Here is a 72,089-nt window from a genome sequence, read left to right as displayed (position 1 = left end):
AGGATCAGCAAAGTGATGGAGTTCATGGAGTGGGATGAAGGGATTCTGGCATTTGTACAAAATGAAACTTTTGATGATAACATTTTAATTTCCAGCGGCTTGCGGAGGTGTGTAAGTTAACAAGCATGTTTGTTCACAAAGGTGTGTAATATTTTGCTCATTGTTTTGTCTGTCACAGGCAGAGTTACTGGGCGATCCTAGCCAGGGAGGAGTTTGATGCTGCGTTTTCAGCCGTGGATGGTTCCCGATGGCCGCACTCGAGCCAGGTTCAGGCGACGGGCACTGAGTCCCTTATGGACAGTTGAGACTTCTTGTCAGCGAGATTCAGTGGTCCTGAGAAATTACTGCTTGGCAGTTTATAATCAGAAGCAGACGTCTGCTACGCTGCAAAACAGGAAGTGACAAGTGTCCCCGGGAACAATATAATTATGATCACCCGACAAACCAAAAGGACTACCTTAAAAGTCTAAGGATATCTTGCTTTACCTATGTGGCTGGGACCACCCCCAAATTGTGTATGACTCTAATAAATGTGATCATGTGTTTCCAAAAATATAACAATTGTCCTTTTGATTATTATGAAGAATGTAACCATTGCATAGATGTCTTAGACCCTGGAGAAGGGGGTGGGGGCATAGTGGGATATGGCCCGCTATACTTATCACAAGCCTTTCACGCAGTCTTTTAGAGCGAGGTGGGAATGCCACCTCCTCCATTTCATCTCCCATGGACCAACTACATATATATGGTGACTATATCTAAAATGTTGCTTGGATGTACGGTTGCCATGAAGCGAGACAATGAGGGTGCACGTGTTTGTGCGGGGTCCTACTTGCATACATTAACACGTTGGTATTTCTATTGGTCGGCTAATGATAGTCATTGGCAAGAGCTCTTCATATAATATGTTCTTTCAAGCAAACATGTCAAAGCTACGACAAAGATGGACAGCTGACTATATGGAGTCAACAGGGCGCCGTCTAGCTCTCAATATAGCAAGATTAAAAAGGCAAAACTGCTGATGGGGAATAATGTGAGCACATTGTTTGCTGTGAGATCATGTTCTTGAAGAGAGCTTGCCTCTATCTCGACGCATGCACTAGGTCGTCCAAGGTTCACCTGACCATCATCCAGCTTGAACAAGCATTTGATAGCATTGCACACATCGGCATCCTCATCTGCCTCGCTGACCTTTTTGATTCATAGCTGGGTGCCTAGTCATGTAAGGCATGCTAGTTTGAGTAGCCATAACCCTCCCAGAGATGTCCACTACCTCAACACCAGCGACATCTCCTTCCTTACATCAAGAGGTGTCAATAATCAAGATGGCCTCTACGACTGTTTACTGTGTATCCTTTTGTTGCAACAGGCAAGTTGATAATGATAAGTATTCACTGGATACAGTAATGTGTTGTATGATGTTACTAATGGCAATCAAAATCAATAGATACATTTTTTTCCACAAAGATGTCATCTACAGAGAATACAGCATAGAAGGTCTACTGAAAATATGTCAGTTCACCTCTAAACAAGCCTTAAGGCTACAATTAGAATTATCTGGGCTGTTATGAAACATTTGCACCTGTGGAATGGCATTCAGCCAATGAGGTGGCTGGAAAAGCAGACGCGATAACACTCTGTACCACCTGCATTTTCCAGCCACCGGAGGCCCTTCCCCAGATGGCACCATCATGATTGTGGGGACGCAACAGCGAGTCTGTCAGGGTTTCCTTCCCACCCCACACCCAAAGACATCTAGCACCATTTCCCTAACCCCCTCCCTCCCATCTTACATACTGGACCGGAGCTCTGTGATCCAAGTCCCAGCACTCCTCCTGCCTGCTGCTGCCACCATGGAATTAGGAAAGGGACTAAGGGCCTGCTTCAAAGAAAACTCGCAAACATCCAACAAAGTCCCCAGCGCCTAGAATGACTTTGTGCTTATCTGCGCGCAAAGTTTACGTTACGGGCTCCTGCATACATGGAATTCAAGGGGAAAAGTAAGCCAAAGCACGAAGAAAATCAAGTTGCTCCTGGAACGCTCACAACACACCCCCACGCAAAGCAGATCCGGCCACATATACCAACCTTCACGCAGTCCTCATCCCCACCATCATTCACACCGCTAACACTCGCCTCAATGCCCGTGGGCTGTAGTGCGCTATACAAATACAAATAAATAAATAAAATACTGCAGGCTGTCCCCTGCAATTAAGGCAGCATCTGGGTTACACTGCATGCTGTTCCCCATAACTCCTAACTGAACCCTGATAAAATGCATTCCATTTCTCGTAACTCAAGTCGGCCCCTGGTAAATCTGCATGCGATCCCCAGTAAATGTAGGATGCACCCATCTGATCTGCATACAAGCACCCCTAACTTCAATCTGCACCTCAACTGCTTGCCGGCATCCCTAAATTCCTGACTGTACCTTACTTTCGGGCTTTGGTTCCTATATAATTATTTATTTATTGTTTATTTGTACAGTGTTTAAACACAAGTGAACTGCTTCAAAGTGCTTCAAGGTTGGAAGGGAGCAAGGTAATACAGTAGTCATTCTTAGGCCTTGAAGTTTCCGAATGATCTAACAAAAAATGTAACTAGCGTACTAGGCCTGGTGTCATTTCTCTTAGTGCAAGTGCATGAACTATGTGATTTGGACATCATGCTCCTCTCATGTGGCAGTGAGATCACAAGCTTTGCATGCATCTTTTCCCGATGTGACGCTGGGCATTCAGATCCACAAATACGCTTGGGTTCACGCATTGCTGGGCATTCGATTTCTTTGCGCAGCCCGTCCCTCGACACAGCCACTTTATTCCTTGTTCTGCCTCATTCTGCATTGGGAATGGGGAATATGCATGTTCTGCCCCCTATTTATTTCCTGCACAGGCCCGTCTCACACTCTTGTGCTAAGCGCTCGATTACACAGAAAGACATAACGGACCTGTGCAATGTCCCTGCAAGGTCCCGGAAAAAGCATGCAAAGTCAGATCCATGAGCTGCCGAAAGGAGTTTTGCGCAATAAAAAGTGTGCAAATTACTTTTTCAGCGTACAAAGAAGTCTATGACTCGGGCCCTAAGTCCATTTTCCAAAGGCTTCAGTACGCACGGAGCCAATCTCCCACAAAAAAAGAAAAATCATCTGCACCCCAGACAAACTCGGGGTGCAAATAGAAATCACCCCTGCTGCTCAGGGTGGGTGTACAGGACTGTTAATGATATAATGATATGCTTACTTACTGCTAGTCCTACTCTTCCCCATCACAGTACTCACCCACGAGGCTCCGCCTCCCATACAGAAACTTTTTTTCTTTGGTGGTATAAACTACTTACTTATCCACAATTCCCAGTTCATAACGAGCTCAGACAGAACATGGAACCGCAGAGGGTCAACTGTACTGTGACGAGGAAGAATAGGACCAGGAGTAATGAAGATTGCAGGTAAGTAATCATAGCATTACCTCCACATCCCTCTTCCACGTCCCAGTACTCATCCATGAGGAATACCCAAGGCAAAAGAAGTGGAAGGCCCCAGGGGAGAAAACGAAGCAACACCCAGGAGACAGGCACTGGAGCACCACCAAAGCACCCCCGCCCTAGGGAAAACAATCATGGGACTCCAACAAAGAGCCAGCAACCAGCGATAAAGATTAGACAACCGCCCAGGAAGTGGCCCAGCAAGGAAAGCGCAGAGAAAAGCAAGAATGGCTGCCAAAGAGGCTGCACACCCCCAGCCGACCGACCCCAACACAACCGAGGAACTGACAACCAAGAGGCCAGGGAAGCCACAGACTGAGCAGCCCAAACCAGAGCCAGAAGAGTCTGCACTCCAAGACAAGGAATGGGAGAAGGCACAGTAGGCAAAAATCGAGGACCTCAACCTAGGACCAACCAACGCAGGAGAGCCCGAGAACAGGGGAAGGAAGAGCAGAGCCCTGACAACCCCCTCAAAGCCAGAGGTAGGAACAACACCCAAGAACCGCAGAACAAAGAGAACTAAAGCAACCGGACAAGTCCGGCACAAGGAAGCAGATAGAAGAACCAAAAACCAAGGCACAGGCCCCAGAGAGGAAAAACCAATACCTGTTAGGCCGGGAGAAAGCCAAAACCACCACAAGAAGGCCCACCAACTCCAGCACCCACAGGAGAATGCCAAACCCACCAGGAGGAACAAAGAGCAGACCAAAAGGCTGCCCAGAGGCAACCAAGAAGCAGCACTCAGTCTGGAGACCCCAGGCCAACAAAACAACCCGACATGAGACAGGCCAACCAACACAACACACAGAGCCCCAACACACCTGCAGAGAGGCAAGTCTGAGCACAAGCTGGGTGGGGCACACCAGCTCGCCCCCACAAGCGCAGTGACAGAGGGCAAAAACTGCCCAAAGTGGAGGATAAACCGACCCTGCTTCGCCAGAAGGGAACCAGCCAATGAGGAGCAACCAAACCAGGACCTCCATCGAGGGGAATGAGCGCCAGGCCATGCGCCCCCTACCACCAGAAACACAAGCACCCAAGACTAGGGATGCCAGAAGACACCAGAGAAGACCGCAAAGAGACTTGAGGCCACAGCTAGGGGAGAATGACAGACACCAGACTAGAGCAACACCAGGCCCCAGAGAACAGGAAAACAAATCCTAGAGTTCCCAAAGGACCAGAACAGAGGGAACAGGACAGCACCTCTGAAGACTGCCAAAAGCACATGGGGCCAAGAAATGGGAACATCAGACCCCCAGAAAGGCACAGGATTCACCAACAGCCTAACACTCAGACACCCCCAGAGTCCATAGACAAGAGAGTCGAGGCAACAAGAAGAGGGTGAACCCACAGGAACAATGAAAAGCCACCACCAGAATGCTGGGCCTGGTGTTCAGATGCAGAGGAAACGCGGCCCACTGGGGTAGATGCCAGTCCAGCAACTGACAAACACGCACAAATGCACAGAGCAACTGACAACCGCAGCCCAGACGGAGGACCCATAACGGAAACGTCCAATTTACACAGCCATCCAGAGAAGCAGAGGGGGAACAGCAATCCAGAGCAACAGGAAAGCCAACCAAAACCCCCAACTGAACCAGAAGAAGAACACAACTCAGAGCCACAACCTGGAAAACCCAAGAGAAGGATACACCAACTTTGCCTGCAGACACAAACAGGGATCCCGACCAAGGCCCAAGGAGAGGTAGCCACAGCAGGGAGACCAGGGTAGCAACAGTCACCAAGCAAACCAGAGTTTCCCGCAGCAATCACCATCCAGGAAAGAAAACACTTCTCTGAGTCAAAAGCAAGCCACCAAAATAGGACCAGGAGCACAACAGACAAGGCGGAGGGACAGGCAACAAAGCACAACCCAGTCACAGACCCCACCAATAAGACCCCATCTGGGAGGGCCAGGGGAACCAGACACCCCAAAGCAACCAACATCCAACTGCAAAAGGTTAGGGGCGGACCGCCAGGGCTCAGCCCCAACACCAAGACAGAGCCACAGCACGAAATCCTGAGCACAAAGTAACGCTGAGGTGTACAGGCAACAAGAACAGGGGAACAAGCAGACATCCGCAATGACACACAGAATCAGGAATACACAAGCAGTGTGTAAAGGCCAGGTGAGCCGCACCTTTTGAACAATACAAATGCATTGCGTTCATAGCACCACACACCCTGAGGACTCAGAGCTCTGAAACAACAGAGGACAATAACAGACCGCGGAGTGGCAAACAACACATCGACCTTGGAAGGAAGAAAGGCTGAGACGACACCATCGGTATCAGAACCCGCCACTGCAGGCGGTGCACAGAGGCGAGCGTGCAGCCCACTGTGCCATCAGCCCGACCATCCGGAATGGTACATTAATACACACGAACCCGAAGACCCTGGAAGCAGGGCAGGACAAGTAGCCAAAGACAGGCACCACAAGGAGACAAAAGGTGGCAAGGCTGGGCACCAAGACTGTCAATCTTGCACAGACCCCCACACAGCCCGCATGAGAGGGGCATTCGAAAAGCACCACTGAAACAAACAGCAGCACAGAGAGAGCAGGGCAGGTTGCCAGAAGCTGGATCCCAACCAGCCATTAGCCCCAACACCTGGCAAGGCCAGATAAAAGATCAAGTCTAGAGGAGCGCCTGCCACGAATTCCCACACAGCTGAAGTAAATGACAGGAAAAACAGCGCAGCAATGACGTCACCACCATGCAAAAGTATAACAGGAGGGAAGAAGTACGCTCCACAGACAGTGCAAAGACAGGCGAAAGCGATATTATCACATTTCTCCCAGTGCACTGAACACATTGGAATACATCCAAGTCAATGCGTGGACATGAACCTGCCATCATGCCACTGGAGAGCACATGCACTAACCAGGGATGTCATTTAGGGTTCGCCAGAGGTCGCAAGAGTGACCGCTGCTGATTGGCCAGCAACCTCTGTCAATCTCTTGCAACCTCTGGCATTTCGTCCAATCAGAGGACGGGGCGTGGTAGAAGCTATCTTCAAGCCGTGCTTGGTGATCCTCCATTTTGCACGCGTGGTTTGTTTCTCTTGCAAGAGACTTGTGTGCTCGGCGCTCCTCCTGTCCAACTTCCAAGGCCAACTTCTTCCTGAAAACACGGTGAGTAGTCTCAGCTCGGGTGGCTGTGAAAATTTTCTGAGGTCAGGGGATGAGTGTGAGCGCTGCTGGGTGGGTTGCTGCAGTGTGCGTGTGTGGTCGGTGCCCTTGCCTGCAGCTGCGGTGCTGCCACAGGCCCAGGCTGAGGTTGCGTGTGTATGTGCTTTGCCTTCAAGGCTTCACACCAATAGAATTTGCCTGCAGCGGCTACGGTGCTGCCGCAGGCCCCTGGCCGTTCCTGTCACACAAGTCAGCCGCAGGGCGCATACGAGTTCAACTCACCTGCAGCCACGGCAGACCCACACTAACCTGTGTGCTTCAACTGAGCGAGTTCATTTGAAGCACATAGGTCAGCCTGCCTGACATGCCCACAAGCGAGCTGAACTCGCTTGCGACTGACTTGTGACTGTAACTTTACTGCATAAGAAGAAAGGTGTCAGTTTTTAAACCCCTCACCCACCCCCATGGCCTCCGTGAATGTGATTGTGAATCCCCACTCCCAAAGCCCGTATGACTGTGTTGGTTGCCCCCTACTCACCCCCATGCCCTCTGTGACCTTGTTTGTGCCCCCCACCAACCCCCATGCCCCGTGACTGTGTTGTTTATTGACCCCCACCCACCCCATGCCCTCCGTTACCGTGTTTGTGCCCCCACCCACCCCCATGCCCTCCGTTACCTTGTTTGTGGCCACAACCACCCCCATGCCCCCGTGACTGTGTTTGTTGCCCCACCCACCCACATGTCCTCTGTTACTGTGTGTGTGTGCCCCCCACCCACCCATATGCCCTTCATGACATTGTGTGTGCCCCCCACCACCCCATGGCCCTGTGACTGTGTTTGTTGCTCCCCACTCGCCCCCATGCCCTCCATTACCTTGTTTGTGCCCCCACCGAGGCCCATGCCCTCTGTTACCATGTTTGCACACCCCCATACCAGCTGTGACCTTGTTTGTGGTCCCCCCCCACCCCCATTCAATCTGTTACCTTGTTTGTGCCCCACCCACCCTCATGCCCCTGTGACTGTTTCTTGCCCCCACCCAGCCCCATGCCCTCCATTACCTTGTTTGTGTCCCCCACCACCCCCATGCCCTCCGTTACCAAGTTTATGCCCCATCTGTTGGTGCCACTTAAATTGCATGAATTTTAGACATTTTAGTAACTTTATTATCCAACAGTTTATGCAAATTAAACCACTTAAATTAACCACAGGCAGATGAAATCCAAGTCAAATATGGCCTGCAGCCTATACATTTTGCAATTCATTTAACTAGGATTTCACATTGTGACACGACAACATTATGTAAACTGCTCCTTGCCCGAGCCACACACTCAGCCGGAACCTGCTGCTGCCTACAGAGCTAGTTCCTAGAGATCCTAGGGCAATGGTGCATAACATGCATCCCTCCGAGTCACAGAAGGTTAATGATGAATCTTTTCCGGGCCTGAAGTCAATCTCTAGGTCTGTGTACCTGAAACAAACAAATTATACTTGTTTTGAAAGTGTGAGAGTGCGATTGTAGTAATGTATAGAAACAAGAACTTGAAATGTTTTGTTCCTCTTGAGTTATGCAAGCACTTTGAAGAGATCAAGGAAGATGATCATGTAGCAGTATTTGCCAATGCACTAATCAAACCTACTTTAAACCTAGCTCTAGGTTCTGAAGGAGATGAAAATTGGAGACGTCTGGCTGTTTTGTGGAGGAGTAATGAAGTCCATGGAACAACTGCAAAAAGTACAACACAACACTGAAGGTAAATTGTCGAATCAGGAGAAAATGGGGTAAGTGCCAACATCATTAAAGACTGTGGATGCCATTGACTAGAAGAATGCATGTTCTCTGGTGAAATATTCTCCCTCTACCCTTTTATCCTGGCTTTCCCCTATCCCCGTGCCCGCCTACCCGCCCCTGTCCCCCCAGAATGTAATTTCGCTGTGTAGTCCTGCTGAAATAACAGGGCGGATCCACATAAAGAGGGCATTTGGGTTCCGTCTGCGTTAGCAGGATCTCTTCAATGTTCTGTATAGTTGCTTGTTGCGGGATATTAGTATACAACGATACTATATCCAGACCAAGCAACAACTGGATATTGGGGTCGTACTCCATGTTTTCAATTTTATTAATTACATCTTTTGTATCCTTTAGATACAATCTCATCATTTTTACATGGCCCTTCAGATAATGATCAGCAAAAACCGAGAGAGGTTCTAAAATTGAATTAATGCCTGCCACAATAGGCCGACCCAGTGGGTCAATAAGAGTTTTGTGGATCTTCGGGAGGCAATAAAAACTGGGAATAGTGGGATCTTTATTGATAAGAAATGCACTTTCTTGTGGAGTTATCCACCCTCGATCTCGTGCCTTGATTACTTTAGACTCGATCGCTACAGTTAGCTCTTGGGCCGGGTCATGGCTCAATTTGTTATAGTATGTCTTGTTCAGAAGTTGCCGATTACACTCTTTTAAATAATTGCTGTGATTAAGGATCACTATTCTGCCCCCTTTATCAGCCTTTTTGCTGATGGTCTTATTGTTCTGCGCTAAATTGGGTAATGCTGATTTTTCCCCTTTAGTCAAGTTGAAAAAAATACTATTCTTGGACTGTTTGAGTTTCTCAACCTCAGCTAACACTCGTTATCCCCTCGCTTTCCGGAGCTAGGGCTGTAGCAGCAGGCTGCTGGAAACAGGGAGGGACGGCCACACCCCTGTGTAGTCAAGAGCGGCAGCGCAATCCGGCCACCTTGCTGCAGGTAGTGGATGAGCAGCAGGGGCAAGTCGCCCAATGAGGGTTATGCCCCAACCAGGCAGAGCCTCAGCCGACAGCTGAGAAGCAATAGGGAGGCATACCAACCCCATCCCCACGCTCACCAGAGCCTGGGCTGCAGCAGCATGCCACAGAAAATGGGGAAAGCCGACTGCAACTCCCTGCCAAAACCCAACCACGATCTACCTGCCACCCGAGAACCCGCAAGCCCTGCAGCGATACCAAAGACCACCACCTCACCAGGTGATCGCCACCTCCCTGCCGGAAACGCTGCCCAGGAGGGCACTCCAAGTAGCTCCCCATAGCCTCACTCCAAGAAGAATCAGTCCCTGATGGAGACAGGAGAAAATGAACTGGGAGTTGTGGGTAAGTGGGAGGTTATACCTCCAAAGGAAGAAAAAAAAACTGTATGGGAGGCAGAGTCTTATGGGTGAGTACTGGGACCAGGAAGAGCGACATGGAGGTAATCGCCCTGAGCCCTCGCTGAGGCCTGACTAGCCTCGTTCTAGGGGGCTGTTACCAGGATTGGCCCCTCGGCCTCTGGCTGAAATCGGCCCTGGGAAGTGGGGGCCGGTGTCTGCCCATGCCTGGGTCGGTTTTGAAAAAAAATTGCCAAAACATAGTTTATTTTGTAAAACCATATTTTTCCATATTTTTTGTAGTGTACCTAGGGACAATGCTATTTGACGCCCCTTCCTGTTTTGTCACAAGGTGAAAGGTAGTGTTTCATCGCTTCCAGGGATGTCACTTTGGGGTGCGGTCAAATGACATCACTTGATGTCAACAGAGGTCAAGGGTCGTGATTCGAGGGGTGGCCAACTTTTTTGAGGCGAGGGGTGGGCCACATTTTCTTTGGTTGTCCGCACCTATTTCTTGTCCCAGTCTGACCCTGGCTGTTACTGGGCCTGTATGCCGCCCTCAGTGGGGGTGATTGCTACAATCAGGATCTACTGAGACCTGTTACATACAGGCATAGGCACTGTGAGAGAGATAATGAGCCTCATCACGACCCAGGCGGTAAGTTACCGCCTGGGCCGTGACTTTACCACCATGGCGTAAACTACGTTTACGCCATGGTGGTTGGCGGACTTACCGCCCCATTCGGACCTTGGCGGGGCGGTAAGTCCCCAATCCCCATTTACCCTTCCCCATTCCCATTTTTGCCCCATAGGGCATAATGGGAGTGGGGAAGGCGTTAATTACGCCACCGTAAATTACGGTGGCGTAATTAACTCCATGGTCCCTTAGCGCCATGGATTTTAACACCTGCTAAAAGCAGGTGTTAAATTCGCCATGGCGCTAAGGGACCTCGTACTCAGGCGGTAAGGGTCGGCGCTGTTAAAGTGGGAATCCGGCGTTAAGGGTTAACGCCGTCGTTAACCCTTAACGCTGGGGTTGTAATGACCTCCTTAGTTAGTCTTAAGAGAAAAACATTCCCTGCTTCCTTGCATCTGCCAGCCACAATTATCTGAATTAGGAATACATAAGAAACGGATAGTAGAGACAACTTCAAAACAGGCATTTAAAATAATTGAAAAGGAACGCCTGGTGCTATTTGCTAGAATGATCTGGAAAACTGCACAGATAGATAAGTACAGATCGCCTTGTATCTGTAGCTAGGCCAGGTGCAATGCAAAGATATATGGAAGACCGTCACCCTGCTGAGGTGCGCAGGTTCTTACTGAAGTTTAAATTGGGCAAGCTCCCCTTAGAAAGGAGAGTTGGAGACTGGAAAAGTATAACTAAAATGTAAAGGCTGTGTCACCTGTGGAAAGGGGGACTACACGACGCAATACATGCTCGTGTCCATCTGCCGCGCCGTGTTCGCAGGAAGGCGACCGTTGTTAAAACCCCCTTTTATCCGTTATAAAGACGGCATTGTTAAATGACCCTTCGGTTAATGGATTCAGTTTTAGCTTGTATACATTTTCTACACTTTTTGAAGGGAAAATGGATATATAATTTATTTTAATGTAGTGTTTGTACTTTTAGGATTATCTGTGTACGAAATTGAAAAGGTGAAATTGATCTTTATGGATTTTTCGGGTTTTATAGTATTTTTAGAAATATTATGTAAATATGTTGCATGTTTTTGTATAACAGGTAACAGCATAAATACATAACAAATAAGAGTGTCCCTAGAACTCCCCCCCCCCCACCCTACCGCCCATAGATGGTGAGCTGCCTGAAGAGCTGAACAGTAAAGTGAGGAGCACAGCAGTGTGGGTGAGGACCAGCAAGCACCGACTGGAAATGTTACATTATCTGCAGCCTAAAGCATATACCCATACACAATTTTTTTCGGGATAACTTGAGCATTATACATCTTCAATAGGGTAGAAACACTATGCAAACCATGAGTTGTCAAAATGTACCTAAAGTGGAGATAACTACAGAAATGCACAGTATTCTGGGATCTCCAGGCTGTTTTCCAGGATTTTCAACTGTAAGAACAAAAGAAATGTTGTGATATGTTGTGTTACGTCCAACTGTGTATACTGCGTTAGGTGATGTTAGTGTATGTTATGTCATGTTAAGAATCGTGTATAGCATGCAAAACACAACCCGAGTGATGTAGTAGCGTCTGGACCTTTTTCGACAAAAAGGAACCTTGTGGTGGCACCGGGGAAAGCCAGACTGTAGTCTAAAGTGAGGAAGAATACTAAAGTTCACGTCACACCAGAGACGGGTATACTGAGGTGGTAAGATTGATTGAATCGCAAGGTGATGAGAAGGACGAGGATGGGGAAGTAGTGTGTCATTGTGTCTTGCTATGTGATGTTAGGAGCATAATCCTGAGAAAGGAAAGGAAAACATGAATTCTTGCGGAGACGAGTATTTTCCTGTGAAGGTAGATTTTCAGAGACTTCTGTGAGAAGTGTTTAGGGGAAAATGTGGGAAGCATGCATGCATGATGGACCCAGCGCTTGGACGTTCCCTACTAACGTGTTGGCCAAAGTTTGTCTAGTCGGATTGATCGGCTCCCCATGGATCCGCAGATATCTAACCTGGGATACGCCTGGCAGAGGTGACAGAACTAAGAATTTTCTGTGTCAAAAGTGGATGTTGGGCACACAGAAAAGAGTCTGGGTAAGGAAAGGATGTAATCAATATCCTCGAAGGGCCGTACCATGGTAGCTTCATGTCAGGGCAAGAGCACTGAGGTGGAAGTGTGACCGCGCTTTGCAGGGTCTTACGGGCTGGAGTCCTGGTGGGGTGAAAGGTCTCAGGGAACTTCAATTATTTCAAATTGCGAGTCCAGAGCTGTTTAGAACATGTAGACGATCATGCTACTCCCCAAAATGCAAAGCCACTATTGGCCCAGAAGCTCCACATGCCACTCCAACACAAAGGGTTCCTTCTATATGATAAGGTCAGTGTTCAGTACATCAATGTTTGTAGAGTTGTTACTCCATCAGCCATATATTGCCAAATATATACAGGCAGCAATCTGCAGTCTAGGGCATAGCTAAGCTGTGCAGTGGGTAACATGCTTCCAGAAGTGGCCTAACAAGAAACATTCCTAAGTGTATCCAGTAGGGAAGAGCATTACATGATATGTTAAAGATAGAATTAAAGTTAAGGTGGGTATAGCTGGGGATGTATGAAACTCAAAAATTTGTCCTGAGCTGCATATTCATAGGTAAGGCGGGTACGAATGGCAGAGGAGTACTGGTGGGGGAGGGGACTTGGGAAATCCAAGTAGCTCTTAGGGTAGAAAGGCATAGGTAGATGGTGGTGGAGACATTTTGAAAAAGTGATACAAATATCATCTTCTGAGGCCCCCAAGAAGTGACATAAAGTGAGTCAGGAATGGAGAGGGCTACAGATGGAGGGGCACAATGGGTCACCTAAGGAGCTCCGAAATAAGGGGCATGTGGTTTGAATCGCAGGCAATAGGACCAAAGTGATAGCAGGCCATATGTCCACACTTGAAGCTGTGTGGCTTCTATGTTCCCATGTGGGTACAGCCTCTGATGCCATGTATATTGGGTGGTAATACAAGCACAGTGACTAAGAAAGAGGCTGAGAATTTGGGAGCGGGAGGAGCCTGTCAGCGACGGGGTTCAGTGGCCAACTTCGTGTTGTTGACAAAACTGAAAGAACGCCAGCAAAGTTTGCTGCATCCTACATTGACAGGAAAGAACCGGAAGCAAATAATAATACATTACAAACGCACACTGACCTGTAATACGTGTTCCTTCTAACGAAACTTTATATTACATCAAGTGCTGACGACAGTATTGGCTAAGGGTAGAAGCTCAGGAAAGAATGGTACCTCCCCGATAGCCAGGCATGAAAAGATAGCAAAAGCCTAATTTCTATCCCCAGGTCCCTGCGTTTCAGCCCGCAGAAAACCTGAACAAATGCCACACCATCGGCCTGTATCCCTCAGGCTGAGTGAATTCTCCACATCTAAAGCATCTCATCTGTTATGTTCCCCAATTCGGGGTCCCACTGAAGACTGCCATTAATTCAGGGCCAATAACAAGGCGGTGAGCCAGGAGCTGCATTACATGCTTCTTTATTCTTCTACATCTGAAATTTAACTGCATGCCTTTCATGGCCCCACCCACGCCACGTGACCCGTTCCGTGTCCTTAACCAAACATGGAAAGGGGACAGACAGGGTGCCACACCTTAACAATAAACATAGGACACTACATTTCCCCCTCGCATAAGATAACACATGTCCATCATTATTCCATTTCCTCAATCCATCTTGTGGGTCTTCGAACTACTCGCTTCGACGGACTCTGAGTTACCATGTCACAGCTTTCTCTTGGAGTGTAACTGCCATCCGTGTCAATCTCACGTCCATATATTCAGAACCATTTTCCTGCGAGCTCACATCGTTGGCGATTTGCTCCTCATCTTGATTGCCAGCTTCTGATTTTTGGAAGAACAAGGAGTTTCTGGAGATGTAGCACCCTGGGCCTTCAGCCGATACCATGGAACCCTTGACGGTAGCTACTGTCAATGGCTTGGGGTCAAAAGCTGGTGTTTCCTTCTGTCCTTGCTGTTGACGCACCACCACTAGGTCCCCCACTTGAAGTTTGAATTCTCAGGCTCTTCTTCTTTTATCTGCTACTTTTTCATCTTGGCCTTACTGATACTGTCTTTGGCTCTAGCTTGTTCTTCTATATCCGGTTCAAGTGTAGACCCACCAGTTTGCAGAAGTGTGGTTCTTATCACTATATCAAACATAAGTTCTGATGGACAGACCCCCGTAGAGCTGTGTGGAGTGTTCCGATAATCTCGTAGTAACGTGCAGATGGCTTGCATGAATGACCCTTGCGTGATGGAGCACACTTGGAGAGTGTACTTGAGGTTGGCCGTAAAACGTTCAAAAGTGCCGTTGCCCTGAGGCAACAACGGGGTGATGTTCCAGTGCTGAAACCCTAGACACTCTGCAAACATTGCAAATTTATATCCACTAAACTGTGGGCCATTGTGTGATTTAACTGTTAACAGGATGCCATAATCTGTGAATATTTTGTCGAGCACCGGGAAGACCGCATGTGCAGCTGTTCAATGCACCACTTGTACTTCTGGGAAACAAGACATTTCATCCATCAATACTATAACATGTTTCCTATTAGGCAAAGGGCCAAACATGTCAACCGCTACTTCCTCCCATCCTTTTAGCTGTATATGTGTCATTTTCAAAGGTTCTCAGAACATTTGTGGAGCCACTGCTTTGCACGCTTCACACTCCTCGAGAGCCTTATGTATTTTGCTGTTCATTAGGGGAATCCACACTTTTGTTAGCAATTGGCGCTTGGTGGACACAATGGCCTGTGTGCGCTAGACTGATTACTGGATATTGCAAAGACTCAGGGCTAACAATTCTGTTTTCTTTTAACAACAGGCCTTGCAGTGAAACAGACAGCACCTCCATTAGCGGATGCTATGTCCCCTATGTCCCCTTTGTATGACTCAAGCCATCTTACTGACACCACCTTGTCTTTGATCCACATTAGCAGCTGATTCTGATGTTTTTCTCGAACCACTTCAGGCACAGTCAGTGACTTGGGAAGTGCATTTTCCCCTATATAATGGCTGTATTGGTCAGCCTTTGATGATTATGTTTCTTCCTTTGCAGGCAGATGATATCTGGACAGAAAATTAGCTGGGTTGTTCTCTTTCCCAGGACGATAAAGAATATTGAAAGAGTATTCCTGCAATCAAAGCCCCCAGCGTGCAATTCTCAGGGGCATTTTGGCATTGGGTTTTCCATAGGTGGTCATGAGTACTTGGTGATTCGTGATAATGGTGAACTTTCTGCCATATAAAAACAAGTGATAATGTTTACACGGCCAGACTACTGCCAGGCTTTCTTTTTCACGGTGGGAATATGCACATTCTGTGGGTGATAGACTTCAGCTGGCAGAGGTGACTATTTTGCGTGGTGAGGAGGAGCCTGGCTTGAATTGAGCTTGAATAGCCCCTAGACCTACGGGCTGGCATCAACTGTTAATTCTGTCTACACGTCAGGATCGTAGTAAGCCATGCACGACGCAGATATTATGTGCAACTTTATTTTATTGAATGCTTCATCGCACTCTGGTGACCACCTGAATTTGTGTCCCTCTCCAGTGAGGAGACAGAGCGGTGTGCTTACTGACGCAAAATCTTGGATGGACTTTGAGCAATAACTGCCCATGCCCAGGAAAGATTGCACTGCAGATGTCGATGTTGGGGTAGGTGTGGTAATCAGAGCTTGCACCTTGTCTGGCTTGGGTTGTAGGCCATTGCTTGAAAATATATGACCGAAGAACTTCGGGTTGACTTGCTGAATTCACATTTTGCTGCATTCAGTGTCAGATTGGCACTCTCCAGGGCCATGCACACCCAACGTAGCATGTCATTATGTGCCTCCTGTGTGGCCCCAAATATTAAAATGTCATCACCATAGTTTAGGCATTGCGGTATGTACCTGATCACTTGATGTATTTCATTTTGAAAAATCTCAGCTGCAGAGGAGACCCCGAAGCTGAGACTTTTATATCTAAAAAGTCCCAGAAGGGATGTGAAAGTGGTAATGTAGTGTGATTCAGGGTGTAATTCTAACTGATGATATCCTTTATTCAAATCTAGTTTCAAAAAAACTTTGCACCCATGCAACAGGTGCATCATGTCTGTCATTCTTAGAGATAGGTGGCGTTCTCTTTCAATGGCCAGATTTGGAGCCCTCATATCTACACAAATTTGAATCATGACGTCTTTTTCTTTCTTGGGGACTGGGACGATGGGAGACACCCAGGGTTTAGGCCCCGTCACATGTTTTATAATGTCTTGATTTAATAAAGCTTGCAACTCATCTTATACTTGTTTTTGGATATTTAGTGGGATTCCTCGATAATGTTGTGCAATGGTTTTGACATCCCGGTTAATGGGCAATTTGACCTTCTTTCCTTTGAGTTTTTCGAGGCCTGTGAATAAGGAGGGGAACATCTTGATTATCATGTCCTTTCGGTCTTCGGGAGTAAGCCGCCATTATTCCTCACATTATGTGAACTAGCCCCATTTGCATGGCTGATTTGAAACTGAGAATGCACCCTCCTGGCACTTCACCTTTTAGCACTTATATAATCCGTTTTGCAGATTTTCCTTTCTATGAACATGTGGCTTTAATCATCCCTTTGCACTCCAGGGGTGTGTTGGACCCACATGGATAAATGTCTATATCAGCCGGTTTTGATGTTCCTTTATTTTGAGCCCCTGGTATTTGTCTTCATTTACCACATTGACAGTGGCTCCTGTGTCAATTAAGAACTTTCTTCCATTTCCATTCACTTGTAGTAATAACGTCACGCTATTTTCTACCGCCGTTTCGTTTCCAATGGTATGGACTTATCCATGTTTGCATCTCCACTGGACGAGGATGACTCTGAGTCATCCTGATATCTTGGTGAAGTGGCCACATATTTTATGGCATGTCGATCTCCTTCTCAGCTCCTCCGAGGTGGGTGCTCTGCAGTGCTCCTCCCTTTTGCTAAGGTGCCGCCTGACTCATTGTGGGGATCCTTCCCACCTGTTCAAAGATGATTTGCGTGTGGTGGCAGGAGATTTCCACTTTCTAGGCTGCGACTCATCAGTACGTCTCCTAGAATATCTGCTATCTATCGACTGAAAATATTTGGTGTTCTTATCACGGACTGAAAATGGTTCTCACCTCCACATTCATCACAGGAGTGACCAATTGCCTGTCAGGGTCCAATGTGGGGAAAATGTAGCCACACATATAGCACTTGCGTTGTTCTTTGTTATTATTATTTTCTGACAACCGCATCTGGCAGACGGGCGCTGTAGCTGCTGTTTGTGTGACTTTTATGTTTCCCAAAGATTCTGCCTGCATCGATAGAGCCATGTCAGGTCTTGCAAGCAATAACATTTCATCCAAGGATATGGTCTTTTGCACCATTTTCTTTCGGAATTCAGCTGATTCACAACCAGCAATTACCTGCGATTTCAATGCTTCATCCATTGAATAACGATCAAAGTCACAATATTTAACGCTTTTGTGTAGTCGCATGACATATTAATCTAGAGTCTCGCCCTTTTCTTGGGTAGAGATATGAAAAATATGTCTCTCGTAGTCCACATTTCTTAATTGGGCGAAATAATTGTTCAGCAAATCAATGGTTCCTTGAAATGTACTGGTATCACTGTCAGACATTTCAAACACGATTGATTGATTGATTGATTTATTTATAGAGCGCTTTACACCAAGGCGCTGGATGTCTCTTACCATAGGCCCTAGGGAGTGCATTAGTATCCCTCTCAAACAACGTTCCTCCCTGACACAAGTGGCATCGATGTAATGTTAAGTTCCTTTAACCACCTGTTCCAATGCAATGCCAGTCTACTGGTGTCTGATATGTCGAATGGTGGGACTGCCTGTAGTTGTAGTGACTCATGGCTTCCCTCCTCCCTATTAGATGGGCCAGGAAACAATGTGCAGAGGACACCAGAAGTGCTGACATCTTCACTTCCTGACATCATGTATCTGCATTTCTTTTATATGCCATATGTGACTGAAATCCTTTTGCATTGCCATTGTAAATAAAACTGGGGCATAGTACAACAGGCCACTGGTTGGCCACCAACCTTCATTGAGGTCACGATGAGGTAGAACATGTCTGGCACTCCCCGGATGTGTGTGTCACGTAATGTATGCACTGACACCTTCTCTGGCAGTCCCACACCGCTTTGGACAGGTTCTGCTCTCTGGGCAAACAGCTATGCAGTATGTCCGAACTGTCACCGCTCGCTATAGCTAAATCCAGCTGCTCGCTCGCATGTTCTGTTATGTTCCCCAATGCGGAGTCACAATGAAGACTGCAACGAATAAAGGCCCAATATATATATATATATATGTATATATATATATATAGATATATATATATATACATATATATATATATATATATATATGTATATATATATATATATATATATATATGTATATATATATATATATCCCCCCACCTATTTTGCAGACGAAACCTAGCACACTGCGACTGGCAGAGAAGACAAAAGAAGTGTGCGGCTTTAGTTAGTTTCGGTGTGCGAGTTCCTTCCAGTGCTTTCCCCTGAGCGTTCTCGTCTAGATTTACATCCTTCACCTGCCGACGTACGTCAGTCCACCAGCGCCATTCATGCTTTAAATGCTGCATGGTGCAGTCCCACCCCCCCCCCCCCGCCATCTTTGAAGAGTACCCTTCCACATTGTAGAATGTGTTTGGAGAGGATTCCAATGTGTTGTAACAATAAAACGTCTTTATAGCATGATTATGCAAAACCTAGCGGGTGTGTTAGTTGAATTGTACCAGTTTAGGTATAGAAGTCTCGGCAAGGAAAAATAGACACAAATAGACGTATGTTCTGAATGTAAATTTGCCACCGACTTCCTACCGTGCTGGCAGCTGAGAAAGCAATGCCCACAGTAAATCAATGTCCATTCTTAAAACTTTGAACATAATGCAATGGGTTGCGCAGTCGCTGCGAGCTGTTGTTTCCCACAAATGCATTGCTCTTACAACCCCACTGGTCGGACTTGGGGTTCTAACAGCAATAGTCACCCGTCCTGTGGTCTGAACTGGGGAGGGGGGCAACAGTGCGTAGACCAGGCGTTAAGGTCTTGCCGTAAAGGCCTAATTCACAGAGCGTTATCCTATCGGGTTTTGCTGTTATAAAACGCTTCTATGAATTAGGCCCTAAATGCAATGTTGTTGTCTGCATTAAGCTAGAAGCGTGTTCTTAGAAGGCATGACGACAGTTTTGCATATTGCACCTAATTTAGGCTTTATCAGAAGTAGGAATTTCTGTTATTCTCATATAAATGAAAGGCGTTCGTGCGAACCTCCCCGGATTCTACATACCCTCATGAACTTAGCCAATGCAGTAGGGCGAATGTTCCTTCTCTGTTCTCCTGAGGTGCTGCCTTTTCACATGTGCAAGAAGTGCATGCAAAGCAATGGCAATCCGCTGTGGCAGTAAATGGCCAACACTATAGTTGCAATGCGTCCTGTGTGCAAGTCCTGTGGTTGATAGTGCAGTTTCACAAAAGGCTTGTTTTACTGTTGTTTTATACACGAGTACAAGTACTATATGACTGTTAACACCGTTTTCACACGTTTTGCAAGGATGTGCAGTGGCGCCAGTTTTCTTATAGCACATTGGTGATTTGGGGCAGTGCAACAGCAGGGTCACATAGCATAACACTTACTGAATGTGGAGTCAAGTAACAGAAAAGGTGGCAGTGCTCTAGTGCTCTTGGTAAATAACCACTTATTCAAATTAAACACACAGCACATTAGGAGCATTTTCTGCCATTCATAGCACGACATACCACGTTGCCACCCATGCCGCCATCCGAATCGAGGCACAACACAGGCGTCTTAAATTGACACACATTAAGAACTGCAATGGTTAGTCCTGCACCTGTCAGAATGGGGCTTGACGTTTAACAAAAATTGAGGGCCAGATTTGGTGCTAGCAATTGCCTTTGCGATTGAGTCTGTTTTCAGCATAGTGACATAACATAACCGGTGTATTTGTAGGCCTCACGTTCACCTCTCCAAAGGGTATCTTGGTTCTGTTGACAGAGAGCAGGTCTTTATTGTTATGCAAATACGAGAGGATAGCTCGGCAGCAACATGTTGGCCTTGGAAGCAAGAAGAGAGGGAGCAACACAAGTTCGATTACCGGGTCTGTACTTAGAAATATCTGGGTATTTAAGCAAATTATAAATACGCAACTGAGAAGAAAAAAACACATTAGGCAACTAAAAAACAAACAATTCCTGTAACAGCGCCTTGATGCCAGTGGGCTATGTGAGCGCTTTAAAAATGCAAAAATAAGTAAGTTAATAATTTTATAAAAATCGGAAGCATATTGTGGGATTTGAACCTGTGACATTGAGGTTAAGCATAGACCTCTGAAGGATGCATTAGTCCACTGAGCCATCAACCAAGCATGAGGAAAAGAAGTTTGATCATAATCATAATGGAAACGGTCCTTTCTGTTGGTAGGAGAAATGGACTTTCAGCTGTGATTCCCTGATACTTAAATGTGAGTAAATGCTGCAATGCAGGAACCCTTGTGACACAATCATTTCTGAAGCAAAATGTTGTGGAAAGGTTGGTTCCTATCTTCAAAGTTCAATTGGTGGTGAAAATGATGGTTGGCAGTTATATTTTTTGATAATATTAATTTCGGAGGAAGTAGCCACCACTTTGAGTAAAGAGTTTCACTTAACTGTCACCGCTGCCAGAGGCACTTGTTGCAGTCGCGCATATGTCAATCTGGCAAAATGAAACAAGCATTTGCAATGCCAACAGTTTGGGCTTTTTTTGTAGGCATGGGAAAGGCACTTGCATCCATGGTAGCAGATGCAAAATGGCGTAAGTACCTGGGCATATAATAGCAGTGCCTGGCAAATGCCTAATACTGATACACAAGACAAAACAGTTGGCTTTGCCAATGCTTGTTTTTAACAGGACTTCAGTAAACGACATGCATAGTACTTATAAATCGAGTCGTTCAAAGCAGATCTAGTCAGGACATTTTTATTACACCAATAGTGGGTTTACAACTCCAATTTAGTCATTAAATAACACTCTTTTGAAAAAACACTGGCAAGCACTTGGACCACAAAGTTTAATGGTAAAGCTTGATAAAGGTAGCTCAAAGAGATCCTAGGAGGATGTGTTTTGGGCGGGCAGGACTTTGGTGGGAATGGCCATAGGGTTTAGCATGGCCAATGGTAATTTATTTGTGGGCAAATACCAAACAACACCTACAGACTTTATGTCCCTCTATGCAAGCCATTTCTCTCTAATTGTACTTTAATGCAATACTTCTGGTTTATAGGTGGCGCAAATTCCACCTAATAGCCATAACTAACAAGCAGTCTATGCTGTAAACCACATTTACTAAATGACTGCTTGATAAGTACTTCAATTTCTATTCAATGCTCCCAGTGGGAAATCATACACTGCTGAGCAATTTACCAGCAAAGACACTGCACAGAAGTGTCCACTGTTTCAAACTATTCAGAAGCAAATAAGAACATAACATATTTTCGGAACCCACGACGGGAAGGGTCTAAACAAAAGCACAAGATTGTGTGTTTGTTCCATGTGGTTGCAGTCAAGGTTGGAAGTTATTCAGCCCTACTGTATGGATATTGCAGTCAAGGTTGCCATTTTCTAAAAACTGACAGCTAAGATGGAGACTCCTCCAAGTGATTAGATATGCTCCAGCCGCTGAGAATAATGTGGGTAAGATGAATGCCCTGGCCACTGGCTCCCATCAGAGGGATTACAGGCAAGCCTTGTGCACTGGACGGAAACCGAAAGCCTATCACAAAGCCACCACTTTATAGACCCGAAGGGTTATTTCCATTAAGTTTTCCTTCCTGCATAAGCAGCTTGCGGCAAGTTACACGTTTAGCTGCAATTTCTATGGCACTTATGATCTCTGCAAAAGCCTCAGCACTAAGCATGGTTGAGTCCAAGGGCAGCCATATGACCAGCAGCCCTGGGTGTGGACAGCCAAGGTGCCATATTAGCCAATAAACACATGAGAAACACATGCCCAGCTTTTATGGGGATGCACATTGAGATAAATGCAGGGATTAGCACAGAATGGCTTTCGAGTCACACATGTTGCAGTGCCTAGTAGTATGACTTAAGTAACATCGGTCCTTCGCTTGTGCTTTCCTTCTCCTAGACCACTATCCTGAAATGTGTGGCCTACTGATTGGTAAGGCCCTATTACAGCACCCCAGAGTTTCCTGGGTTGAGGCATTATCACGTCAAAGGCCAATGCAGGTCAATTATCCCTGTAGAGTTGCTACAAAACAAAACGAGACTTTAATGGTATTGTTGAATGAGGAATGGTAGTCTATTAAGATAGCTAGTTAGGATTTGACACCTTTGCACATTAGGAGTACCCGATTTCCCCCATCCCAAAAAATAAAACATCAGGTCTTTTTTCATGGTTAGCTCCTCCACTAATACCATGCTGGATACTGCCCTGACAGTAGCATAAGGGAGGGTATACAGTGAGAATGGAGATTTTGTTTAACAAAACACAGGAAGAAATGTGAATTGCCTGTGAAGTTGAGGTGTTGCAAAGATTTTGTAAACAAGGGGTGCAGGTGACCGGTTTCTGATTTTTAACAAATAGGAATGCTACTAAAATCGGATGACAGCTGGTAGAACACAGTTGAAATTGTACTTGTTTGGATCTCCTCTTCTAGTGCCAATAAAAGAAATGTAAAACAAATAATCGAGAGACAGCAGATAATGTTTGCAGCCACAAGCTCAAGTGTGAAATAAAAACGAACCTAGATAATGAACAGGCATAGTTTGTTGGAGAGTTTATCATACGTAAACGAGGTTGTCCTCATCGATACTTCTTACCTTGGCGCAGGTGCGGCCTCTCCAAAAGAGAAGCCCACGCCTGCAGCACTGCCCCAGGTTGTTGCCCACAGGGTGGCAGTGCCGGCTCCGAGCGAGAAGCCGGTAGCCATGTCCCAGGATTAAGCCTGTGACTTTTTGGTAGGTCTGGGTTCAGCAAGAGGTGGATGTTGCAGTCCTACCTGCATTATGTCAGTGACTCTGGCACCAGGTTTAAAAAGTGACATGGAACCACTCACACAGGACCTTCACGTAAACATCATGGCACTGAAGAGATAAATCCATGCGCACTCTGCGCAGCACTACTGCACACAATCACACTAACGACATGGCCACCGCACTAAAATGGACGTACAGGGGCACGCAAAATCACATTATGCTGATATCACTAACTACACATCCAATCAGGTCATGTTTACATCACAAGACACTTGAACACCACCCACAAATCAGTACATGGACAATTTGAAAGCCATTTTACAAAACATGTATCTTCAACAGTAACTTCTTTATTTTGAAAACCAAATACATTAAAATATGTAAGATAACTTCAAAGCTGCAGTAAATATGTTTAAAAGCATCAATCAAGTCAAATAACATTTTAAGACCATTAACACATGACAGATGCCATTTTGGAAGTAAAAATGGCTGACACATTCAGCACACAATACAAATTCAGTTAAAGAGTTCAAAAAGGCGTGTGATTTGAGGGAATATAGGTGAGAATGGAAGGAAAATCATACAGATTTGACTTAGAAATGGGCGTTAAATGGGTGGGGCACATAGCCAAATAACGCAAATCCATCCTCATATGTCATCTGCATTGAAAAAGCATTAGAGAGTCTCATTCAAAGCCCATAGTCAAGGTCTTGTGTTAAAGCTCTTATTTTAAGGTAGCACTTTCTGCGGCACCTAAAAACGTGTGTGTATACACTGATGGCCCCCGTCTGAAGTTGGCATGAAAATGCTTTAAATTGTCATAGATGTACATGAAGCATTGCGACACTTCAAGGGGTCGATGTAGCAGTTTCATTTGTATTGGTTCATGGACATCGACGCACATTCCTGTGCTACAAATTCTGCAGAAATTTCATAAATGTGCTATGCAATCATCATTTGAAAACAGTCAAATATAACAGGAGTTCAAGCACCATTTTTGTTATTGTACTTTATAGTCTCTATGCCCCATATTGGGGGAATATGAAAACCATGCCTATACTTCAGCCCTTCAAGCGCCCATCCCCTTTAGAAAAAGTTGTTGACTTTGTGAGAACCTAAACTGCATGAACAAAGTGCTGACTTTACTATGAAAACAAGTAGAACCAAAAAATGTGACGAGAACAGTGTGAGAACATTCACAAAAAGAAGGACTCTGTAACTATGATTGTTCATAAGGCGTAAAGCATAGTTTGACGAAGAATCTTCCATTTCATTTATCCAAAAAACGAAGGCAAGATATATTTCCTGTTTTCTTTCATTTATGATTAGGGTTAGGTGAGATAGGTGAAAGTGCAGTCCCCAACAATTGTGTCCTAATTTCACACAAACATCGCAATTGGGCCTTGCAAGTCAAGTTGTTGCGCTAAATGGCTTAAAAAAACGCAATAGCTCCACGAAAATCAATTGTACCTCTGGCTCGGTGCAGTCAGCAAGATAGTTGTCACTGAACAGTCAAATCCTGTGCCTCACCACACGGTCACTGTACAGACCCATTCAATTTAGCACACCTTGAACCTCCCAGTCAGAGAGCACATTTCAAATGCGTGTAGAAACTACAATTGGCTAGAAATCAGCGATAGGATCACCTTCAAAATTGTCACACATTCAAATGCCTGAACAATGCTGCCCCCCCATACCCCAAGGACAGAATAATAGGAAAAACCTCTTCACGACCAACCAGAACAGCCAACTCTTTCTGCCTCCAAACCCCAAGATTCCGACTAAAAAAAACAGGAGGCAATAGCTTCCCTGTGCAAGCAGCTCAGTACTGGAATGCCCTACCAGTTGAACTAAGACGGAATCAGTCCTACAACAGCTTTAGGCACCATACCCGCACCTGGCTCTGTCGCAATGACCTTTGAAACTTGAGACCTTGTGTATTGTGTACTGAGAAGAGAAGAGAAGAGAAGAGAAGAGAAGAGAAGAGAAGAGAAGAGAAGAGAAGAGAAGAGAAGAGAAGAGAAGAGAACTACCTGCCTCATAGCGAGGGATGCCATCTGCTATGCTTTTGTCTGGCCATACCAGATTTTCGCCTTCGGGGTCCTTGTGCGTAGGAGAGGCAGGTAGGGTTGTGTCGTCCAGCTTTGACTAACGTACAGAGAGCCCATGGTTCTGTGGAGCTCGTCCCTCCCTCCATAGAAGGAGAGGAGGTATAACTATTCGATCCTCTTTTCTATTCTACCCGCCCCCAGCCAAAGAGCACAGGAGGCAGGCACGTGTTGGATCAAAGCACCCAGGTAAAACAAAAGGTTAGGAAAGTCTGAGCATTATGATAGACAAGCCACTGACTGCTGAGCCTCTCAGTATGGGAGATGAATCGCTTCAGAAGGGAACCAGATGTTAGACCATGAGACTAACATTTCCTTGAAGGTTGATGAAGCTTTTCTGATTGGGTGATTCCATTGAAGTCTATGAAAGGCATGTGTCTTACTGGGGAAGTGAACATGAGGCCAACGTATGTGACACCCTCCAAATGAGGGTGAATTGTGAGAGATGGTTGGAGGCAAGTGGAAGTAAACAAATTGGGTGTATATACATGTATCTATTGTTTTCAATGGCAATCCACAGCCCTATTTAATGTTGGGTATTAGGTGGTACTAAAGTCCCACCTATAAACCCAAACTATTGCATTGGAGTACAGCTAGGAAGAAACTGCATATGAGGAAGGACACAAAGCTTGTAGGTGTTGTTTGTTATTTACCCACCCATTAACCACTCATGGCCATGCTAATCCCTAAGGCCATTCCCACCCCCTTCCTGCCTCTGCCTGCCCAAAACACATCCTCCTGGGATCTCTTTAAGCTAGCTTTATCAAGCCTTACCATCCAACGCTATGCCTCTCAGTGTTTTTTCAAAGCAGTCTTCTGTGAGTTAATGGGCCTCATTCTGAGATTGGTGGTAGTCATGGCGCTATTTGCGCCATGACTGCCACCAATAACGGGTCCGGCACCGGTCTAGTTCAATGGGGACTTACCGGTGTAGTCCGACCTTTGCGGGACCGGTAAATCCCCATTGAAAATGCCATTCGCCATTCCCATTTGAGCCCCGATAACGGGCTTGCGCATGTCAAGCCCATTATTTGCGCCCTGGTCCCTTAGCCGGTCCCGTCCATAATGGCAGGTCAGACCTGCCATTACTGGCAGGACCCGCTAAGGGACCTTGTAGTAGGGCGGTAAGGGATTACCAGCACCGGTCTCCTTACCGGTGCCCAGTATCCCTTACCGAACACCATATAATGACCCCCAATGACTTATATCGAGTTGTAAACTTGCTACAAGTATATTAAAAATGTCTTAACCAGGTCTGCCTTCAGCCACTCTATTTAAAAGCACTACGGCTGTCTTTAACTGAAGTCCTGTCAAAGACAAGCATTGGCAAAGCCAACGGATTTTGCCTGTGTATAAGTATTAGGCTTTTCCCAGGCACTGTTATTATAGCCCATGTACTCGCATGATTTAACAGCTGCTACCATCGATGCCCAGTTAATACAACTGTGGCAATGCCTGGCAAATGCATTTCCAATCCCTACACAATAAACAAAACTGCTGGCATTGCCAATACTTGTTTTAAAAACGTCTCTGGGTAAAGGACACACACATACGGACAGAACCCCACTGAGGCAGATTGCGGCTCACGGAATATGAACTTGGTTTTCAGGATGCCTAGAGAGCAGGTAACCCTACTCCCAGCACTCTATCCCTACCCCCGAAGCAGCTTGCCTGCTCCATGCAATGCTCACATTTGCGCACGCTCTCATTACACGCTGTCATACCCACTCTGTCAGGGCTCATTAACGGAGTCGCCATGGTGACTGGCAGGTGTTATTAACTGGGCTGAGGGCAGGGGGACACTGCCATCCTTACCAAGCGAATTTACACTGCCTGCTCACGCGGGAACAAGGAATAACATTCACTTTAAATTAATCAAAACAAACCAAGCTGAGTAAACATGGGCTGGGGGTTGTGTTGTGGAGAGAAAAAAGGGGGAGGGCACACCCGAAAGGGGAAAACTAGTGGCAGAAGCAGGTTTGGATGCAAGAGGGGGGAAGGACTCCTCATGGGTATCTCTCAATATCATGTCACTACTTTGTGAGGGGGGAGGGGGGCAGAGGGAGTACATCAGGATCTGAAAGGTTTGGGTGACTGCACCACTGCACGCCTTCCTTCCTTAGCTCCATTACTTGATACAACCAGTACAGTGATCAGTGCTGTACTGAAGGCCCCATAGCACCTGCGGTGCTGGGAACCCCCGCTCCATGTCCAAGGGTGTGCCCAGGCCTAGCCTTCACCCGGGCTGTCAAGGTGAGGGCTGGGCCGGGGCCGAAGATGGCTATCTGGCTGCATGCGCACCAGCTGCTCCTCCTCCAGCTCTCCTCACATTTCATACAGAGACCGGGAACCTCTCCCAGATTCCTGCTTCCTGTCTGAGAGGAGCATGGGAGTCGCAAGCCTGGAGAGTGACAGAGCTTCGAGTCCGGTGGACTGAAGCTGCAGAGGGAAAAAAAGTATGATTTCTTTGTATATGTGTATATGTTGTGTAATGTGTGTATTATGCATATGTATGCATGCATGCACTCGTGTCGTGCATGTCAATAGTGTGTATGTGTGTATGGGTGAGTGTGGGTGCATATGTGGAGAATCTAGTATGAATTTTCTGGATGCGGGTATGAGTGATGTGAGAGAAGATGTATTGGTGAGTGACTGGTGGGTGAATAGGTATGAATGTGATTATGTGTGTGTGTGTGTGGGTGGGTGTGTGTGTGTGTATTTGCTCAGGATGAGTGCCTGTGTGGAGCATGTAGGGTGAATGTTTTGAGTGCACATGTTGGTGAATGTAAGAGAAGGTGGGTAGATTAGTGACGGGTGGGTGAATGGGTATGAATGTGAGTGAGTGTGTGTGTGAATGTTCTGGGTGTTTGCCCGTGTGGAGAATACAATGTGATTGTCCTGGGTGTGCCTATCAGTGAATGTGAGAGAAGACGTATGGGTAAGTGACTGGTGGGTAAATGGGTATGAATGTGATTATGTGTGGGTTTGTCAATGCTCAGGGTGAGTGCTGGTGTGGAGAATCTAGTCTGAATGCATTGAGTGCACGTGTTAGTGAATGTAAGATAAGGTGAATCAGTGAGTAGTTGGTGGGTGAATGGGTATGAATGTGATTATGTATGGGTGTTTAAATGTTCAGGGTGGGTGTCGTGTTGAGGATGTAATGTGAATGTTCTGGGTCTGCATAGGAATGGATCTGAGAGAAGATATATAGATGAGTGACTGGTGGGTGAATGGTATGAATGTGAGTGAGACTACGTGCGTGTGTGTGTGTGTCTGTGTGTGTGTGTGTGTGTGTGTGTGTGTGTGTGCATGTGTGCGTGTGTGTGTGTGTGAGTTTGTGTGAGAGAGAGTGTGCATGTGTGTGTGTGGTCATGTTCCGGGTGGATGCACCCGTGTGAAGAATACAATGTGAATATTCTGGGTGCACATGTTAGTGAATGTGGGAGAAGACGAATGGATGAGTGTCCGGTGGGTGAATGGGTATGAATGTGATTGTGTGTGGATTTGTGAATTCTCAGAGTGAGTGATGGTGTGAAGAATTCAGTGTGAATGTTTTGAGTGCATGTGTGAATCAATGTGAGAGAAAGTGTATGGGTAAGTGAGTGGTGGGTGAATGAGCATGAATGTGATTGTGTGTGTGTATGTGTCCAAGGTGCTAGGGGGCCTAGGGAGCACTAGATCTTTGTTGACATTTCCTTAAAGTGACAAGGCATGTTTCACTGGCATTTATGGGCAAAAACCAACTTGATGAGTGTTATTACGTGGATGGACTGGCCTTTTGGTGCAGCCAGTCTAGCCATTGCTGACTGTGGCATGACATTTTATTGGGCATCTATGAACAGGTAAGCATGATAAGTGTTATTACGAAGCTATACTGGTATTTTGGGACAGCCAGTCTAGCCCTTTCTTAATGTGGCATGGCATTTTTACTGAGCATCAATGATAAAGAAAGCAAGAATGACAAGTGCTAGACTACCAATTTGGTGCATCCAGTCTAGCCATTTCTGACTGTGGCATGTTCATTTTTACTTACCATCTATAGTAAAGCAAGCATGATGAGTGTTAATACGTGTCTGGTCTGGCCTACATTGTAGCCATTTTGGACATGTTTTCTAATTGTGGCATAGCATTTTTAATTGCAAAGTGAACAGGAGTATGTTCTTACGATGGGGTACTAGCATAAATTGGCAGAGCCAGCTTGGACTAGTTTTCTTATAGTATAATTACTGGCATTACGGGCAAAGCAAACATAAGTATGTTCTTCTGTGGGAATACTGGCAAATATCGGTGCAGCCAGCAAAGAAATGTATCAGCACAGCCAACATGAAAAACTTTTCTATACTGGGAAATATTGTGGGGAAAGTCATGCAGATGTGTTGGGAAGTTCTCCAGTGCACAGTTGGTAACTTGCATCTATTGCTTTTTTCCATGAGTTACCCTGCAAAACTGATAGCAAACTGATTTGCTTTTTCCCCAAGTCTTTCCCAAAAGCATGCTGTATAATGTACCATTTGAACCCATTATTAAAAAAATAATTCGCCATGGAGAGCCCCCCCAAATCCCTTTTTTGTTGGTTTGGGCTCCATAGCTATGTTCGGTTGCTCTCACATACTTGTGGCAAATATTTACACCCCTCCAATTAAATAATTCAACAGCTACAACTGGTGGGTGATACATTTGTGTGCCACAGGCCAGGCACCGCCCCATGTTTCTACGCTAGGAGAAACATTCAAGTTTTGATTAAAAAACATGCTTACATCTTTCAGTGAGCGCAGTGTGGGCATGCCCCTGCAGTGGCAGAGTAATCATGGGCATTGCGCAAGCGTGATGTTTCAGGATGGTTCTGTTTTGTTGAGGAGCATTGTTTGCCGGGAACTAGACACCAAAATACTGTGTTACACCACTGTCAGTGGGCTTGTATGCCACCTCTCAGTTGTCGGTTATGATTTGCTTGTGTTTTGCCTCAATCCTCCCCCACGAGTGAAAAAGGGGGGGGGTGTGTGCGTGTGTGCGTGTGTGCGTGCGTGTGTGCGTGCGTGCGTGCGTGCGTGCGTGCGTGCGTGTGTGTGTCCATGCTATCAGATGATACAAACTAAAGCCAGCAGAGCAGCTTTTGCAGTTTTCATTGCTACAGGCTCGAATACAGCCTGACCTTTAAAAAGAAAATCAGTGCCCTTATCTTGTAATGGGAAGTATTTATACTTTCATTTGTGCTCGTGAATTAGCTGTCTGTAATGTAGCCGCCCAATAGCTACTGCTTTGGTGCGATTGAAAGTTTATGAGGTGGTGGACGGTGTTTTTGTATTTTCAGGCATTTTGACAGATAATTCCCTTACTTTTTGGGGAAATCAGTCATTGGACCCTTTATATGACCTGCAGCACCCTAACAGGATTGCAGTGAAGGACCCTTTATGTACTTCTTTTGTAACTCCTCCCCTACTGGGGATTTGAACCCTGGCTGTGCTGGTAACACACCAGGTTCCGGGTTGCTCTTGTTCATTCGTACAGACTGCTTGGGGCATAACGCTCATTGCTTAGCAGTCACAAAGCCCCACTCAGAACTTATCTCTGTCTTCTGCAATTATCATGGATTGCTGCAGACACACTGGGCCTCATTACGAGTTGGGCACTGTGGTTTAAATGCAGCAGTGTTACCGTATACCGCCACATTACCGCACCGCCCAACTATGAGTTGGGTGGAAAGTTGAAGGATTTACCTCCAGCTCACAGCTGGAGGTAAATGCACCAACTTTCCACCTGATTTTAGCAGTATTACCACTGGCGGAATTCTGCCAAAATGCCCTATGGAGTCTTATGGACTCAAAATAAATGGGGACTGACATCGCCACCACTACTTGTAAGTGGCGGTAACAATATTTCCGCTTGGTGTTATCGCAGCAGATTTACCACTGAGATACCACCAAACCTATAATGAGGCCCAGTGTCCGTACAGATAATGGGCAGGGGTGTGTGGCTATAGCGCTAGGCGTGTCCCTTGATAGGTGGGAGTGGTGGATGATTGGAATGGGGAAACTGCTAACACCTGTGGCTTGTGGGGGACAATGACCAACTAATGATGATTTAAATGCATTTTCTTTCTATATGTTCTCCTCTGTCTTGGTAGTACTGTTGTAAACACAGCAGAGAGGGGGTGGAGTCGACAAACGGAAGGTATGGTGTTTGAATTGTGGGGGGTTGTGTATGGGGTCGCTGGGGAGTCAAAAGGGGCGTGAAGAGGGAGTAGAAGGGGACAGGGCAGGGGAATCATAGTTCCGCTACTTTCTTTTTACACTTCGACCACTGATCGGCACTCAGGAACAAGTCCCCCATGGAAACATCTGCAGTGTCTTCATTACTTTGTGGAAAACGTGTTCCGAGCTGTGTTGCAATTTACCCTTTGTCCAGATCAAAGTAAATGTATCGGCCCCACTCTACGTGTTGCTGCTGGTATCATTCGGTCCAGAGGAAACCCCTACAAGAGGCTGTAGGCCCCCTATTTTAATTGCGCGCCTGTGCTTTTGGGGGACAGTCACATGTATCAGGTAAGTCGGCACCCATTTTTGCATCGGTGCAGTCATGTTTTATTAAGATATTTGCACCCAAAAGAAGTTCAAACATGACATCGAACCGACTGTCCAGTGCAAGGAAAACATTGTGCAGGCGTCGGCCTGTGCAAAAATCCTCAGGAAACATGTCTATTAGGCACCATGCACATAATAAATAAATAAACTAAAATAAATTGCAGTCAGCAGCAGTGACACGAATGAACCTGCAGACGAGTAGTCATTAAATGAGTTCCCAGGGCAGGGGCTATAGGAGAGGAGGTATAGTCTAGTGCCTATGGCCCTGGGTTTCCAGTGCTGGTTTCACGGATGTCACGTGTGATCATTAGTCTGCATCTATTCGCGAGCCTCCATCATGTACTACAAACCTCAAACCTTTCTTAGGGACTCTTTTTGGGATCTGTGCAATCAGATAGGCACTGGTTCACATTTTAGCACAGCCGTGTGTTCTATATTGGACGAAAAACAGCAGCAAATCTTCCGTGTAAGAAATATCTCTGTATGGTTGTAAAGTGCCTCAAAGCACAACATAGGCACAACGTGTGTAAGCTGGAGCATAATAGGCAACGGGGTGAAGCACCTCCTATTATGCACAAGGCATCACAGATTCTCTTCTACGCACAGCACTGTGTATCATATCACTCAGAGTTATAGAAAATTAAGCTATTGTATTTTGCCTTCTGGGAGAGAGGCACTGCAGACACTCGTGTGGGGAGCTGTCCCACAAAGGTGACTTTTGGGCAGTGGAGTAACTTTGCTAAAAAAGTTGGGGGGAACATGACATCTGAAGAAAAGGTGCCCCAGCCAAATGAATGGGGACAAAATGGTGTGCCATGAAAGTTGGGGGGGGACAAACACCCCTGCCCCACCCTAAAATTACGCCCATGCTTCTGGGCCTCTCTCTAGAAGTCATTGGGTGGCACTGGGGAGGACTGGCCGGTAGAAAGCCTCCAGGGCATCGGATGTAGACATTCTCATTGCTTTCTAAGGGCTATGTGAAGGTGCAACTCCGAAAGGGGAGCTGCCAATCATTGACAACATTCCTCCTTACTTCCTGTGCTTGCAGAACAGAGAACAAGAATCACTCAGAGATGCACTGCAGCTGACAGACTGGGCAAAAGAGATGCGTGTAAAAAAAAAAAGTTGTGTGCTTGCACGAGTTGTGTGTAAATGTGTGTGTGTGTGTGTGCGCGTGCGTGTGTACACAAATGCATGGGGTGTAGGCCATGCTCAGGCACTGTGGAAATGTGTTTTACAATGGCACTCCTGGCATATATGGAGCACTACCTTCAAGGCACTGTTACAGGGCAGTACTGTAATATGTTGGGACTGGTTGCAATGTGACATGTCTTAGAGGGTAATGCGGGCATGTATTAGGCACAACAAGCATGAAAACATTTCTCCACTGGAAAGGCTAGCATGTTTGGGCACATCTACCATGGAAATGCTTTTACAGCAGTAACACTTGCATATATTTGGCAAAGCAAACATAAAAATGTATTTGATAGTGTGTCTTGGCACAGGGAGAAGGACCATGTTTTTACAGTGGCAATATTGAAATATATTGGGCACAGTCAGCATGAAATGGTGTTTTATAGTGCCATGCTGGCTTTTCTGTATCCCAGCCAGCACATAAATGTGTTTTGCAGGTTCATGCTGGCAAATTTTGAACGCAACCAGCATGATGTTTGTTTACAATGGCACGCTAGAAAATCACCATGGCAATGATGTGCACAGCCAGCATGGACATGCTTAAACATGGCAATATTGCCATTTATTAAGGCGCTTCCTACATGGCAGTTTGTTTGCAGAGGAATGCTGGCCCACACTGTGCACAGCCAGCATCAACATGCTTTGTAGTAGCTTTAACGGGATATATTTAGAACAGGCAGCACAGAGGTGCGTTTATAATGGCACTAAGCACAGACATCATCAACATGTTTTATAAAGGCAATACTGCCATATGTTGAGCACTAGAAGCATAAGAGTCTGTCTCTGGGCAATGGCGGAATATATTCCTCCAACATGCCTCGAGGATTTTCTTCGGTCACAGCCAACATGAAAATGTGTTGATAAATGCTCTTTTGTATTATTGGTGACCTGGGACTATTTTATTAAAAAGGTGCTAAATCTGCACTAAGTAGTTAGCGCGAGCTTGAACATTGCGCTGCCCAAATTTACATCGCTGAGAGCTTGTTCATGGAATTAAATCCATGCATAAACCTGCAGCGCAAACAAAAATGAGTAGCACCCTACCAAACCTACAACACACCCCCATGGCGAAATGAACATAGCGCTGTCTAACAACGTTTGAGCCAAACCCATGGAAAAAAGTAATAAAGGGTAAGTTACCAGCAATCACCATTACTTCTGCTCCTCTTCTGCATCCCAGTACCTCCACTAATCTGCATCCAAACACCCTACATTAAGGCCAAATCCACAAGTCCTCTCTCAATCCAGTACCTCCCCTAGTCTGCACCCCAAATCTGAATCAAAAGGTGCCTTATCACAATAATGCACCCCAAATACACATCAACCCAAACCCACTCTTATTCTTTCAGCGCACAGTACTGACACCAGGAGTTGGATGAAATGTTAAATGTGTGAGTGAACATCCATTCAAGCATTTTGCTTGCAGAGGTCCATGATGAATCCCCAGTCCTCCTTAGTAGACCGTGTACACGTCCATGTAATTTGGCAACAACACTTGCCTAACAACAGTGCACTGCATTTCCTCTAGATACCCCTTGCACATAGGGACACAATTGGTTTCCCACAGATGTACACATTGGGCCTCATAACGAGTACGGCGGTAGGGGGTTAACGGCACCGGTAAGGATGCCGGTGCCGTTAACCCCCTACCGCCGCATTCCGAGGTCCCTTAGTGGGTCCCACTAAGGCTGGCTGGTTTTGCCAGCTGCCCTTAGTGGGAGCCGCTAAGGGACCAGGGAGCTAATAACGGGCCCGCTATTTGCGGGCCCGTTATTAGCTCCTTCCCCATTCCCATTTGAGCCCTATGGGGTGGGGGGGGCTCGAATGGTGGGAATGGGGAATGGTTTTCAGAATGGGGACTTACCGGGTCCTCCAAGGTTGGAATGACCCGGTAAGTCCCCATTCCGACTTCCGGACACGGGTTTGGAGGCAGCCATGGCGCTAATAGCACCATGGCTACCTCCAAACTCGTAATGAGGCCCCTGTGTTGGCTGCAGAACAGACAGAACTGTATGCTGGCACACACTCATGACCTGTCGGGAAAAGGGTACACTCACATACCTGTTAAGGTGACCCTAAAGTCCCAGATAGGCCCAGAGGAATCAGAGTCAATTCAAACCAGAATCAATGACAGTGTACACAAAATGTATGGCAAAACCCAACTTTATTCACATTAAAAGAAAGTTGGGACAACATATAAGCATTGAAATCTTGCCGCTCTCGACATACTTATCAAAAACAGTTCCTTAGGTACTACAAATGTGTCATCAATGACGCCATAACATAATATCAGCTTACAAAAAATACAGGGTACGGGGATAAGTTAGTGTGTTTGCCTACATATAGATTCTATAAGTGTTAAACAGTTTCATTGGGTTACACATATCTGATGCCTCCACTTGGAACCACCCGTATATTGATATGATATGATAGGTTATTTATAACACGCTTAATACCCAGAGGTTTCTAAGCGTGGACCCGGGGATCTCACCTGTGTTGCTCTGTGTCGTCTTGCTTCCAAAGCAAGCACGTTACCGCTGAGCTATCCTCCCGAGATAGAGGTTAAACTACATCACCTTCACGGTAAGGAGATGGTAGCCATACTACTTGATGGGTGGCATGTGTCTAAGGATTTTGATAGGCTGGCACATTGCTAACCATCCTTGGAAACTTGGCAGGTAGTACAGAGCCAGTAGGGGGAGAGAGGCCCTTGGAGCATTCTGCCTTCAATTAAAGGTTTCCATCCCTAATTTCAGGCCATGAGACCGGGCGATCCCATTGTACTTGGCCTTGTGTGGTGCCTCATGTCTACGTGTGCGTTCAAGGAGTATTGCAGGTGTCTTATCTGCGTTCACTCTAATGAATGGCCAGTGTCCTCAAGTTAGAGATCACATGTGATGGGCCCACGTTTGGAACAGATTTACCTCTTATTTATTGAGATTTCATCTGATATTAATATTTGTGTCGTGTTTTCTATTTCTACTGGGGACACTTTTGAGTTACTCTTCATGGAGTCTATTGGCTTGCCGTTTTGTTGCACCTCCCTAACAAAGGCTGGATGTGCTCTTATAAAACTTTAATTAATCTGGGAGTGTACTGCTTGTGTCTTGGGAATTGCTATCTTGTGCATTCGTTCAGCATTACAGATCCTCCCTATTATCACTTTACCCTTGGCACTAGTTGCCAGCCATTGTCTGAGCTCTGCACTGAAATGTATTTTCTGTGGATTCAGCCTTTTAAGTTTTCCAGAGGCTTTGAGGGATGTGCTCATTCAGAGACGTACTGTGGCTTCCATTTTTAATAAAATGGCTGCCCAACTACGCTTGTGCTTCTATGTTTGGGAGCTATATTCGCATATCATTCATGTTGCATTCACCTTATACGTTGGTCATGTTAATGTTCTTCATGGCTGTGGGTGGATACCATGTTCATTTTCTTCATTGCTTATTAGCTTTGTGTTTAATATATGCTATTTTACTGTTACACTGTTAGTCTGAATGCTCAGCTCACATTGTTCCCAAACCCTGCTGTACCTGTAGGGGTTAGGAGTGGAACGGTTGTCTCAATGTATAACATCTCTCATCTTTATGGAATTGATGTGGGAGAGGGGCAGAAGCTATGGATGATATATTCATCTACCTGCGAACATGCCCAGCAGTAATGGATACCCACACCCATTCACTGTCCCTACAGGGTGACAAACAGGCTTGCAGGCCTTGTTTAGTACAATGGCGGTGTTAGCCTTACAATCATTGTAACTGTAACAAACCTTGCCAGCTATGAATCTTGAACACCTCTGGCCTAGTTCACTATGGAGAGCACTTACCTTCCTCAGCTCCTCTGGCCTTTATCTTCCATGAACTACCCCTGGCAGACAACCTCCTCCAACATGATCACTTGGAAGCAGTGCTGGTGAATCCAGGACAGTCACTTCTTCCATGATTCCCCCCTTTCGATCACACTCAGCTGCACAACAACAGCCAACCATATTGTTTCTGCAGCTATTCTTTGGTCCCTTGATGTTCAGGTGACGTAGTTCTCATGTGACGTGGGTAGCCCAGTGAATCAAAGTGAGACCACATCTCTTCTCGTCACCCTCAATGACAATAATCTATACCTGTCGTGGAAATGTGAGCATATCCACATGGACAAGCATGTTCCAAAGGGCCACCTAAACCGCTGTAGTAGCATAAAGGAACACAACATACAAGAATCTGAAATCTGGAGAGGTATATGGGCAGAGGTGAATGAGCTGTCACCAGATTCCTCAAATATCCCTGATCTGCAGAGCACCTGACCAGCAGCCTAAACAAATGAGTAGCCATCCTCAATAAAAGACCCAAAACTTAATAAAATATGCCTCTCATCTCTGAAGGTCTCCCCACATCGCCACCAGTCGACACACAATCCAAAACATACTTAACCAACACTGATACACCGTCAGTAAACATGCAATGCCCATGCACCATGAAGGGTGTCAAGCAACCATATCTTGCTACCCCGACCCTTGCGATGGTCCCTTCCCTACTTCTGAAACATATGTCCACATGGCCATATGGGCAAGTCGGTCAAAGTAATGCCACCATGCCTACCTCAAACAACCCCCAACATGAGGCAACACCCATGAAAACATTTACAAAGTGTGTGCCATTCCAACCACAACACACATGTGTGACACCCCCATGAACACTATGTACATTAATGGCTGAGATTCCTGTACTGCAAAGCACAGTAGTAACCAAGCAACAGATGCATATGATAAAGATGTGAAACACATGCATCTCCAAACATATCATCTCCCTACATCAGCCATTTTCCACATACGTACATAGGACATGAAGGCATCATACTAAACATCACTCACATGTTCAAACAAAAGGTGCACATGGTCAAAGTAGCACAAACGCATGTATACACCAGCAAGCCAAGACATTCTGCACATGGTACAAAAAGATGGCAAACAATGGTGTTGAATATTAAAATATAAATGTATTAAAGCAAGACTAAGTACAAAAATGGAAACAAAATAATACTCATGCAAAAATAAATTAACAAAAGGAAACCTATAGCTACTGAACTGTATAAACGAGTCAGCAGGCTAGTCCATACTAATCTCTGATAATTCCTCAGCTAAGGATGATTCCCCATCATCATCTGCCTCTTGCAGGTGGGCTTCTGTTGTTTCTTGGAGGGCTTGCAGGGCCTCTCTCATCCTCGACTTGATATCCTCCGCTGCCGTGTAAGACTATTCCAGGTTCGCAGCCCGTGCCCGCCCTAACCTCTTCGCAGCCTCGGCCCTAACAATTGCTTCCTCATGTGCTCATTGCCTCTCCTCGTCCTGCTGCTTCACAAAAGCCACCTGTGAAGACACCAGGTCCTGCAGGCGACGTTGTGCCTCCTGACTCACTTTCACCATGCATGCACCTCCTTGCCTGCCACTGATAGCAATGCCATCCAGGATTTACCTTCTTGCCAACAACATCTCCTGCTGCCTAGCAAGGTGTCTGTGGCACAGGTACTCCCTCAGACTGGATGGCAGTCCGACTCAGGGGAGTAGAGCACCTGCACTACCATCAATTGCCTGGTGTTCCTCCACAGGCTCAGTGAACACCTCATCTGCCACGGTACCCACTTTCACCTTTACCAGGTGCATAGGCACATCCAGACCCTCCAAAGGTGAGACAGGGGTACAGGAGGCCATGGTGGTAGCAGGCATGGAGGCCTCGGTTGAGGTTGACTGGGCACAGATGCAGCAGAGTAGGGTGCCATTGCAGTGGCCTGTCTATAGAGGCAACCAGCAAGCAGTGCTGTTTCCAGTTGGGACAAGAGGCGGCCCATCTGACCATGATGCTCTACAAGCACGAGTTGCATGCACAACATCACAGAGAGATGCCTGCTGACACAAGCCACCCACCACCACTGGCAGCACTGGATCACGGATGGCCTCGTTGACCAGATGTGTGGACTCTGTCTAGGTGGAGGCATCAGTGAAGGTTGGTAATGCTGCAGCAGATGGTCCTGGGACCGGGGGTTGTGCTGACCCCTCCACGGTAGACTGCTCAGCCTCCTCTCTCAGGTCCAGGTTTGCATACTGCACATCCCACACAATTCCCCCAGCTGACAATGTGGGCATGTCTACAAAAGCCTTGTCAAACTCCTTCTCCTCCATCAACCCTCACACCTCCAATGAGGTCTCCATGCCACGAGCCCCTTTGTGGCAACATCACCACCACCCTGCCTCTCTGCTGCTGAGGTGTCCACCCCAGCAATAGGATCCTGGGACTCCTCCTCAACAGCAGTGCCATCAGAATGGGATGCTCCGCAAGGCATATTGCCCTCATAGGAGGTGTATACAACTGGAACATGCCTGGATTATGCATCTGCGTCTGGAGGCCTTTGTCCTGGGGTGCAGCTCCACAGCACAGATCGTACCCTCTTCTTCAGCTGCTGCAACTGTGGAAAAGGGAACAAAGAACATAGCAATCAATCATAAGTGCCAATGCATGTGTACTCTCCTCAATTGTATCAGTAGCATGATGTGGTACAGGGGGCATACATGGTATGGTGATATATCATGTATGCCCCCTGATTCAGTGGCCTTACAGGCCCCAATATTGATCCAGATAGTCAAAAGCACTAAATTGCCGCCATGGCCAGACATCCAAACACATGTGTCAGTCTCGGCTGCTGAGTGGAGATGATGCAATCATCATACCAAATTGAACAACCAATACAGGAGGGGTGCATACATGTACTTCACATTACCTCAATATCTCAATATTGGTAATATTCCTGTCTGAGGCCTTGCTGCCAGCATCTCAAATTGCATGCACACGCATATATTTTGTCACCAAAAACTGCCAGAGCTCCTTCCTACACCAGTACACTTCACAGATGTGTGCCATTACATACTTCCAATGTCAGTATGAGGCTGCATGCCAGTTAAGAACTGTGCAAAGCACATGCCATCAAAAGCACTAACTTGCTCAATGAATGCATTACCACGCAGGACATACAAAATCTGTGGAAATGTTCACCCTGTGAGTACTCACCAGCAGCTTTGATATGGGCCTGCAGGTCAAGTACCTGGGCATGGACCGCTGGATTGATCCTCTCCAGGATCTGGATGTGAAGGTGAGCCACCCAATGGTGGCTTGCAGAGTGCACCTACATGAAAGCACCTGCCTCAAGGTCAGCCGTGGCCTTAGCCTGGCTACGGATCTTAAGGTCATCCCAGCAATCCTTTACATTGCCCACGGTATGGACTGCCAGCCCCCCCCCCCCCCCGTGTTAATAGCAGCCGTGATGTCCACCCAGACCTTCTGACGGCCACACGTCCCAAGCTACTTCTGCAGCTAGAAGAGGGCATCATAATGGGCTAAAGCCTGTTCAACAAGGATGCCAATTTCTGCAGCAGAGAAGGTGACAGCCCTCAGCCTCACCACTGTGAAGATGGTCTGGAAAACACCAGTTTAAGCAGATATGAGAGGCCTGGAAATCCTGCACTCAACAATGGAAATAGTCAATGTGAAAGACAAAACCCACTTTATTAAGAAATACCAGGCACTCCAAGGCAGCACTAGTGCTCAGCAGACATTGACACACTACCAGGCAGCAGGAAATGTAGAGGTTGGGAGGCAACATATGACTGGAGGATCAATGAAATGGCACAAGGCAGGAGTAACATCAAGGCACATGTGTCTCCACTTCATGCATGAGGCAAAAGAGAAAAAATCAACATAATGGCCCTATAAGCGTAAGTTCCACGCCACACGCAACACACATAAATGCATAATGCTGTAAATAATGTGCTCACGAGTGCCTCCAACCTGCATGTACTTTTCATGGTGTACATGGAGGTGGCGATATTTGGGGGAACCAACTGGATTTCCTGTCATGCGTGGAAGTGGTGATATTTGGGGGAACCAACTGGATTTCCAGGGATGCGTGGAAGTGGTAATATTTGGGGGACCATCTGGACTGGACTTCCTAGCATGTGCGGAGACAGCGATGTTTGGGTGTACTTTGCGGTAAATGCACCTTACATTGTGCTTTGGAGAACTCTTTCTACTCAAGCATCCCATTGCACCATGATTAATAAGGTACCACAGAGAAGACGAGGATGGGGACAGGGACAAGGGCAGAAAATGGTACATCAGCAAAATGTGGTAGTGAGGCTACAGGTTCCCTAGTACCACATACACCCATTAAGGCTAAGAGGGGCCAGCCTGCAGAGCAGGCACAGGCAGCACCCCACAACGAGGCACAGGTTAAGGAGAAGGGGCCACCAAGGAAGAAGTGCTTCACTGATGAGGAGCTAACAATCCTTATGGATTACATGGAAGAACACCATGTCGACCTGTACCCTTGGGCTGGCAGTGCCCTTCCTGTGACCCAGTAGGGGAGGATGTGCCAGGAGGTCACATATCTCATTAATTCCTGTGGGGTGGAGAGACACACTGTGGAATAGGTCCACAAGAGGATGGGTGATCTCACTAGGCAGACCAAGGAGAAGCTCGGCAGCAATGTGGCCTCTTCCCATGCTACTGGAAGTGGATCAGCACATGTTGAGGAGCTAACTCTATTTGAAGAGGTAACCAGAGGCCACATCACCAGTGACCAGGTGGTTGGCATGGGAGGCATGGGCACCTATGCAGCCACATCAGGTGAGTGCCATGCGTGCATGATAAATATGTGCTTTCCTCAACGCATGATATGCTAGCAAATGTTGTTGTACAGTTGGACAGGGTCCTTCTCACCCATCCATGAGTACTGCAGTAATGCTTCCATGGTCACTTTCATTACATGTTGTGCATCCTAGAAGGTGGATGTGTGATCTATGTTTGCGGTTGGCATTGATCTCACAGCACACATTACTGTATACAGAATTATTTAGCAACACAAAAACGCCAATATGTGCCAAGGGCCTGCAAGACACATGGCATTGGACACACAGTGCCATGCATGTGGATAGTGCATTGTGAACACAAAATGTGCCTCAAATGGAACGATACTAAGCAGTGGATGATGTCAGAATTAGCCATTCACTGGGCATGGTGGCCAGTGGACATGAATGGGCAACAATGTCAGTGAGAAGTTGCATGAGGGTGTGTGCCAGACAGAAGTTGGTTTGGTTGTCCAAAAGATGTTTGCTAAGTAATGTTCGTTCCACATTTGAACACTGGTCATGTCCATGTCATAATCTCCTCACACATGGGAACGATGCATGTGAGTGTGTTTAACGCCTTGTCCAATCTGGCAAAGGGGGTGATGGGCATGTTGGCAACACAAAATCCTGTAGTAAAGTAAGATCAGCAGGAGAAAACCTGATGCTTGCACATGTTGCATGTATGCATGTATGAAGTTGAGAATGGGCTCAGCAATGAAGCACAGAACTTCATCTGTCTACTGTTACAACGTACGCCCTCCGACATGTCTGGCTGTATGTATGGTCACCTACTCCTCAAATCTGTGGCATGATGCATGACCTAAATGTGCCCCGACATGATTGCTCAGAGAATTGTTTGTCACCTACCCGTTAATTCCACATTACAGATGCCCAGTTACAATATATGATGCATGTGTGCCAGGCCCTTTCGTGTCTGTGTGCATTAGATTTTGAATATGCATGTTCAAGTGGATAGGTGGGCTTCTGAATTGTTTTGTCTGACTTTGTGCAGGCATTACCACAGCGGATGAGGAGGAGGAGGAGGAGGAAGATAAGGCACAACCATCCATCAATGCAGATTGGGGTGCTGTGTCTGGTGAGAATCCCCTACTGTTGCAGGCCATCAGCAGAAGACCTGCCGACTCGTCTTCCGATGATGGTGCCGAATCAGATGTGGAAGGCATATTAAGGGACATGGTGGAGGGGCCACCAATGAGTATTCTGGATTCCCTGGAGCTCCTGAGTTCCTAGTGGCTGCTGAGTTTAAATAGGAGAGCCAGGAAACCCTGAGAATGGCAGTGGAGAGGCCTGCTCCAATGGTGGATTATGTGTCTGCAAACCTTGCCACTTCCCATCATGAAGTCAGAAGTGGAGTCTGACATCAGTGGGAGGGTTGTAGAACACCAGTCTATGAGAGTGCAGTCGCTGTGACGGGACCGGCCTGCGGCATCAATAAAAAGACATACTTAGAAGAAAAAGAACTACATCTAAAACACATATTTGTTTTGTGCTTTAAAATAAACAATTACATTCTTGCACTCATGAGTTAAACTCCAGCAGTGCACACAATAAACCTACTACCACAAACAGTTTGTTATCAGTTAATATTGGTAAAGTGTCACAGAAAGGTAGTTTACATGAACAAAATTTAAAAGCTTGTCATGGATTTTAATAAGGGCTGCAGTGAATCTAAAATTCTACTCTGTGCTGCCTGAAGACATAGTGATATCACAACTGAAGTATAATTACTGATTACAGTGCAGTAGCAATGTCATTTTCTTATTACAGGTCAGTAGCAATATCACAACCAGCCTGTAGCAAGAATATCATTTACAGGCTTTTATACAGCTATTACAGGCTGCTATGTATTAAATGGAAATTATTGACACCATTTGTCAGCTGTTGCCTTCATATTTGCCAGGCATTGTGAGGGGAGGGTGGGAAGTGAGAAAATGGTCTGTCTGCCACAGCCCATCTCCACCCTGTATGCTGTAAGGACATGTTATGCTCTCCCTTTGCATCAGCGGTATGCGCTCCACAGCAATCTGTGCCATGTGAATATTTTGCAAAGCATGACTTTTCCTGCAAACGGGTGCAGATAGCATGGGAAATTTGTCATATAAACTTAATCCATTGGCAAGCCACAGCTTTCTATTGTTTACATGGCCAAAACTAAAAATGGATAAACATCTCTCAAAGGTTTATTTACAGCAAAAGTCCAATCTAAAAGAGTGTTCTATGGGTCCAAGTCTGCAAACAATAGCTGAAAACACTCTTAGGGCCCGATTCATGGAATACTTTGCAGGTAAAATAGGGACTTCGTGGGCCATTCGGCATGCAAAACCCCCCTTTGTCGATTCATAGAATCGACTTTGCAGGACTTTCCCAGACCTTGCGGGGACTCTGCCCTGGTCCGGAACATCTCTCCTTACAGACCACGGGTGGGGCTTGTGCAGGGACACAAATAGGGGGTGGAATATGCACATGTCCCATTTTCCACGCAGAATGAGGAATAATATGGGCGTGTTGAGGGACGGAACATGGAAAGCAATGGCACACCAAATCCACTGCAAATCCAAATAAATGTATGGATTCCAATGCGCAACCTTACTTGCTACACACACCACGCTTTTTGGGATGCCTGATGACCAGGTGTATGCCAGGTACCGGTTCCGACCCCATATCATCTTAGACCTTGTCAGAGTGTGGGAGCAAGACCTAGCAACACTCACCACTTGTTCCCAGTCCCTTACCCCACTTGAAAAGGTGCTGACAGCACATTTCATTGCCACTGGCTCCTTCCAGCGTACGACTGCCATAGTTGGTGTGATATCACAGGCCACACAATCCCGCTGTCTCCACCAGGTCTTGCCAAGAACACTGGAGGAAGTCAGAGAGTGTGCCTGGATTTCTATGTGGTTGCACACTTTCCACGTGTACTTGGATCCATAGACTGTACACATGTAGCGTTATGGCTCCCCGAATGATGGAGCACATATACCACAATTGCAAGCACCAGCATTCCATCAATTTGCAGGTTGTCTGTGACGCAAATGCAGTGATCATGCAAGTCAATGGCAATTTCTTTGGCAGCATGCATGACATCTACATTTACCCTGATTCAACACTCTTCTGTGCCCTGGCATCGGGAAAATATGGCAACACCTGGCTCATTGGTGAGTATGAACTGGCACGCACATGCATGTAGCCACATGGTGTGGCTTACCAGTCGATATGCAGGTGGGACATCGACCTCAGCCACAGGCAACACACTTGCCCTTGGTTGGCCGAAGGGTACAAGAAGAGGCTGCATGCAACCAGCTGGTGCAAACATACGCTATGTGAAAACCTGTCTCCCTGTGGAGCACACACAGTCAGGTCACAGACATGGTGCCATTCTGCGATGAATTGGGGCATATCTTCTGTGCCTATAACACTAACCTAAGACTGTGTGTCTGCGAGATGAGAACTGTGTGTGTCCACTAGACCTAATGTAACATTTACCAAACAATAAGACAGTCATAGCAAATAGAAACAACTGAATCTATTGTATTGTTGGGAAGCACGTTCAAATACCAGCCCCACAAAATTATTTACATTGTGGAATGAACACTAGCATGTGGGGAATCCGCCGGGGTGGGCATAGGATGGAGGGGGAATCATATGGGTAGAGGTGACTGGTGGGAGACATGTATTGTAGAAGCACATACATATGCAGGTGAAAAGAACCTCTTACTTTGCTAAAGTGTCACCTACTTGCATGTGCATGATATACAGAACATGAACTAACACTGTATCTGACAGTAGGTCTCAATCCTTGCAGACCGTGTTTGAAACACAGAACAACAAGGCATCTACTCTTGCTTGACTATCACATCACAACACCCAGGCAGGGCCAAGAGCATGCACGTACACACACATACAAATATATCAAGTTACAACTTTGTACAATTAGACAGGAATGCGAGCAGTCAAAAGGGAGTAGGGATGTGGCTGATTATGAAGGTCATACCCATGGGATCCAGGAGAGAGGTCCTGAGCTACCAAAACATGAGCTGAGATGAAGGACACCAGTGTCCCCCAGGATAATGCTCATTCCATTTGAATCACCAGATGCACAAGGATAAAGATCATAAATCCATCATGAATCAGATGGATCATTGGGACATGCAGGAATGTCAGACATATACCTGCGGAGAAGTACCAGACAAAGGGGGCAACAGAGAACAACAAGGTCCATCATTTGTACCAGGCATAGCAAAGGGTGATGCTAGTGTCAATAAGATTGTGGTGGGGAGGCCTCATGCAGTGACTGTGTGTCTGGGATGAGAAAATAGTCTCCTTGGTTGCAAGGACCAGGCTGACCCCAAAGTAGTCTACTCATGTGATGTTGATGGCCCTGTGCACTTCACATGGTTAGAACCCAAGATAGGATGGAGTAATTGAAAGCCTAACCAATAATTCCAGTGGCCCAAGGTGAAGAGATTGACAGCCATGTGTGAATAAGCTGACGGATAAAATGAGACAGCCAATGGGAGGCTGGACAATATGTGAATATAAGCATGTAAATAGGTGGTAGACAATGAGTGTGGTAGATGAACACTGTAAATGAAAAGTCAGACATGATGACTTACATGGTTAGAACTTGCTTCTTGCTTAGATTAAGACAGAGAGCTCTGTGGACAAATAATACCCTGTCACCATTTCCATATTTTTATACAAAACAAAGTTCATGTACTTCCTGAAAAATGGGGTACCAACCATGTTTCCCTAGTGGGCTGTTAATTCAATCTCTGTGTGTTGTGAGATTACCCTACATTGTCCACAACAAAGCCCACAACCCAAGAAACAAAGTCCCCGACCACTGTTACATGTGCCCCACTGAGTGGCATGCAACAAATGCAAACATACAATCCCCAGCCACTCATCACCATGTGGCCCCGCTCCCATGCAGTAAGATCCACACACCTCTGGCACATGCAATTGAATCACCCCACAAAGTGACATCTTTCCCACCAAAATCACCTACACTGCCTGCCCCCAAAAGTGCCATGCAGTGAATGACCATGTACCACTTACCCCATGTCCTGATGAGGGGACATTGTGAACACACTGATCTGGCTTGAGTCAGAATGACACTGAGAGGACTCACAAAAAGAGATCACAGAGAGTTTGGAAACCCAGGGTCCTCTTGGAAGCACTCCCAATGCCACAAAATGGCATCCCCTGATTAATGTGGTATCAGGACAATAGAGTAAACACTGGCAGGGGACATGATGATGCAAAGTCCAAGACAATGGAAAGAAAACATCTCATCAATTGCAGTGAAGACAGGATAGGGCACAAGGCAGCTGGTCAAAGAGACAGCAGTCACACAGGAAGATAGGGCACAGAGGCAACTGCCTTAAAAGAGTCAAGCAGACAAGAGAAAGGAATGAGAAAAGGTGGCCAAGGAGACTGCCACACAAAAGGGAGTAGGGAACAGGCAAGAGGAAGGGAAGGCAGAGTTCATAGTGACTGGACTGAACGGAGACCAATGTGGTGAGAACTGAAGGGAGCATTGAGATGCACTGAGCAGCAGTCAACAGGCAGCAAAACATCTGCCGGTGCACCGTGCATATAACATGTCCCCATGGCAAACAACAACACCAGGCCAATGGCATGTGTCTGGTGTCTATGGTGAACATGGCATCACCCAAATGGTTGCTCAGTGTGGATTTGTCTATGTACACTACCCCCAGAAGGGGCAGAAGTACCAAGAGTGATCTGCCTGCAGGGGTAGACAGGACATAAACAGCTGAGTGAACAGGAAACCGTGTGGCAGGCAACACTCACAAACAAACTGCAAGCAATCACTCACTAGACTCCAATCACAATGTGTCCCAACACCCATGCAGCCAGATGTGCCACCCTCATGACAACGCACCAATATACTCCCAACAGTGACAGCCTCCCAGACAACAATCCCCCTGCAACCAGCGCCCCCTGATTGACATGCAAAAACAGCAAGCATACAACAACCAGCCAATAGTCTCCAAGTGTTCCTGCACCCATGATGCCAGACCTGCTCGCCTTAGTCCAAGGAAACCATAAATACACCACATATAGTCACAGATTCCCTGCACCAACAGCTCCACAAGTGCCACTGTGAGTGCCTTCGACTTACCTGCACAAGGTACCAACCTGTCTGGCATCCCGAGCATCCCACCTGAAACAACATACTGAACTTGCAACGACATGCATTGCATCAATGTAAAGACACTGGACAGCCATGTAAACTCCCGTATGGAAAATAAAATAGCCATGGACCATCCAGTGACAAAGTCCGGAAGTACAAAAAACCAAGCATCTTCAAAGTTCAACATACCAACAGCGGTTCTAGGTCATTTGGTCGAAAATAAATGATTGACAGGACAAATGGTCGACACCAAAAGGTCGACAGGTCAAATGGTCGATTTTTTTTTTATTCACATTTTTTTTTTTTGGGGGGGTCCCCCCCAACCCTCTTTTTTTTGCTAAAAACCCCTTGTTTTCCCTAAACGAAAACCTAAAAAATATACATATAAATTACAAAAAATTCGACCATTTGACCTGTCGACCAAATTGTGTCGACCATTTGTCTGTCGACCATTTGTCTGTCGACCATTTGACTCGACACCACCTACAGCAAGACTCACCAACAGAGAAATCACTGACAGTGAAGGAAACATTTAACAAGCATAGCACCACATACATCCTGGTAATAGGTGTCAGTCCCCACCGTTATGCGGCCAAAATAGGGGACATTGTTTGTAGGCATAGAAGTCCTGCATACTGACTGTCAGGTGTCACGTGTGCCTTGGGTTGACCCATGGATGCGGAGGAGGAGAAGGACTCCAAGTGAGGATGTGATCATCTCGGGAGTGGAAGTACAAGTGTGGTAGCTGATGAGAAGGATGACAGTGGGCAAGAGCGAGACAGGACACTGAGCGATGAATTTATAGCAGTGGAGTGGAGAGAGAGAGGTATAGGGGAATCATGGTGCAAGGAAGAATCTGTCTGGTGTGGAGATGAGGAGAGACATGTAGGGCATTCCAGTGGCTGAGAGCAGAAATAAGATGGGCAAGAGAGGAAGACAAACACAGAAACACATGATTAGAAAGCAGCATGGTCATAGAGCCTGGAAGCCACATAGATGGTAAGCTAGCATATGTTTGGGGCGAGGAAGGACAAACGTGCTTGATGGAGAAGGGCAGACTGGAAAACAAAGGCCACATGTGAAAGGTCAATCAGAGCTTCACTTCACAGAAACACCATGCAGAAACCACCATGCCATGCAAACCAAAAAGAGACCCATGCCTGCAACATCCCCACAAATAAGTGCCTCCAACCACATCCTCATACACTGCAAACCCACCCCCCCGGACACCACTGTAAATAAACATGAGGACAATACGCAGCTGTTCAATCACCCTCCAACAGACCACACATCCTGGACGTGGCTGTCCCAGAAAGTGTGCATGGATCACAGGGTACACTGCCAACACCTACAGGGACAACAGATAAACCGAAGGTCGGGGGAGTGGATGATGTACCACACGCATGTGGACAAACACACATCTGCACTGCCATTTACCATGACTCAAACATAACACCCCCAGAAAGAAATGTTGTGAGAATGCATGCTAAGATCGTGGTGATGACTAATGCAGATAAAATACGAGAGACTGTGCTCATACTTACCTCCTGACAGAGCTGCCTTGATGTGATTCCCTCATCACCTTCACCGGAAACTGAACCTCCACATTTGGGAAAGGTGGGCCAGTGCCTGGCAGAGGGCATGGGGACTAGGGAGTTGAAAGGGTGCAGGGCGGACCTCCCATGGACTGCAGTCACTGGATAAATCAGGGTCACTGCAACAACATGGGACATGTTATGTCACCAGCCATAGTAGCAAATCATGCATCCAATACATACGTAGAAATAGTCCATCACCCCATTGTTACCTGCACAAACACTCATCAATCCTTTGAGAGGTCAACTGCACATCTTTCAAGAAAAGAAAAAAAGAAAAAAAGAAAAAGTCCATCTTGGATTGGGGAAAAGAACAACACATGCCTCCATCCTGGACAGGGGTATAAAACATTTTAAAATATTTCTCCATCCCCATCAAGGGGGCATACAAAACAAAAAATCAGACCACACCGGTCTGGTAAAAAAATAAAAAAATGTCCATCCTGGACTGTGGACAAAAATAATTTCGACCCTGGAGGGGGCGAGAGGAGGGTGCTTGTCCACATACACATGAGTGGAAAAGATTTCTTATTTTTAAAAATATGTCCCTCTATGGGCTCATGGACATCACGGCAACAGTGGTTGAGGGGGCGTGGGTGTTCTGTGCCCCCCATCCTGCGGTTGATCTGCAGGTGGGTCCGGTGGTGGATCCAATCCATGCAGTGTCAAGGCCTGGTCTTCATTAGTCAGGGCCAGCCGTGACACAGATGAATGCACCAGCATCCGAATGGCGGTGAGGTCACGATGCGCTTCATCATGAATGGCTACAGAGTCTGTATGCGCGCTCACTCATGATGCAACAAGTTACTGAGGCAGTGTCTGCCTCAAGGAATCCATCTCCTCATGGAGCAGTGTCCTTGTGGCTGAGAGTTCATAATGCAGCACAGTCCTCAAGCTCTCCATTTATTTATTTTATTTATTGGGTATTTATAATGTGCCTTTACACAATCTGTTTCAAGGAGCAACAAATCAAGAGAGTGGAGAAACAGGAGGACAAAACAAAACGATCCTACTAGGCCTTGTGACATTCGGAATGTGCAAGTGCAGTAAGAGAAGTGCAGGGGATAGAGGAGGGGGGTGCCGATCAGGGCAGAAAGGCCCGTGAGGAAAAGCAAGTGCCAGGGAAGGCCAGGTGGACAGGGTAAAGCAGAAAGTGCATGGGAAGGAAGGTTCACAAGCTAAGTGCGAGGTAAGGGGCTGGAAGGGCTACACAGGTGCAGGTCGAGCCAGACAAGTGTGGGAGGAGTGGCCCGCCAGTGGAGGTAGGGGGAGGTCAAGGGAAACCAAGTGCAAGGGTAGACCGTAATGGGGGGGGGCTTGGTGCCCTAAGACCTCTGAAGCAACCAGGCAGCCAGTCAAGAAGCAGACAGGGACATTCGCAGGGAAGGGGAAGAGGAAAGAAAGAAGAGAAAAGGAAGGTCTTGAGAGGCTTCCAGAACTTAAGGAGATCTGGCTCAAGTCTTATAGGGGCAGGGAGGCCATTCCGGAGGGAGGCGCCTGTGGAGGAGAGAGATCTACCCCCCACTCTTTGCTTGGAAAATCATCTGATCTGCAGTGAGTTAGAGCTAAACAACCAAAGGGCTCTAGCAGGGTGGTTTTTAGGGAGAGACAGTTGGATTTAGAGGGGTCCCAGACACCAGAAAGCCTTGTGGATGATGGAGAGGGTCTTGAACTTGATCCTTGCAGCAACCGGGAGCCAGTGAAGAGTTTTTCAGGTTTGAGAGATGCAGTCCCTGGGCTTGAGGCCAAGCATAAGTCTTACAGTCCTATTTTGGATTATTTGAAAGTGGTGAGTTAGGCAGTTTACGGAAGAGGCTTTTGCAGTAGTCCAAAATAGAGAGGAACAGAGCTCTGAAGACATTGAGTTTCTGGGGGAAGGTAAGGAAAGGGAGAATGCCTCTGAGGAGCTGCAGCTGAAAGTGGGTCTTCTTTGCAAGGTCTGTGATGTGAGGAGAGAAGGAGAGAGAAAGGAGTCGAAGTTGACACCAATGTTTTTTGCCTCACAGGAGGGGGAGCGGAAGGGGTCTAAGGAGGGTGGCCAGAGTGTAAGAGGGAAATAGGGAGCAAGGGTCCCAATGAGAAGGATCTCTGTCTTACTGGCATTAAGGCAGAGATCGTTAGCAGAGTACCCTGAATAGCAGACAGGCAGTCAGGAATGAGAGAGGAAGAGGAGGGCGAGGCGGAAGAGGGAAACTTGAAGGAGAGCTCTGTGTCATCTGCATAACACTGGAAATTAGGAGAGAAGCTGGAGAGCAAGTGGACTAGAGGAACAAGGTAGATATTGAACCGCCAAGGCAAGAGGAGAGAGTCCTGAGGGACTCTGCAGGTGTAGAGTGAGATAGTGGAAAGAAAGGGGCCCAGTTCAATCTGGGATGGCCTTTCCAAGAGGAAAGAGGTCAAACAGTCCAGAGCCAGGTCCGTGATACCAAGGGTATCATGGAGTGGATTTATCAGGGTTGCATGATTGACTATATCAAAGGCAGAGGAAAGATCAAGAAGGATGAGAACGGAAGGAGAGCTGGAATCGAGATTAGAGAGAAGGTCTTCACCGGTGTTCATGAGGGCAGTTTCGGTGCTCTGGCAGCTCTGAAGCTGGCTTCAGTCTGGACTGGTGGTCAAGGAGACAACCAATAGATTCAGTGTGGTGGATAAGCTGGGAGATGGCCAGCTTGTCCTAGATTTTGCCTAGGAAGGGGTAATGGACATAGAGCAGTAGTTTGCTGGACAGAAAGGGTAATCAGAAGGCTTTTTAAGGAGAGGTTGCACAAGGGAGTGTATCTTACGGTGATGTGATTTATGAGATGCCAACATCATCGCGAGGACTCCTGCAGACACCTTAAATCAGCGTGTCAGCCCTTTAATGTTGGCCTCCACGCCCCATCTGTGGGAGCGACTTGAGGACTGCAATATCTGCTGCCATTGTGCATCCCAGGTTGCTGGTGGTGTCACTTTCTTTGCCAGTCGATCCCGGCCCTCTGCAATTTTATCCAACATATTGCCATGCCAGATGGCTGTACACATCATTTGCTGCTCCCACACTGTCTCTCCAGCCTGCACATGTCCGCCACTTGTGTGGGGCTCACGGCGGTGTGATGCAAGGGACCAGGCCCGTTGCTGTGGTGCCTCTGTTGTTGGTTGCAGGTCTGCAACCCTCCACTGGACATCAGTCCCAGAACCTGACACCAACTCATGGAAGGGTGGCCTTGCAGCCACAACCACTGCGGACCTGGGGCCTGCCACTGACTGGCCTTGTAAAGCCATCTGCACCACTGCACAACCAACAGCCCCATCTGACCTGCCCATTGGGGCACTCACCTTCTCCCTCAGCGAGTCCTCCACTTCTAGTTCTGCAGCCAAAACAGAAGAGTCAGAAGAATCTGAAGAGGCACTACCCCACGGCTTTGGTTGGTGGACTGATGTGCCAGCACCTCTTGTTCCTCCTCCTTCTCCTCTGAATCTGTTGCATCCTCACCTGCACATGGACAGAGATTGACATTTGGAGTCATGTGTTTCCTGACAAAAATGCACATGTGCATCAAAGGGCAGACAGACACAAAATGGTATCTGACATCTTGACATGGAACACTGTGAGCTGTAAGCCACAGGTGTATGGCATTTGCTTACACGCAGCACCACCCCACCCCTGGTTACGTTCATGCCATTATTGGACACATTGACATACCTGGCGGACACAATGATTCAAGGGATAAGGCAAGTTTATGTCATACATTGACTGATGGACACATGCAGGGCTATCATGTGAGACAGGTGGTACCATTTTGAACCATATGGACACAATTGTAATTCAACCATGCACCTACATGACATGCAATGCAGACAGGCACACTCATTGGCATTATTCATGCCCCTAACCTTTTGCATGGAATGTCTACAGTCATTACTATTGAAGTATAACTGACTGGCCACCTTGCCATGAAGACCCACTATCAGCCATTATTCACCATGGGATGTCTAGTGTTGCCCCTTGCATTACACAAATGAAGTTGCATATTCACAAGGCCTGCTACACAGGGCAGTGGTCTGTGGCCCCTGATTCCCCAGCAGGCTGGTCACACCAAACAGTGTCATGACAGGAAGCTCGGACATGCATCCTGACAAGTTATCCCCTAAGAGCAGGTGACAATACATACTTTAAAGTCTGCAGCAAAGTATGTATGTGGTCGACTTACATCACATGTACTTGATGTACAATGCAATGATACAGGTACCAAAACGGTGGCAGTGAATGATACATGTGGATGTGGCATTGTTTTGTGTGACACAGAGGTGTGCCCTGTGGATGAGGTGTGATTGTCAGGGGTGCACGTCATGGGTATTGCAATTTGCATATGTGCCGGACATGCAAATCCTGCATGCAAGTACTGGCACGGCTATGTGGCCCAGCAAACAGAGATGTGAAAAGTCACGCTGACATGTGCCACACATGTGGACCACACAGGAAAATCACTGAATGCGGGCCATGTGACAAAAGTGTACACGTTAGAAAACATGCATTGCCAAGGATGGCTGACGACTGCAGCCAGCTGTACAGCTACACAAATATGGGTAGGTGAACCATGATTGACCACACACATGATGCACACAAATGCCACTCACCAGATGTGTCCTTAAGTGTCTCCATGCCTCCCACACCTTGCACCTGCTCAATGCTGATGAGTTGACTCGTGGCCTCTACGATTGGAGTCAGCTCCTCCTCCTCTGGTAGCCCCCCTCCAGTGGCCAATGCAGAGACCAGGTTGGCACTGAGCTTGTGCTTGGTCCTCCATGTGAGATCATTCCACCGCTTCTGGACCTGTTCAAATTTCCGCCTCTCCACACTAAGGACATGCCACCAATGCACCAATCGTTGTGCGGTTGTAAATGTGCTCCTCTCATTCGGGAGCATGTCACAATGGTGATCTGCCACAAAGTCAACAAGGTTCTGGAGCTCCTCATCAGTGAAGTACCTCTTCCTCTGCTGACCCATCTTCTGTGCCGTGTCTTGGGTTGGAGCCTCTTCCTGCTCTGCAAGGCATCCCATCTTGGCCCTACTGGCCCTAAGTGGTGATGCTTCACCTGTCTGACTGTGACCATGTTGAGGTGCAAGTACCGGGTCACCTGTGGGCAGAGACCCACTGCGTCCTCCTGGGGCTGGGGAAGATGTGTCCTCACTATGTCCCCAACTCCGTCTACTCCCTTTCCCTCTTGGAGCCTTTCCAATCATGTTTCAGATGTTAAGGTGAAATGGAAAGCATACCAAGTTATTGTTCTGGGAAAAATGAGGAAGGGAACCGTCAACGTGATGTGTGGTCCAACAAGGCTCTGATGTCCCCCAAAAACAGAAATATGCATACGCAATATGCAGAGGCACCCCAAACTCAACAATTGCATACATGATACCCAGATAGCTTCCGAAAGGTGAAAAAAGCAGTTTGCGATAAGCAGAGGCACCCCAAAACCAAAAATTGCATATGTCACACACCATAGGACCCAAAACGGAGAAAAATAAATGCTTGTCTGATCAGAGGCAACCCCCAAATATAGAAATGCATTACCTAAAGGAATTGGCTTGCGTAGCACCCCCAAATACATGAATGTAATACTCGTCTGGCTCATACCTTCACACGCACAACCAGTAATGCGCACCACCATGCCTTACATTACACCATCATTGCCGTGAGCCACTTAGGCGTGCTACGTCCCACCCATAGGACGTAACTTACATGTTAAGGGCCTTTACTATGTTATCGGCTGCTACAGATGAGAGACACACACCAGAGTTCCTCTTGCGTGCAAACTGCCGATTTTGACTCCTATGGCCCTGGTTTGCCTCACTCACTCCTCATCTGCTGCTGCCTGCTTGAGATTGAGTGCCTGCTTGCAGCCAGCACTGTCTTGGAGTGCCAGCTGCCCTACTTGTGCCTGTACTCCTGTGTTGCACCTGTGACCACCTCTTCTGTACTTGGGACTCCAATCTCTCCCTGCCAAGATCACCATAGCTCCACAGCACCTCACCAGGACCCTGCAAAGCCTTACCTGCCTCGGGAGTGCCATGTCAGGTCCATCAACATCCTCGGAAGAGTGCAGCATGCCCACGTCGAGGCAGAGGGCTGCCAACTTCACCTCCACCGAAGTTGGCATCCTGGTGGATCAGGTTCTGGGCGCCTATGATGCCCTCTTTAACCCAGCAACGCAGCTGGGCAATGCCGCAAGGCTAATGATCTGGGATGACATCACAGTTGCCATCAACGCGGATGGGGAGGCAGACCGCACATAGAACACAGTCCGGACACGTTGAAACAACCTCAAGGCTCATAGCCGTTCCAAGGTGGTAGCAGTCTTGCCAAGGAACCCACTGTGGAGGTGTACCGTGCGGGCTGCCACCAGTTCTCCCAAGTAGAGCTGCGTGTCCTTGAGAGATTCTATCCGGACCTTCACACCCAGATCTGTGCCTGGAGAAGTCATCTGGAAGCTGCTAGTGAGTACCCATGTGGAGCAATGCTCTATAAGGTATGTGTGTCATGAATGTTTGTAGATGCCACTGTCTGTTTGCAGCTTGTGTGTGGTGTGAGATGCAGCAGCTTGCTCCCTCATGGCAATGCTGGGCGTGTGTGGCATCAGACATTGTATACAGGCATATGCATGGGTATTGGCAGATTTTTCATCAGTGACTTGTTAGACTCGGGCACTCTGCTTTATACTCAATTGTGCCTTACCTTGCAACTAAGCTTTTATGTAACCTTATCTTTCTGTTCTCTGTTGCGCCATGTTACCTCTGGGTTTTGCGCGCCATATTAAATAAACAAACAAACAAACAAACATGTTGTGTGAGATCATGGACCAAATGCAGGCACAGTATGGATGTGGGCATGTGAGGGACATGCATAATGGACAACTCCATGTGTGTCACACCTGCAAGTGCATCCATTTGGACCAATCTGCTGAGAGTGACACACGTGCATGGATGTCTGTGAATGGCAAGTTGTTGCATTGACATCTCCAGGACAGGGATGTGACTTTTCAAACCACTACATTTGGAACACATGTGTACATGTGTACATGCAATATGTGTATGCTGGGCCACACGTGAGAAATTGATGTGCATATATGTCTGGTGGTACATGTTGCTTGCTTGCAGGTCATGCTGTCACATATGCATGTTAGGGACTGTGTTTGTGTGGACAGGTGCCCTGGTGCAGTCCTCATGCCACTGGCTGCATGTCATACCTGTATTGGTTGGTCATTGGTATGGTGGTGATGCATGTTTTGTGAGATATGTTGGTGGCCATGCAACAATGTCCTGTGTTGACATGTATGTGTGTCTTGACGTTGATTCAGCCTCCACACTATGCTCAGTCAGCAGTTGACATGAAGTTTGAATGGGCACGTACGTGTGTCTGCATAGTGTGTGTGTCAATTCCTGGTTGCAACATGCTGCATGATTGGTGATGTTAATGTTGTGTATGCCACTCATGCATTTATGGCAATGACTGATGTCAATGGCCCTCATTAGGACCCTGGCGGAGTGGGTTTCCGCCAGCGCTAATCGCGGCGGACCCGTCCGCCGTACTACGAGTTCCCTTAGCGCCATGGAGGTTTTCTCCGCCTGGTTTTACCGGGCGGAGAAAACCATGGCGCTAAGGGACCTCATTGTTAATTACGCCGCCGTACTTTACGGCGGCGTAATTAACTCCTTCCCCACTCCCATTATACCCTATGGGGCAAGAATGGGAATGGGGAAGGGTAAAATGGGGATTGGGGATTTACCGCTCCGCCAAGGTCGGCATGGGGTGGTAAATCCGCCAACCCCCATGGCGCTATCGACGGCTTTCCGCCGTGCTTCGCGGTGCATTTAGCACCGCGAAATCCGCCAGGGTCGTAATGAGGGCCAATGTCTTTAGTCCCATTTTCCACAGTTGCTGCAGCACGTGAAGAGGGTGGAGGCATTGCTGTGAAGCAGAAAGGCAGGGAAAGGGCCACCTGACCGAAGTGCACACTCCGACCAGCCACCTTTGACACCACATCATTTGAGGAAGAGTTGGCTGGGGGAGCGCACGTAACATTGGGCGGAGCTCCTGCGGTACGCCCCAGGAGGATGTTATGTTGGGGGACTCCTCAGTGGCTGTGAGCCATGGTGCGGAAACAGAGGGGCCATCCTGGGAGGAAGGTTCTCTGGAATCATCTAGGGAGATGGAGGGGTTGGTGGAGCAGTAGGCAAGTTAAGGCCAGCACACGTGGTCTGGTGGGGACATCCAGGTGGGTGTTCAGGTTGCACCCCTAGGCCAGGGATGCAAGGATGTGCAGTGCACCGTGGAGGTAGCTGTACAACCTCCTGTCCCTGGTCATCTGCTGCAGCCCCACCCACCGTCATGGATGCCTGCACCCAAACTGAGCCTGCCCTGTGGCTGAGGAGACCAGCGTGCATACCTTACTGGCTGGTCTGGAGAAGTGGAGGCCATGATTTGTGATTCTGTGACAGCTACTCGTGAGGAGCTGTCACAGCATCACGATTCCATGTGCCTCTACCTGGGCCAGCTGGCACGTGCACTACTCTCGGGCGGTCTCTGTGCGCTGGCATATACACTTGCCCCCTCATCCACTGACTCCTCTGTGCCCCAGTTGTCCTCCGGGGAGCCTTCCTTACAAGATAACATCAAGGTCCCCTTTACACCAATCCCACCCACACTGGCCAGTCTGGTGACAAGCACGTTCCAGCCTCCAGTGGAATTCCCAGGTACTAAGGCACCAACACAAGGACTAGCATCAGTGGGACAACTGGCCCCTCAGGACAGTGCTTGCATTGTACACCCCCAACGTGTAACATCAAGATGGCGGGGGTACCTCGGGGGTACCTCTACAGCCTATGCTCAGCCAGGCAGCAGCAGATAAGGAGTGCCCAGAGGCAATCCTTGCAGGGTCATTCAACATTGTGGAGGCAAGTCAGGCGGGACAGTTCAGACACCTGGCAGGAGGAACGGAGGAGACTCTGTGAAATGGTGTGCATCAGAATGGAATTCACAAGACAGCTGAAGGCAGAGAGGCAGTGGGCTAGGAAGGCAAGAATTGCTAGGGCCAGGGCAGAGGTGGTGGCGAGACAGACTCTGGGGTGGTCTGCCATCCTGGAGGAGACTTGCAGGGATGAGGAGGAGGAGGAGATGAGGATGTTCAGAGGCCTGCAAGCCATCCAAGAAAGAATAGAGGGCCGCTTCCATGTTAAGGATGAGGAATGCGACTCTGCCCTGGAGGTCGTAATTAGAGACAATTCAGCCCGCTGCCTGTGAATATAGTTATTTGTGTGGATTTTCTTTTTTTTACTTTTGTTAATTTTTGTTCTTGGACATTTCCCCCTTCCAAACAGTATTATTTTATGGTGTACATATTTTGAATATAGATTTAAATGTATTGATCACACAGTTGTTGTTGTCTACTTCATGTGCTGCATTTGGTTTACTATGGTTTTGTTATGCCTTTGTCTGTGAATGTCACGTGGGTTGGGGGCCTCACTGTGGATGTGTGGGATACACTCATTCCTTGTGCAGTCATTATTTGGTAGGTGTGTCCCTCCCAATGCATGGCCACCCACCTGCACAAATCAGCTATCACCCAGTGGATGCTCTCATGTCATGCTGCACATCTGCCGCTCAAATGCTTCATCTTCACATGTGAGTTTTTTAAGTCTGGCAGGACATATCATCCATCTGCTCACGCACTCTCACACATCCTTCACATCACCCAAACACATGCATGCTCAAGTTGTGTTTGTTGCAGGGGCTTTGCCTGCTATGCCTTCCTACCTGACTCCCATCATTCATTGATTTGTACATGCTACTATGCACAGACACATTACATGTGACTCTGTCCTATCAAAGATGTCTTGGACATGTGTCCTCCTAGATCATTCACTTACAGACCTTTGAGGCCATTGCAATGGCACATGGCCACAATTATACGTCACATTGCATCACATTGCTTTACTACGTCACATGTACATTGTGCATTCACAGTATAGCTGGTGCTATATTCTGCTGTCCTGTTGCTGTGCAACTGGTTGAGATGTACAAGGGGGTCCTGTGATGAGCTGCGGACATGGATTCTGCATCAGTGCCCCAGTTGTTCAGGCTAGGGGTGGATATGTGGCCGGTGTACTTCCTGTGGGATGCAGGGAAGTGGAGTTGAGGTAAGTTTTTGGTCAACATTGAACTGGTAGGAGTTTAATGCGGCAGGGCCATGCTTGGATGGTGTCGGAGGTGAGGGGGGTTGGTGGGTGGTGTCAGGGCTGCCTGGGGGTGGTGTCAGAGGTCAAGGGGATGGGCGGTGGTGTCAGGACCAGAGGGGCGGCCTACGGGTGATGTCAGAGGTGAGGGGGGTTAGTGGGTGGTGTTAGGGCTGCCTTGACATGGTGTCCGAGGTGAGGGGGGCTTGCGGGTGGTGTCAGGACCAGAGGGGCTGCCTGGGAGTGGAGTCAGAGGTGAGGGGTGCTGGTGGGTGGTGTCATGGCTGCCTGGGGTGGTTTCAGAGGTGAGGGGAGTTGGTGTCAGAACCTGAGGGGATGCCTAAGGGTTGTGTCAGAGGTGAGGGGGATGGTGGGTGTTGTCATGACCTGAGGGGCTGCCTGGGGGTTGTGTTGGAGGTGAGGTGTGGCTGAAGGGTGGTGTCAGAACCTGAGGGGCTGCCTGGGGGTGGCGTCGGAGGTGAGGGGGGCTGCTGGGTGGTGTCATGTCTTCAGAGGCTGCCTGGGGGTTGTGTCAGAGGTGAGGCGGGAAGGTGGGCGGTACCAGGACCTGAGCAGCTGTCTGGGGTTTGTGCCAGAGGTGATACAGGCTGCTGGGTGGTATCAGGGCCTGAGGGGCTGCGTGGGGGTGGTGTCAGAGGTGAGGGGGCTGATGGTTGGTGTTTGGGCTTGAGGGGCGGCTGTGCAGTAGGGGTATATGCCAGCAGTTTGGGTGCATTGGGTGCAGGGAGGATGGTTCGCAGTTTTGCAGGAGTGCAGCCATTACTTATGGGGGACCTCGCCCAGAATTGCAGGGGTGCAGCTATTACTTACGGGGGACTTTGCACGGAATCACAGGGGTGCAGTCGTTACTTACATGGGAACTCACGCAGATTGGCAGGGCTGCAGCCGTTACTTATGGGGACCTCGTGCAGAATCGCAGGGGTGCAGCCATTACTTACGTGGGACCTTGCGCACTTTGGCAGGAGGCAGACGTTACTTACAGGGGACCTCGCACAGTGTCGCCGGGGTGCTGGATGTTGGGTCAGAGATGGACGCAGAGATTTGCGGAAAGGTTGGTCTATGGCTATGGTTTTGGTTTGCGAGGGCGTGTTGTGGCCGTTCCTCGCGCAGCTCGGCTTTGATTGCGGATGAGGCTGCTTTGCGATTTGGATTCAATGAATATGCAGACCGCGCATTGGAAACTTTGCGTGTAGGGCCACGCAGAGTCGTTTTCAGCACAAGCAATTTGCAGGATCAGTGCAGACTTTTCTGTGAATCAGGCCCTTAATGTTGGATACTGTTATACTGTTAAATTTCTTTAGGATTACAATTTTTGATGACAGGAGTCTCAAAGAAGTGTCCACCCAAGATGGTGTGCTTCTTCAGAAGCCCAATGATTACACAAATGTTTCTTCTGTTCAATCATTGAACACTCCGCAGAGTGAACAATATTTTAATGAAATCCTGAGCTTCACCTATTGACATCTGATCCTCATTTCTCTGTCCGTATCGAAATATACAACAGAACCCTGGTCGGGTAAATAACCCTTTCCTATTGGTCAATTTGCGGGCAATAGGATCCTGTATAGCTCCTGAGTGTTCTTATTGCCTGTGCACTTTAGCATTGCTTTACTTTTTCTCAAAGATGTGCACTAACAGTGCCTCATCCCCCTCTGCTGGCTTAAGTGAAAATTACAGTTTCTTGCAAATACCATACTTTGTTTGTTAATTTAAATTAGTGAAAAGAATATATTTACTTATAAGCATGAGTTATATTTTTGTCATGTTATTTTTCATGTTCTTTTTAAACTTAAATATTTCAGATGGAGTCTTTAAGTCCCCAAGAAAATACAATTAAATGATTAAAAAATATTTTTTTTTTTACATACAAACTTTTTTTGGGGTTGCCATGGGTTCTAATATCTTCATGGTCCTCGCCAATGCGCCGTTTCATCGTTTTGGGCCCTCATATCTCATTGAAGGCCCTAGCTGCGCTCCGGCCTTTAACTCGATCTTCTGGGGACATAACTCCCAGTGCGGCCCTCGGGCTAGGTCTATAAAGCTATATTAGCTTCTGTCTCCATCTTCCTGTCTGGCTCTAAATGTGTGTGTTCTAGTAGTGTTATCCATATAATTTTTAAAAGAGATTCAACAGACCTTGTGATGTTTGATTGGATAAGGATTATGCTAATATGTTTAGCTTTTGTATGAGTTTATATATACTGGGGACAAGTATTAAACATGTGTGTTAATTAAAATGGCAGTCGCATTGGTTACTTTATGGGCAGCGCCAACCTTTTGGGTTCCAGGAGGTTATGCCCTCATTGGTATTATAAAGAAAATGGCATTTTGACCCTGACCCCACAATACAGATGCAGCTGTGGTGCACAGCCTCTTCGTTTGCAAAGAATCTACAAACATGGAAGAAAAGCTCTTCCCAGGAGGGGAATCCTACAGCACTGGTGGCTTCTCAGCCCTGCTTGCTGTCACTGTTGGAGAAGAAACACCGGAGATGAAGGAGGGAGGTAAGAGGGAGTGTAGATTATTGGGGCCGCGGGGGCGCTACTGGGGCAGAACTTGTCACAGAGGCTAATGTGATGCATTGTAATCTAAATAGCATTTTTACTCTACCAGTTACCACCATAGTGCTCTCTCTACTAGTGCCAAGACGTGTTGTAAACTGTAGAGCATATTGTTCTCATTGGGGTAGCGCTAGGCACTGAGACAAAAATGCATGCAGCATTCAGCAATGAGAGGGGGTTGCAGCAGTAATGACGGCCAAATGGTGACCAAACTGGGCCCTCGGGGAGGAACGCGGTACCGACGGCCAAATTGAGTCGGAACTGCCCTTTGACAGTCAAACGGGCAGAACTTGGTGCTTCGGGGAAAATTGGGTCACGAGGGGCCACTGAGGGACAGATGGGAGCATAAATGCACACTGGGGAACAATGTCAGTACAAGGGGGCAATGGGAGGATATGGGGTTACAACTAAGCAATTAAAGAGCAAATGGGGCAGAACTCGGCACTTAAGGACAAAGGCACTGGTCTGGACACTAAGGGGGAAACTGGCACAGATCTCAGTTCCGAGTGGCAAATGCGGTTGCAGAAGCTGGCACTGAGGAACACATAGAATTCCACTGGGACAGTGCGATACACATGGGGGCATAACTCAGCATTGAGGGGCGAACGGGTGTAGAACCCAACACTAAAGACCAAGTGGAGGTAGAAATAGGCACAGACATGCAACTGGGGCAGAACCCAGGACTGAGGGCCAAAGGAAAGCCAAATCAGCCACTGAAGTGTATTGAAGGCTGACCTCGTCACTCGGGTGCAAATGGGGAAGAACTTGTCACTGAGAACGGCGTGGGAGGTATCTCAGCTCTGAAGGTCAAATGTCGGCAACACGCTGAGTGCCAAACGTGGCAGAACTGGGCACTGATGGGAAATAGGGGCATTACTGGACAAAAAAGTCCAAATGAGGGCAGAAGCAGGCACCGAAGGCCAACAAGAGGCAACACTAGGAACTGGAGCAACTAGGAAGAGAGCTGTGCACAGAGGGGAAGATGTCAAAAGTTGGCACCCCGTGACAAATAGGAGAGAATTACATGGGGCGTGGGGGGCGATGGCAAATGGGGTGGAGATGTGCACTGGGGTGAAAACCGTGGAAGAACTGGAACCCGGGAGGAAATGGCAGCCACACTCGGGACTAAGGGGTAAACGGGGGACAGACCCCATCACTGCGGAGAAAATGGGGAATAACTGTGGACACAACTAGGCACTATGGGAAAGCGGAGGAGTCCAGGGCACTGAAGGGCAACATTAGGGTAGAACTAGGCGCTGGGAGCAAAGTGGAGCACAATTGGTAACTATGGCACAAATGGAGGCAGAGTTTTGCACTGGGGCAAATGGAGCAGAAAGTAGTGTGGGGCACATTGGGAAGGATTATGCAGAAAACACAGAATAGGAGTGACATTGGCACTGGAGACAAAATGGGGGAAAAACTGGGCACTGAGAAGTAAATGGGTAGAACTTGACACTGGTAGTCAAATGGAAGGAAAACTAGACATTGAGGAGTAATTGGGGAGAACTCAGCCCAGCGGAGCAAATAGAGAATATTCTTGGCAATGGGGGCTAAATAGATACAGGGGTGGGCACTAAAGCGCAAATGGGGGAAGAGATGGGCACTGTGGGTCAATCGGGATAGACATCATCAGTGAGGGGCAAATGCGGGCAGTAAACAGCAATGAGTGAACAAGTGGGTAGAAGCAGGCACTGGTGGTCAAACTGAGGCAGAATCTGGCACTGAGAGGCACACAGGACAGGCCTCAACATTGTGAGGCCAATTGGGGCAGAACTGGGCAATAAGGGGTTCATGGGGACAGTAGCTGCTACGTTCTCTTGAGATGCCCCGGTTGGACTATTGTAATGTCCTGATGCTGGGATCTAGTAATAACAATCTTAGATGACTTCAAGTCCTTCAGAATGATGTGGTACGCATTGTTATGAATATTCCGAGACGCAAGCCTATCTCTTCACACAGGAGAAACCACCATTGGCTCCCTGTGGAGGCCCGTATCCAGTTCAAGGCGTTGGCATTGGTGCATAAATGGGCAAGCCCCTAGCTACCTCAAAGAAATTGTCAATATTTGCACTCCCACTAGGCTCACTAGATCTAGTGAAAGAGTCCGCATTTTGCCCCTAGGAGCAAGAGGACTAGAGGATTGGGTTGGTCTTTTATCTCTCAAGCTGCTCCCTTGTGGAAGACGCTTCCTCTGTCTCTATGGGCCGAACCAAGTCTTTTGAAGTTCCGGAAGGGAGTCAAAACTGCTGTTTTTGGTTGATCTTCCTTTCAGCGTTTTCTTCAATGTTTGATGTATGTCATCTGCTCTTTTTTCTTCTCTGCCTTGATGCCTGCCGGCTTTCGGCGCACTACAAGTGCAAATAACAATAACAATAACATGCTGGCAACGGAGGCCAAAAGGAGGGCACAACCATGTTCTGGGTGCAACACTGCTTGCACCACCGAAGCTGCACATCAACGTGGAAGCTGTCCACCTTGTGCTGCTTCCACTGTGCTAATCATTAACAGCTGCCCAGGCCAGCAAGCAATCATTTAATATTTTGAGACGAGTGCAAAGTAACAATGTCCATTTTTATTTTCTTGCAAAACATTAAGAACCTTTCTGGAAATTCATCGGTTGAAGTTCGTGGTCACCAGTGGTACAAAGCAGGTCCCTTAAGGGGAGGGTAGGTTGATGGTGTCCTCAGAAGGCCCTAAAATATGCGCACCTGCCCTACGGGTTCGCAACGGTCTGTGCGGTATATTGGGGCATGTTAAACTTTATTTTATATCCAGCGCTTGAAATAGAAAAAAAGTGGAAATTGGGGTGCTATGGGGCGCCAGAGGCCATGGGGAGCAATGCAGGCTTAAAGGATGCGCTGGTTTGTTTTTAAGGGTTGCTGGAAGGCTGCTTTGCAACCCCAGAAGTGTCCCATTAAAATGCACAGCAAATAGAACGTTTGAATCTTTGCTGCACAGATTCTTCAGCCTTATTTGAAATACTGTGGGGCCGATTCATGGAACAAATGTGTGCCGAAAAAAGTGGCGCAAGCTGGCGCAAGGTGGCGCTAGCGTGAGAAAGCAAGCACACGCGCACGTGTGCAATTCAAGGAAGGCGCTGTGCGTGTTTTCCACTGGTTGTGCGCCAAATCCCTGCGTGGCGCACATGGGCGCATACATCATTGCAACAACCCGAACGCCGCACGCAACGCGCGCAGGGACAGCGCACAACGTCCGCGCACACACCAAAAAGGGGGCGGGACACGGGGCATAACGCACGGAATGGGGAACAACGCGTGAAAAAGAAGGCGTAACTGGGGAAGTACTGCAGGCAAATACACGGAACGCCCACAACCACGCGAACAACTCGTATTCATAGATTTGAATACGGGAAACAAGCGCACGCTAAAAGACGCGCACAGGCATCAACACGTCCGCCGCAGGAAGGCAGGCGTAAGCGTCCCCGCGCACAGTATAAAAGCGCGCACAAACAACAAACACGTACATACCGCTACGATGAATGCCCCATTTGTCGCAGCACAGATCGTGGGACACCGCAGGAGGAGGAGAATAGCCAGGGCTCACATTTTTTCCCCCCGGACTAGCCTTTTTGGGAAACCTGATGACCAGGTCTACGGCAGGTATAGGTTTCTAACTCGTATCATCCTAGACCTGGTCAGAGAGTGGGAAGATGACCTTACATCCCCCACCCTCTGCTCCCAAGCATTGAGCCCCTTGGAGAAGGTGCTCAATGTCCTGCATTTTATGGCCACTAGGTCATTTCAGCGGACTACTGCCATAGTGGGGGGGGGGTCTCACAGGCCACGCAGTCACGCTGCCTACACCAGGTGTTGGCAATCATGACTGTGCGCCCCTCAGTCCGCAGGCACATATACATGGCCAGAACACCCGCAGAAAGGCAGGCCGTTGTCCAGGATGTTTACAGGGTGGCACACTTCCCCAAAGTGCTCGGTGCCATAGATTGCACCCATGTGGCCCTTACGTCCACCTAGGGCCACTGAGCACATCTACCGAAACCACAAGCACTGGCATTCCATCAATGTGCAGGTGGTATGCGATGCCAAGGGAATCATCACCTCTGTCTATGCAAACTACCCTGGCTCCACCCATGACAGTTTCATATACAGAATGTCCACCCTGAGCCGGGCCCTGGAAGCTGGGCAGCATGGCGACACATGGCTCCTAGGTGAGTACAAATGCCCGTGCACATGCATGCATGTCACACACAGAAATATACACAAACCCCAATAATCACAACCATTATCACCTCTCCAGGGGACAGTGCCTACCCTCTGAGCAACCACATGATGACGCCAATCCGGAACCCCACCACACCACCCCAGGTAAGATACAACGCTGCCCATATTGCAACCAGGGCCATAATGGAGCACACATTCAGAGTGCTCAAGTCACGCTTCCGCTCCCTTGACTGCTCTGGCGGGCAGCTACTCTATGCACCCCCAGTAGTGTGCAGGATCATTGTGGCAGCATGTGTCCTGCACAATGTTGGAACACGGCGGGGCGTACCGGTGGACATGGTGGTGCCCCCACATCCCAACCACAGGCACAGGCGCTGCCCATGGGAGGGGATAGGACACGTGGCGAGGCAGCCCGGACCCAGCTTGTGGCCACATTTTTCACCTAAACTCCCACCCCTGCGGAGTGCACACAGGCCTGGCACATACCAGGTGACAATCGATGATGACAAAGAGACAGTCAACTGTCACAACCTTACCACCCTGAGAATGTTGCCATGAAAGTGCCACATTGTGTGCATCCCTAGCTACTCAAACCTAACCAATCCTGTGTGACCAAAAGGTACACATGCAAGGTGTGTATCACACAGACCTGCAAAACAGGCCATGACAATCACTGGTATGTCACACAAAGCCACCAAAACCACAACATGACATGGCAAGCAATAGCAAAACACCAACACAGTAACAATAATGTACACATTGACATGTGAAAAATGCAAAGTGGCGTCATACAATGATGCCTGACATGGAATCAGATGAAATTACTGACCAACAACCTCCCACACAAAGAAAGTCACACCCAAATGCATAACAACAGTTGTAGCTTGAACATAACAATGAATGTTATGTTATGTTATTTCCACTTCTAAAGCGCACAGTCGCCCAAGGGCATCATGGCGCTAGAGAGGAAGACTGCTCGAAGAGGAAACCAATGGAGAAGCCAGAGACTAGAATAGATTAGTTTTCAAGTATCTTCTAAAGCACAAATGGTTGGAAGTGGCCTTAAGTAGCGGAGGAAGATTGTTCCAAAGTTTGGCCGTGGCAATAGAGAAAGCTCTGCCGCCAAGCCTTTCCCGATTGAATCTAGGAACAATGAGTTGATTAGAGGAAGCAGAACGAAGATCCCGATTCGGGGAGTAACTGGAGAATTTAGACTGCAGGAATTCAGCTACATGGCCGTGGATTGCCCGATGAATGCCTGTACACATGCACATTGTGAATGGCAAAATCAACACTGCATAATACGTGTGCTGTGTCCATCTCCTGCAACACACTGCTCAGCACACAGCATAGTGACCAGCCATTGTGTGTGACGCACACCCTGAGCATCACATGAAAACGACAAACTAAATTAAAAAACAAAAATTACGCATGTACAGGATCCTCAAATGGTCATAGATCATGTGCTGCAGGGACACAGTGGGCCCCAGAAGGCAAACTGAGTGCACATGTGGACATGGAAGGGTGGTTGTACATGTTGTGGATCATAGTGCGAGTGTGTGTGTCAGCAGGGACATGCACTCAATACATGCATGTGCAATCAAGTGACCATCAGTGTCCTCATCACATGTGAACGTTGCCCATGTGTACACCCCAGCATGTCAAACCACAACTATACCCTCACACCTGAAAGGTAAACACAACACATGAACAGCCATTGATCAGCAGAATACATCATGTACATAGGATACCACAATTACAATGTCAGGGTGCCCATCACACTGTGGGGCAAGGCATCTGTCCAACAGCAAAATACCCCCCCTCCCTCACATATCACCATGACCCACTGAACTACTGTGCATGGGGTAGGTAGCCTTCATCCTTGAAGTTCACCTGGCAAAAGGATCACCCTTCCCCTTTGTCTCCATCTTCCACCTTGCGTGTAAAAAGTGTACAGCACCCTCAGAGGCCACCTTGACTTTCAAAAACACAAAATCAAAGAGAACCCAAAGCAGGCAAACACAGAAGCCAAGCAAAAAGCCTGCAGGCAGCAAAACAAACCAGAAGAGCCTCCAGTAGATGACCTGAAGTAGCAGTACATCACAAAGGCCAAGTACTAGAACAATGATGGAACAACCAAGGTAGCACAGTAAAACAATGTCACAACAGGATGTGTACCATGTGTTGTACATAATATAGAATGATGCACCACGAACTGATGTGTACTGTCACAGCTCCCGTGTACAGGTGCAGGAGTGGCACAAACCAACCACCCCCACCGTGGTCTGGGTGCCTGCATAGTCAAACTCACACAGGCCTCTGAGACCGTGGTGGGGAAGGAGGGTCAGGGATATGCAGTCGGGACAGGCATTGGTATACTGGATAACCGGAATGAGGGGCAGGAGAGGGGAGTAGGATTGACAAGGGAAAGTAGGGAATGTACAAAAACATAAGAATCACATTAACACATACACAATCAGACCAAACGTGTAAATCATGCACATAGTACCAAATTACGCAAATTGAAGTCAAAGAGAAACTTATCTCTGGGGTGAGTGCTGGCCTCCTGCCTGCGCACTCTCAGGTCTGGTAACATGAGCAGTTCAATGCTGCAAAGAGAGCCAGAGTCACTAATCTGTGCATGCCCATAACACACACACACCACCATGCATGCCCCAAAGTACCAAAATACTGTACAAACTATCTGGTGTGGTACTTCATACCCATACGTAAGATTCCCCCCGTGATGGTTCATACAGTCAATGCAGTAAGTCAGGCGCCGGTGGGTGCGTGACAAATGGAAGACCAATGTGTCAAGATTCACACAACATCCAATGTTCCCTGGGTGAGCAGCCAGATGCATTTAGCAAGGTACGACTTCAGTACAAGTCGTGTTCCAGCATAACCTAAATAAAGTAGGTAGTGCATGTGGCAATTTCAACCTGAAAATGAAATGCAGTGCACACAAGTCTGTCCCTCGCTGTCTGTCCCTGTGAGCTGCTTCTTTCCCTGTCTTGGAACGCTACATGGCTAATACAACTGCCTCAATGGACCATGGTGGACCGGAGGATATGTGCCACTGCCCCTGCATGTGCCCCTGACAACTTTCCCATCAACTAGCCATTAGTCCACCAACGCATCTTAGCTGTACTGTGCGCTTCAACACCAATATCTGTCCAAGCTCACCATCAGTGGTGCTACTTAGCATGCATGTGCAACTGGCCCGGTGGACGGTTAGCTGCGGTGTGGCCCCCTTGTGCTGCTCACCTTGCCTGGAGTTCCTTGAAACACGTCAGCTTCTGTAGGATGTATGAGTGCAATCCCTGTGGCTCTGACTGCGCACACATGTGCATGTCTGCACCACCAAAACGTGGCCATCTTCCAGACGTCCAATGGCCCATGTCTGCTGGGAAAGGTGGTCTGAAGGCCCATCCCCCTGCAGAAAGAGCAGAAAACACATGATTAGTGCATGAAATTTCCCTGTGTGTGTCTCCTCAGGCATGTCATGACTGGACCATGTCAGAGACGTACATCAGAAATCACTCCATCCGTGCGACTTTCACAGGCAAAGTGTGTTAGCCACAGTCTACAGCATGAATTGCATCAAGCACATGTACAGCAAAGATAAGAAACATACTATACAATGTATAGCAATTAATGCACACATGAATCATGAAACCACCCATCTAGCAAAGGAAGAAATGTGGTCAATATCACCCCTATCATCCCCACTAGGGGTGTCTACACAAGTAGTACAGCAGCAGACATGCCACAGATATGACAGTCCAAAGCCCTTGTGTAATAGGCTGTAACACCGAACCATCCTTGCGAGCCCATGGATAAGGGAAGCAGGAGTGGCATATGTGAGTCAGGACCCCAAGCTGCAAACACATACACGAGACAAGCTTGAAGGGACCAACTGGAACAGACAGTGGATGCGTTCGAAAGCCACAAAGCACCACACCGTCACATGAAAGCACATTAGACAAGCAATTTTAAACTATATTAACTAATTAGACTAACTATGAAAAACCTACATTACCTAATTAAACTAACTATAAAATTGAAAGTTAACTAACTAAACTAAAAGAAAAATCAAAAATGGCCACATACGACCCGGTGGGGGAGGCATCAAGGAGGGGGGAGGTACAGGGTGCTGTTCAACACCCACAGCAATTATTTTGAGGAAAAAAAAACCTCCATGGGCTCAACGCCTGCACAGCCGAATTATGTGGGAGATACCTTGTCGTCCGAGTCTGGCTCTTCCTGGAAAGGAGGACGTGGCACAGGAGCCTGACCACGCCTAGCCGCAGATTGCCCCTCGTCGGCAGCAAGTCTGCCCCACGGGTGAGCCTGGTTCTGTGTGGCGATGACACATAGGTCTGCATGCAGAACCTCCCGTGATACGCGTGCTTCCTCTTGCAAGGTATCACGTGTAACACGGAGTTCTTCCTGCAAGGCCTGACTGGACAACTGATGCACCTCCCGGCAAGCATGTAGCTCAGCCGAGATGGTACGCTCAAGCTGCTCAAACCTCTCCACTGACCGCACCCTCTGGGACATCAAGAGGACACCCAGAGTGGATCTGAAGGACTCATACTCAGCCCTCAGGGCCTCCATGTGTGCCTCTGCATAAGCAGCAATTGCTTGGCGCAGAGACAACATTTCAGCCTGGTGTGCCCTGTCTGAGACCGCCATGCCCAGCCTGACCGAGCGGGCCGTGGACCGTGCCGCCCGCTGCTGGAGAAGCACCTGCCTAGCAGGGGGGAGCACGGATTGGGCCACACGCTCCATGCTCACAGAGATGTTCTCCATTGCTGTCCCCTGGCGTTCAGCATTGGCAGTCATGTCTTGCTCCCACTCAGTATACCGTGGTAGCGCGTGTCCACCACTTTGCTGGGCTTGACACCTGCGGGACCCAAGGACCGGGTGTCCTTGTTGTGTTGGCACCGCCCGCGGCTGCACGACTACATGCCCCCGTCGACGTGATGGCCCAGGTACATCAGTGACTGGTGTGGAGGATGACCCTGCATCCCGATCCACCACAGGCAGAGGTTCCAACACTGTCTGACCCCTCAGTGCAGGTGTCGCGGACAGAGGAGTGCCCACATCAGAATCACTCACCCCTGACATATGGACCTGATGCACATCCAACTCGACATGGACGTCAGAGTGGTCATCGGGGCTGGACTCATCGCCAGCCAAAGACAAGATGGACTGTAGCACATGTGGGTTTTCGTGGCCTACCACCCCATGACCCCCACCTGTACCGGGTTGCTGTAGTGATAACAACCCTGTGCCTGGCAT

Source organism: Ambystoma mexicanum, chromosome 3p (assembly GCF_040938575.1).
Source record: "Ambystoma mexicanum isolate Mex_15411 chromosome 3p, UKY_AmexF1_1, whole genome shotgun sequence".
NCBI lineage: Eukaryota > Metazoa > Chordata > Amphibia > Caudata > Ambystomatidae > Ambystoma > Ambystoma mexicanum.
The sequence above is the reverse complement of the archived record's forward strand: the minus strand, read 5'-3'. Positions refer to the sequence as shown.